Source organism: Chenopodium album, chromosome 17 (genome assembly GCF_948465745.1).
Source record: "Chenopodium album chromosome 17, dcCheAlbu1.1, whole genome shotgun sequence".
Taxonomy (NCBI): domain Eukaryota; kingdom Viridiplantae; phylum Streptophyta; class Magnoliopsida; order Caryophyllales; family Amaranthaceae; genus Chenopodium; species Chenopodium album.
The window spans coordinates 9185034-9241157 of NC_137850.1; the positions used below are offsets into that span (position 1 = coordinate 9185034).

General features: G+C 35.2%; 1 protein-coding gene and 1 pseudogene across 2 annotated transcripts; both read right to left on the bottom strand.

Moving 5' to 3' along the window:
• Positions 1–31265: 31265 nt before the first annotated feature.
• Positions 31266–35037, bottom strand: LOC145587558 (vicilin-like seed storage protein At2g28490). Its single transcript, XM_081644288.1, has 5 exons — positions 34584–35037; positions 33329–33510; positions 33144–33224; positions 32108–32509; positions 31266–31986 (listed from the first exon to the last, which is right to left on the bottom strand). Exons 1-5 carry the CDS (start codon positions 35035–35037, stop codon positions 31429–31431), a joined length of 1677 nt encoding a protein of 558 aa, XP_081500414.1. The 3' UTR covers positions 31266–31428.
• Positions 35038–35921: 884 nt separating this feature from the next.
• Positions 35922–43860, bottom strand: LOC145587559 (exonuclease V, chloroplastic-like; annotated as a pseudogene). The gene is made up of 7 exons (XR_014101307.1): positions 43388–43860; positions 41145–41249; positions 40052–40173; positions 37771–37920; positions 37521–37674; positions 36988–37064; positions 35922–36481 (listed from the first exon to the last, which is right to left on the bottom strand). The product of XR_014101307.1 is annotated as an exonuclease V, chloroplastic-like (transcript).
• Positions 43861–56124: the final 12264 nt, after the last annotated feature.

Here is a 56124-nt window from a genome sequence, read left to right on the forward strand (position 1 = left end):
GTCCCATTGAAGTTGAAGGTGATGAATGTCCTTTGAGTGAAAATGTTGATGAGGAACGAGTAGAGAAGGTGATAGAGAAAGAGAAAGAGGTTTGCAAACCAAGGCTTCCCTATCCCCAAAGATATAATAGACATAAGTTGGATGAGCAATTTGGGAAATTTGTAGAGATGCTTAAGCAACTTCATCTAACTCTTCCTTTCACCGATGTTGTTTAACAAATGCCAAACTATGCTAAGTTCCTTAAGGAGATTTTGAGTGGAAAAAGGACTTGTGATATGATGGAGACAATTAGCCTTACCGAACATTGTAGTGCAATTATCATGAACAAGATGGCTCCTAAGTTGAAGGATCCCGGAAATTTTTCCATCCCTTGTGCTATTAACAAGACCCAAATTGATAATGCCTTATGTGATTTAGGAGCTAGTGTTAGCCTTATGCCATATTCGGTTTATCAAAGATTAGGTCTAGGAGAACTTTTACCTTCCAAGATTACCTTGCAATTAGTCGATAGGTCGATCAAGATTCCTAAGGGAAAGGTAGAAGATGTGCCTTTAAGGGTTGGGAAATTTGTTATTCCGGTTGATTTTGTAGTGTTGGATATGGATGAAGATGCTACAATACCTATCATCTTAGGTAGACCTTTCCTTGCTACATCGGGGGCTATGATAGATGTTAAAAGTGCTAAGATTTCTCTTAAGATTGGAGATGAGGTAGTTGAATTTGACTTGAATGAAGGAATGAAATATCCCTCTTCTTCATTTGAGAATTGCATGAGAGTTGAAGTGCTTGATAATTGTGAATTCCATGCATGAGCACTTGCTCACATCTAATGATCCTCTTGAGTGTGTTTTGTTGAATAAGGAAAAGATAGGTATCCCAAGCAAGGAAGTGCAATTGTATGAAAATTTGCTTGATGGAGGCAATATAGGGAGTGAAGAAGAAATTTGTATGGGGATATCAAGTCAAGATGCTTTGCAAGTGGCCTCAACCAAAGAAGGTAAAGGTGTTCCCATGGTAGAGCTCAAACCTCTACCATCACACCTTAGGTATGAATTCTTAGGCCCTAATTCTACATATCCCGTTATTGTCAGTGCATCCTTGAGTGAGAGCCAAGCTCAAGCATTATGTGGTGTTTTGAGAAAGCACCAAGGTGCTTTAGGGTACACAATTGATGATCTTAAAGGCATAAGCCCCGCCTTGTGTACACACCACATAACACTTGAGGAAGGCACCCTACCTTCTATTGAACGACAAAGGAAGCTACATCCCCAAATGGGAGAAGTAGTCAAGAAAGAGATCACCAAGCTTTTGGATGCGGGAATCATATTCCCCATTTCAAGCTCAAGGTGGGTCTCCCCCGTGCATGTTGTTCCTAAAAGGGGGGTATGACCGTAGTTGAGAATGAGAAAGGTTAACTCATTCCAACTAGAACGGTCACCGGTTGGAGGATGTGTAAAGACTATAGACGTCTAAACACATCAACTAAAAAGGATCACTTCCCTCTCCCTTTTATTGACCAAATGCTCGAAAGATTGACTAGGCACAAATTCTATTGCTTCCTTGACGGATATTCGGGATTCTTTCAAATTCCTATTCATCCCGAGGATCAAGAAAAGACAACCTTCACATGCCCCTATGGTACTTTTGCATATAGAAGAATGCTCTTTGGATTGTGTAGTGCTCCAGCGACCTTTCAAAGGTGTATGATGAGCATTTTCGGGGGCATGCTTGAAGAAGAAATGGAAGTTTTCATGGATGATTTTTCCGTGGGAGGTGTTTCATTTGAGGAATGCCTCAAAAATCTTGAAAAATGTCTTGAGAGATGCGAAAAGGTCAATTTTGTGCTTAATTGGGAAAAATGCCACTTCATGGTAGAAGAAGGGATTGTGCTAGGCCATCAGATTTCTCATAAAGGCATTGAAGTTGACAAAGCTAAGATTGAGGTGATAGAGAAGTTGCCCCCTCCGGTTAATGTGAAAGGAGTAAGATCGTTTTTGGGTCATGCTGGGTTTTATAGAAGGTTTATCAAAGAATTTTCTCTCATTGCTAAGCCTTTAAATGATCTTCTCCAAAAAGATGTTGATTTTGTCTTTGATGATGCTTGTTTGGAAGCTTTTAATAGATTGAAGAAAGCTTTGACTTCTACTCCTATTGTCCAAGCCCCTAGATGGGATTTGCCATTTGAGCTTATGTGTGATGCAAGTGATACGGCCATAGGAGGTGTGTTGGGTCAAAGAATTGACAAAAAGCTCCATGTCATCTATTATATGTCGAAGACCCTCAATGGTGCTCAAAGAAATTACACAACAACAGAAAAGGAATTCTTGGCTATTGTTCATTCTTTTGAGAAATTTCGTTGTTATTTGTTGGGGTCTAAGACTATAGTCTTCACTGATCATGCGGCTTTGAAGTATCTCTTTGGAAAAAAGGAATCCAAACCGAGGTTGATTCGTTGGGTCCTTGAGCTTCAATCTTTTGATCTTGAGATCCGGGATAAAAAAGGTGCGGAAAATGTTGTTCCGGATCATTTGTCTAGACTTGAGGATTTTCAAGTTCGAGATGATGAATCCCCTATAGAGGACCGGATGTTGGATGATTCATTATATGTTATCAATGTGAAGGAGCTCCCTTGGTTTGCCGATTTGGTGAATTTTCTTGCTTGTGGGGAGTTCCCTCCTTCCTTTTCCAACAATCAAAGGAGGAAGCTCAAGAGAGAAGCTAGGCACTATGTTTGGGATGAGCCAATCTTTTATAAAAGAGGTGTGGATGGATTGTTGCGCTGGTGTGTGCCAAATGAGGAAATACCTAATGTTTTGAAGATGTGCCACTCGGATCCTAGTGGTGGTCATATGGGTATTTCAAGAACGGCCTCTTAAGTGCTTCAATGTGGATTATGGTGGCCTAACCTCTTCAAGAATTCTTGGGAGTATGTCAAAAGTTGTGACCAATGCCAAAGGACCGGGAATATTTCAAGAAGGAATGAGATGCCCCAACAACCAATACTTGAGTTGGAAATATTTGATGTTTGGGGTGTAGATTTTATGGGTCCTTTTCCATCTTCTTATGGGAATCAATATATTCTTGTTGCCGTTGACTATGTCTCAAAGTGGGTGGAAGCCATTGCTTCTCCAACTAATGACCATAAAGTGGTGATGAAATTGTTCAAAAAGATAATATTCCCTAGGTTTGGCATCCCCAAAGCGGTTATAAGTGATAATGGCTCCCATTTTGTGCACTATGCTTTCCGGAAGATGTTGAAGAAGCATGGAGTGAACCAAAGATTTGGTCTTCCTTATCACCCTCAAACCAATGGGCAAGTTGAGGTATCAAATCGTCAAATTAAGTTGATTCTTGAGAAGACGGTTGCAAGGAGTAGGAAAGATTGGGCAAATAAGCTAGATGATGCCTTGTGGGCGTATAGAACGGCTTTCAAGACTCCTATTGGTACCACTCCTTATCGCTTGGTTTATGAGAAGTCTTGTCACCTTCCGGTTGAGCTTGAGCACCGCACTCATTGGGCTATTAAGAAGATCAATTTGATTTGGCTAGTGCGGGTGAGCAACGTTGGTTGGACTTACATGAGTTAGAAGAGCTTCGGTTGGATGCATATGATTGTGCTAGCTTGTATAAAGCTAGAACTAAGGAGGTGCATGATAAGCTCATTGAGAAGAAAGAGTTTGTTCCGGGGGATAAGGTGCTCCTTTTCAATTCTAAAATGAGGCTTTTCCCTGGAAAATTGATGTCTCGTTAGACCGGTCCTTTTGTTGTTCAAGAGGTGTTCTCAAATGGCTCCATTGAAATTTCTCCTTTGGACTTTTCGAGGACTTTTAAGGTTAACGGACATAGGCTCAAGCGGTATTATGATGGAGTATTTGTGGGGGTCATCCATGATATGACTCTCTATGATCCACCTTGAAAGAGGTGGAGGATGTCTAGCTTAAGACTCTAAAATAAGCGCTTCACGGGAGGCAACCCGTGTTTTCTAACTTTTTCTCCTTTTTCTTTTGATTTTTCTTTATGTTTTGATGGAGTTTTTGTGATTTAATCTTGTTGTGTTTGATGTTGTAGGTTGGTTTGAGTTAATTTCCAACAATTTTGATGCCAATTTTGAGGTAAACTTGTCCTAATTCTTAGGTTGGAAAAGTGGGTAAGTATGGAGGATGGTGAGTACTTGTGTTTATTTTCATGATTTTCATGTTTTTCACTCTCCAATATGAAGTGTAGCTACTGCCTATATGGTTCCCCATGACCATCATAGGGGGTGTGCGCACTAGGTGAGGGAGGATGAAATTCGGAGGAAAAACTGCAGTATCTGTGCGGGCGCACACGAGCTCTGTGCGGGCGCACATCTCCCATGTGCGGCCGCACCTAGCTGGGTGTACGAGGGTTTGTTTTCCCTCCTCTTTTAAGCCCGATTTTCCTTCTCTCTCTCCCCTACTTCATTCTACTTCCTTCATAGATCTATTGGGGTTGCTCATAGTTATATTTCATCTTCATCATATTGTTTTTCATCTTTCTACATCAAAATCTCCATAATTCTCACTACTTTGATACTCAAGTCTTCATTATACATCATTAAAGGTAATTTTCTCACTCCTAGTTTGAAAATTTTGGGTATTTTTCAATTGGAAGTTGTTGGTATGATTGTTGGAGATGTTTATGTGTAGTAGTGTTTTCTTGCTTAATTCTTGTGATCTCCTATCAATTGAGAGTATAATTGCATGTTTTATGTGATAAAGTTTCAATTTTTATACCTCATGAGGCTTTGAGCATGATTAGTACTACCCTCACTCTCCCATCACCATTGTTACCACTACTTGTTCTAATGCTGATGTCTATGGAAATGTTGATGTTGGTTTTGTGAGATTTAATTATGATGATGATATTATTTGAGCATATTATGAGTTTTGGCATGAATTTTGTTGGATTTTCATATGATTAGTTTTAGGGTATTTTGTTGATGTTGATGGTGATAATGGAGATAATAGTTTGTTGGTAATATAAGTATATTGTTGCTTCTATTAATTGTGATTTGGGGTAATATTTGTGTCAATTGTGATGCTTTGATTATGCATTATTCAACTTTATTGAATTTTTGCCTCATTCTTTGAATATTTTACACTTTATTTTTTCCCATATTCATGATTAATTTTTGGCATACTATTCCTATTTTTGAAGCCATTCTCTTTGTCCTTTATTTTGTAGATAGGTGGTTCAAGGCAAGCAAAGCGTACCAAGGTTACAAATTCAAGAGGAACCATTGATCCACCTTCCACCATCAAGGAAACATACGGCATCAAGTTTAAGGTCCAAAAGCATTGGGAGCGATTTGAGAGTCTATCATCAAGGAAATTATATTCTACGAGATTTTATGATCATGATACCACCACCCTTCTAGGGATCGACGATGATGTCCGAATGTTAGCTCGGAATTTGGGCCTTGAGCAATTCCACGATCTTAGTGCTCCCACATTTGCAAGGCTCACATATGAATTTCTATCATCTCTCGATGTGCACACGAGTAACAACGACAATGAATATCCCACACTATCTTTCCAAGTGTTCAATGAGGATTATACTATTCCCCTATCATTCTTCAACAAGATGTTCCATTTCCCGGAGCCGATCGAGGGTGTGCCTTTGATTTATCCGGCTTATGAAACTCTTCATCACGACCATAAGTACGACGAAGATGATTGGTGGGATAGCATTTCTAATGAAGACGCTTATTGTGCTCAATCTTCAAAGTCGGCCTCAATAGTCCATGGTGCAATGCGCTATTTTAGCCGCATCCTTACTTATGCATTTTTCTCCAAGGAATCTCTTGGAGCCATGTCTCAAGAACAACTAAGTTGGTTATGGTTGGCAAGTCAACCCAAGGATGATGAAGTGGAGGTGATCGACTTTGCAAGGCACTTGCTCAACCGTTTCATCGACATTAGGGACGGCTTCTTTCTCTCGGGGAGCATACAAATAGGGGGTATGATTACCATCATTGTGTTGTCACTTAACAAGAAGTATGCATCCAAGATTGGGAATCTTAAGGAGATTAGGGACCCAAGAGAGAAGTCTTCGTCTTGCTTGTTGGCACGTTTGCCTTGATCAACCAAAAGTTCATTGAGCGCACCATCATGGATGATTTGTTCATTTGGAAAGTGTCAAGGACTACCGATTGGTGCCTTATCCCCTATGAAGGATCTATGGTGAGGGACAAAAATTCACCCTACCCTTGGAAGCCGCCCAAGCGAGATATTCCAAGTTCTTTTCGTCGAGTTTCCATGCCTCCTTCGGGAAATGCTCATCCAAGGTCTAAGGCCTCATTATCTAAGGGGGGTAACCCTAGTACTTCTTCTCCTACTTCTCTTTCTCCTTCATCTCCTTCCTTGCATGACTTGTCTAGCTTGCATGAAAAGATTGATGCCCTTACTTTTGCCTTGTCTTCTTCCTCTTCTATGGGGAATGGTTGTTTGGAGGGTAGCTATGATTATCATGTTAGGAGGGTGTATGATTATCATGTTTCTAGGGGAGATATTGAGCCTTATGTGAACTACCCATACCTCCCGGTCCAAGAGGGCCCTATCCCACAGTGGGAGCCTTACGACAAGGCGGTGGGGCCCCGTCTCTGCTATCCCTATTGGGAGGGCCCACATATGGCACATAGTGCCATTCGTGGGACCTCTAGGGGGATTATGATTACAAGAGGCCGGGAGGGTGTGACTGGACTTATGATCCAGCTAACCCTGCTCCTTTCCCTTCCCCTGAGACTGAGGGGAGGTGGGGTCGTTTGGGCCCCCCCGTTTTGGATGATTGGTCTGAGTATTTTGCTACTTATGCCCTTAGGAGGTTAGGTAGGGCTAATGGTACGGAGGTTGTTTCCACGGGTGGGGGGAGCTCTAGTTATACCCCCTACTTTAGTTCTGAGTGAGCCATGTTGGCTACCCCTCTCCGTTTGCATGTTTTATGATTATGTTTCATGTTTTCGCTATGGTTGGGTTTAGCTTGGGGGAGGGGTAGCTCTTTCTAGCTTGGGGGGTTTGGTTTAGGTTGGTTGTGGTTTGCATGTCTTCCTCCTTGCTAGTGGTTCATTTAGCATTATTCCTTCTTAGCCTCCATGTCCTCTTTCTGATCTGATGTCTCTGTGATATTTTTCTCTGCTGATTTCTCTGATGATGACTTACTCTGTTCCCTATCTATCAGCTCTGCTGTTATTCTGACGATTCTTGTTGATGATGATGTTTCCTGATGTTTCACTGTCTCTGATATATATTTTTCATTTACTGTCGTTATGCTGCCGAATTTTCGGCTAATTTCATTTGGAAGTTACTGACAATTTTCTTTGTATATAGATTCTTTTATTTTCTTTTTCTCACTTGGTTTCTTGAAGAAGCTTTTGTTTTTGGAATGCAACGAGGTGGTTTCTACTTACTTCGTTTACTTTGCTAAGCTTGGATGCCCGGTGAGACCTTTCTTATTTTTCTCTTTATTTTTCTTGGTTGCATAGAATAAGACTAGTTTAGGAGAAGTTGAATGGTTCGAGGATGGATGCTTGTTAACACGTAATGTGTTTGGGATCGATGACGTTGATGTCGATCGATCACTTGTTTGTCGATTGGGAATTTTATGTGTTTAACTCGCTTTCTAGTCCATTGCATGCTATTTCTCCTATATTTCCTTTTCTATGTCTCCATCTCTTTTCTTTAATTTTCTTTTATTTTCCTTTTTCTTTTACTTTCCTTTATTTTTCTTTTCATTTTTGATGTGATTTTGAGGATTTATTTTTCCCTTTTCTTATGACATGAACTTTCTACATTGGACTTGTCTTTTCATGATTTTCTTCCTAGGTTGTAACGGTATGCACGGTTTGAGACTATGTTCGGTTGACTCTAGGATAGGTGTATGCTAGGGTAGTTGGTTTGAACTAGGAGGATCATGAAGCCGGATTCTACTTGTTTGTGGCATGTTGGTAGTTGCTCCCTATAGTCAATTTGACACCATTAGTGAGTTTTTGCCACATCCTTGTGAGATTACTTGTTTTTCAAGCCTTCAACATTTCTTGTATGAGCAGCGTGGATCCTTGACTATGCAAACCTAATCTAATAAAGCTTGATGTATGATTCTCAAACCCGAGACCGAACTATCTAGGAAGGACAAAGGCACATTTTTCGGGGTGGTATTTTTTTTCATTTTTGTTATATTTTGTTATTTTCTTTATTTTTGGGTTTACATTTGCCTTCTTGCAACCATTTGAACCTTATCCCTTCTTTTCAAGCCACATCTTTAGTTATTTGACCTTTTGTTTCATTTTCTAAATTTTCTTGGTTTTTGTGAAGCAATATGATCATTTGAGATGGGGTTTGTGGTGAATAGGTTGGAATTTTGGTTTCTATGAATGCATGTTTGTGATTTCATTTTCTTTGTGAATAATGTCAAATGTTTGAGAAAAAGCCGTCCTACTTCATAAAAGGCATGGATTAATGAATTGCATTATAGAAAAAGCCGGCCGAATTAAGTAAAAGGCAAGGACATTGCAAATTCAAGTAAAAGCAAATCAAAACAAAAAAAAAAAAAAAAAATTGTAAAGTAGTAAAATTCAAACATATTTTGATGTATTCTTTTCTCCTTCTAAGCATTGAGGACAATGCTCCATTTTAGCTTGGGGGAGACGCGCATACGCTTTTTGTGTATATCTTTGTGATCTATAGCTTTGAATAAGCTTTGGGGAGTGAGTATTTTTGTTTGGATTGGTGTTTACTTGATTGTGATTCTAAGAAAGGGCCCGTTGTTTGCTTCACTATTAGGAAAATCACCAAATTTCAAATTTTTAGCCTACCTTCACCCTTATTGCCTTACGTTACAACCTTGGGGAAAGACCTTTCGACCTAGATAGTTGAGTCACTATTCGGGGGAGGGCATCATGGGTCATTGCCTAAGGAAAGGGGATGCATAGTCAAGAATGTCGAGTAGCCTAAAAATAATTCTTTTTCCGGTTCCTTCGAGGAATCATTGGGACACTCACTAAGGGGAGATTTGAGACTAGTGGGGAGAACGCGGTAAGATTGTTTGGGATGAACGTGGATTGTGATGACTAGTTCCTACGCCTAGCATACCCTATGTTTCAATCAACCTTAGATATCTTGAAAAGTGCATACCTTAACTACTTGAGAAAGATTGTCATTCATTTGCATTATAGTCTTTATGTTAGTTCATTTCGCAAAGGTTTGTTTTCATTTTATTTTCCTTCCTTTTCATGGTTTGCCTCATTGATGTTTGGTGGAGAGTTATGGGTCAAACTCTTAGGATACCCTTACGAGACCTCACTCGTCCTCATAGGCGACTTTGGGGTTTAAAGGGCTTGTTGTAGCTAAAAACAACCGTGATTCCTACGACAGTGAGTATTAGTGTATATTCTTATCTTGAGTCTTTCTTTTTCTTTTTCAATAAAATTTTCGTCCTCCATCTTTCTTGCTTTGTTTTGCTCGAGGATGAGCAAAAGTTTAGCTTGGGGGAATTTGATGAGTGACATTTATGGCACTCATTTAGTCCCTTTTTGGATGAATTTTATTTCATTTTATCTCTCTTTTCTTTAGTTTTCCTTAATTTTATTCTAGTTTTCTTCATTTCATGCTTTTTGTAGTTAGTTTCTCTATTTTATGCATTTTCTAGTTTACTTGCTATTTTTCCCTTTTATTTGCCTTTTATCCTTTGATTGTAGGTTGTGATTGATTTTCCAAGGATTCCCGAGCTTCCTCTCCATGGTCTTCCATTGATTTTCATGCCTAAAGCTTGTGCAAGAAGTTTCAAGTCAAAGGGGGATCCAAGGAGCATGCTTCAAGGCCTTGTTTATGCTCTTTTCATGGCTTATATTCTTCAAGAAATTCAAGAAAGTTCATGCCTACCTTGTCCTCCATCACCATCATCTAGGATGTGTGCACCGTATGAGCTAGGACGAAGAAGAAGAGAAGGAAGCAGCAGCGATGTGCGGGCGCACTCGAGAAGTGTGTGGCCGCACATCTGTCGCGTGTGGCCGCACGCCAGGCGCGTACGGGCGCACCTTTCTGGGTGTGTTCCCGTGCGCGCCACTCTCTCTCCTCCGAGCGCCCGCACCGGCGTGGGTCTATTTTTGGGCGTCAATCCCAACTTCCTCTTTGTATTGATAGTTATTTTCTTTCCTTTGAGGGAGAGAGAAGGAGATCTTCATTAGGGAGAATTAGATTAGATTAGATTTTAGAGAGAGAAAAACACTAGTTCTTAGCATTTTTAGAGAGAGAAAATGTGGGTTTGATGATTGATGATTGAAGATTGCTACATTTGATTTGATTTCTACCAAGTTTGTAAGGATTCTTTACTCTTTAATGCAATTTAATGTTTAATTTCGTTAGTATTATTATTTGATTTGGTTAATTGATAGTTTGATTGATTTTGATTGAATTTGTTGGTTTCAATTTGATTTCAATTGATGAATTTGGGAATGATGACTAGTTTAGCTTTGATCTTGATGTTCTTCATGGATTGTGAGTAGTTTATTTGCTAGGGTAGTGGTGAAGCATGTATTGACGATAAATTGAGATTAATTTGGGGGAAATTGATTGAGTTGATAATGTGATTAAATTGGTTGATTGACTTTGTGCATGTGTGTGCTTGAATAGGCTTGATCACCCTTATTATTCACACTAGATTGCATTGTGAGTTCACATTGATACGGACCATTGATTTATGGCTTGCATTTACTCGATTGAGATATCTTGTGATGTTTCCTAGCTAGTGTTTGATGTAGTTGACGCTAATTAGACCTCTAGGAGAATAGCTTGATGTACTCTCTTGGTTGCAATTTCGGTTTTCCCTCACATTGCTTGACTTGATTGGTTGAATCCCCAAGTTGATTGAACTTCGTTGTTGATGCATGTGGATCCATTCCCCTAGTGCCTTTGCATTTGGTTAGTATTTTTGCATTGCTTAACTTAGCTCTAGTTTCTACCATAAACCCCTACTAGACTTCGGAATAGCTTGACTTAGGCATTGTGCATTCGACCTCCATTCCTTTGGCTTCGACCTTGACTTACCACTACACTTTATAGGGGTTAGTTGAGTTACAAATTTTGTTTGATTGGGTGGGGTGGTAGCCCAACGACCTACCGTTCTTCATCCCATCAATGCCCTCCTGATTGATGATAGGGACAATAGAACCTATATGTCCTTTTCAGCGATTCAAATGGTCTTGGTTCGAGAGGTTTGATCTTCCCATTCTTGAAGAGCATTTGAAACATGTTCGCATAAGAAGTCCCAATAAGTGTGTACACCTTGTTACTCCTTTTTGGTGTTTCAACTACTTTGAGAGAAAAGGGTTTTCTCTCAATAGTCTTTGTGGGCATTACTTTTTCAGTGGCACGCTTACTTTGTACCAACTTTGCATGATCAAGGGCCTCGCGACACATGTCTATTGCTTCCCTCATTGTGTTTATGAGAAGCCATACTTCTATTATAGTGGCCGGTTGTTCTCTGGCAGGAGAATCGCTCACGGCATCAAAAAAGGTTTCCTCCTCTTCTTCGATAGCATGAGTTTCTTCAATAGGTTTAATGAGGAGTGATGGGTCCGCGTGGCCTTCCTCATCAGAAATTGCCAAGGAGTCTGAAAGTGGAGCACTATTGATGCTTGGCTTCTTACTTGCAGGGGGCAATGGGAGTTTATTGCTATCAATTAAGTCTTGAATAGCTTCCTTCAACTTCCAACAGTTTTCAGTGAGATGACCCCTGCCTTGATGATACTTGCAATTATGGTTGGGGTTCCAACTAGCTATCCTCTTTTCGACTGGTGGATCTCCAAACGGTCCACTAGCAGTTATGAGACCTTTAGCATGAAGGCGATCGAATGCGGTGTCATAACTCATGCCAATAGGTGTGAAGTTTCTCCTAAATGGCTTCTTTTTTCCTTAATTGTTCATAGCTAAGACCTCGTTTAAGTTAATAGTACTAACATTATTTGAGTGGGTGGTTTTGGAAGAAGAAGGATTGTCATTCTTCTTTTCTTTCCAGCCACTGTTGGAGTTGCTAGCAGCTTTTTATTTTTCAAGGTCGTCTTCAATATCAATTCCTATGTCATAGACGGCCTTGAAAGTATTCAAGTTACTTTGGTACTTTAGATGCTTTGAATACTTTTCTTGGAGGTTCTTGATGAACAACCTCACAGATTCTTTTTCAGTGGGAACCTCAACCATTTTAGTAGAAGTCTCCCTCCACTTATTGAAAAAAAGAGGTGAACCCATCGTTCTCTTTTTGTTTTAACATCTCAAGTTCTCTATGGTCAGTTTCAACTTGAATGTTGCATTTGTATCTATCAATGAAAACATTTGTTAAAGAATCCCAAGAGGAAATTTTCTCCTTGTCAAGGGAGAAAAACCATTGTTGACAAACGGTTTCTAAAAATAAAGAGAACAACGAACGGAAAGCTTTCTTATCAACTCCCTTAATGTTCATTATTGTTTCAAAAGCTCTTAAATGAAAATAAGGGTTATTAGTTGGCTTGAACTTTGGGATGTCGTTGGCATTGAACTTCCGCAGAAGAAGTTCCTTGTCCAAAGAGACCCCTTGTGAGCTAATCCCTTGGAACTTGTAATCATTGGAGATTCTGCTCAAGCTCTCTTCCATTCGCTCAAGCTGTTATTGTTTCGCAGGGTCATTGACTTGAAGAGCGAGAGTTTTGAACATCTCGGTCAAGCTAGCCATGTTCTGTCTTAGTTCATTAACTTCTTCTTCTGTGGCCATTTTCCTCTTAGCCTTTCTTCTTTGTCGAAACGGTTTATCAAAAGGTAAGACTTGGACGAAAGTGTTGACTTTGATTAGTCGCCCTTCCTTTCTTGACCAAGCGCTGTAAACATTAAACCATTTTGACTTAATAATTTGACTCAAATTGACTTTGACTTTATTGAGTTTTAAAAAGAAAAAGCAAAAATAGGGTGCATATTTTTGGGGATTGAATATAGGGTTCAGGCAAGGGTTTAAGCAATATGGCTGTTGGGAGGATTAATATCCGACCTATTCCCCTAAAAAAAATGATAGAAAACACGCGCACACAAGACTCTCTAGACATGGTCATGGTGAACATATATACGAAGTGTGTGCTTAAAAAGTGAGTGAAAGTGGCATGCTTTGACACTTGTGTAAGACCATGGGACCATGTGCCTAAACTCAATTAAGGACTAAATTAAATAAAGCTTTAATTATTAATAAACCGAGTAATTAGACTCGGTGTGAGGACTCAGGCAGAAAATTGAACCGTCGCCGAAGCAAAGGAACCGTCGCGAAACGCCAGAGGCCATAGTGGCGCATTAATGTTATCGCTTTGCGATGGACACTGTGTCGCGCCATAGGTCCAACCTTCGCGTCACTACTGATATGTTGGTCTGGGCCTGTTTCTAGTGCTCTACATTAAAAGGACAAGCCTAAAATCGTACTAAGTCAGATTCAGTCAATTTATTAGACTTTAATTAATTAAGCAAAGTCCTATATAGCCATTAAATTAGTTTATTTAAACTTATACACAAGTCAAACAAACGGTTAGTGTAACACATACAGGTTATGCACAAGCAAGAATGCACAACTAGTCAAGTAAGCACAATATGATGCAATGAGTTTGCACCTAACCATGGATCTAGTTCTCTAAAGTTCAGGGATAAGGGTAGTTAAAAGAGGGTCCATGGTTATGAGTTTGGATGCATCGCGCGGAAGCCTTACCTTTAGAAGGGTTGGCACGTATGGATGGGACCCCACAAGTTAAACTTGTTTCCATGGTTTGGTGAATTCACAAACTCGGATGTACCCTTCCTTGCAATGAGCGTTCGATTAGGTAGATAGAGCGTGAATTCCTAGACGATTATAGCCATATGTAGAACACATATGGGTTCAGAAAAGTGAGAAAAACTCAATCAGAAAGTTAAACTGAGCAAACGGTACTAGAACCGGTCGAAGCAAGAATGCAGATTTCTGGCTTGGTATTGGAAGAACTCGGTGCGAGACAATGGGGATCATCACGAGACGATAGCCCTGTCGTGCCGCGATATTACTATCGCGTCGCGACAGAGCCATCGCACTGCGATGAGCACTGTTTTCTCAGCGCCATTTCCTACATGCCTCAACAGCTCTCTTTGTTCTTAGAATTTTCCAGTTTTCGCAGCGTTTTTTTAATTCTAGTAGTGAAAGATAGTTCCCAAATTTCCTACGTGTAAAAATCCTATATTTTTGACACATTACAGATGGTCTATCCAATGCGGACCTTTTTTATGTTTACGCCAATAATGTCAATCAAAATTACACACATGAATACTTAGGATTTTTCAAGTCTCATCCACTCATTCTAAATTATTGACAAAATAAATTTTAGGAATTAAAATAGAAATCCTACTCAGTGGAGTCGCCAAAAAACTGTAGGGAATATTTCAAACATCCTACACTTGAGCCCCACTGTGACCATACACTTAAGCATGGTGGCGTCCAAAGGGAAGGAAGCTAGAGCAAAAGAGTCGCCAACAAGTTTTAGGAACTTGTAAACCGTTCACAGGGTGAAGGTTACACCCCTTCACGATCCATGATATTGCTAACTCCATAGTGATCCTGAACCATGACTGGATATTCAGGGATGAAGGTACAAATCCAACCTAAAAGAGATTGAACCCGCCCTAAATAGGCCTGTACTTTATTCTTCTCATATTCATGTACGCTTTCTGACTAACATACAATCAATATATTAATCCTAAACCTGTTTAATCTATATTGGTTGAATATTAATGCACAAATAAATCTATTATTGGCGATCACTTGAATTAAAATCACATTAGCCTAAATAAAATTATTAATTATCTTATTAAGCGTGATTTCAAGTACAAATTCCCTTTAAACCTGCAAGAGAGGATGTAATCAAGCAATAACAATAATATCAAGCAACATAATAACAACAATCATCATAATAATAATCTCAACAAAGCATAATAATATTATTAGCAAGATCCTAGACATGATACTAACAAGATTAATAACAAACCCTACCATGTCACTAAACATTAAAAATCAAAGCTTTAACCCTAACATGATACTAACATGATGGAAGGAATAGGAAGTAACCTAATCATGATACTAGAAAGCAATAAAAGACATCCTAACATGCTACTAGGAATCAAAATAATCTAAGCATGCTTTCTAAAGATATAGAGCAATAAAATTACTCACTTTGTTGCCTCATACCTCTTTTCTATCAAAACAAAACACACGTTAGTAACTTCAAGGAAAAATATTAAATCAAACAATTAATTTAAATAATTGAAATAGGGATTTGGGACCAAACCATCAGAAATTATCAACCTTTCACATCTAGGGCGAAGGCAACTTCGAGCTTGGTTAGGTGCGTCTAAGACTCGTGAATGCGGTATTGTATTTTGAATAGGGAAGGCTTAGAAAGAGGGAGAAAGATCAAGCTTCTAGCTTTGAGAGAGAAGAGAGTAAAATTAGATGATTGTTGATGATTAAAAACGGGGAAATAACGCCCCTATTTATAGAGAAAACATCCGAAACGCTTCGAAAAAAGTCAGAATTTGACTCGAAGTAAAACAGACCTTATCGCGATGCGATAGACCTATGGCGGCGCAATAGGCTCTTTGCCGTGCGATGGCTTGATCAGGATAAAAATCATGTATGGAGTCCTTTCCCTAATATAATTAGGTAATTAGACTCCGTAATTATCTTAATTTAAAATCAGTTTTATCTTTTAAAACACTTGTTTTATTTCAAATTAAATTCCTTATCTTTTCTAAATAATATAAAAATATAATTATTAATCCTAACCCCATTAGAATTTAAAATAACCTTCTAAATTATTCTAGAAAATTAAAGCAATTTCTAATAACTTTAGGAATGATAATTAATGGGCCCTCCACTTGATCATTGGGCCATATAAAACCATTTTGGGCCCAATTTAACATTTTTTGCCATATCTTCATTATTCATCGAAATTGGGCTTATAATATGTCGTTAGAATGCTCTTTTCAAGCCCTATCCAACTACACTATTATTGGACCCATATTATGGACCAAACTAAATTGGACTGGACATTTTTCATAAACAAGGTACGAAAAGAAACATTTTCGAAAACATAAAGAAGTATTTTTATTAAAAAGAGGTGCATCACGAGACTCTTTCACATTTCACCTTACTCGATAATCAAATGACGTGAAAGATATTCATCACTGGGTTTGGTTTTTGGGGAGACACAATCAGGTGTCTACAATCAAATGCATACTCGTAGTTCGCATTAGTATTAAACTAGCTAAAAGTCCCGTGCCACGCACGATTATCTTGAATTTTATACCGAATCATATTTTTATAATGTATTAAAAATAATTATTTATAACCAATTATAATGATAGATTATATCCATAGATTTTCTCATTCAAGGTTTATAATATATTGCTCAATGGAAATCACTCTAATTAAAGAGTTTCATATTATCTGACAATAAGATCACTAGTTGTTTTTACCATATACCCCTAATTTTTTAATTTGTTTATTTACCATATTAATGAGTGCCATTTATGGCACTCAAAGGTTAGACTTGTTCGTAGTTTTATCCACGTTTTTTTAGCCTTTTATATCTTGTTTTTAGGTAATAATGCTTGATTTGCGTGCTCGTGTGTGAGTTTAGAGAAATGCGTTTTTTTAATGGTTTTCTTATTGTTTTACTCATTTCTCGGCTATTCTCTCAGTTCTCCGATTCTTTGAGTTGTTTTGTAGGTGTGTCGGGTTTCCCGGGATTCAAATTTTAGGAGAAAGCTCAAGTGCAACCATTGAAGTCAACGGAGCCAAGCTCGGCAAGCAAAGCATGCGAGCAAGCTCGGTCAAGTAGTGCATCGCAGCAGCCCGAGCGAAGTTGCAGGCACGCTGCAGCTCAGCAGACGCGGGCTCTGGCTGCTCCAAAACAGCAAAATTCGAGCAATTTGCCCCCGCGGGCGCGGCCCTCGTGCTCCCCTGTTCCAGCCGTCTTCCTCCGCTGGCGCGGCCGATGATTCCGCGGACGCGGGCTACAGTTCCCGTGGGCGCGGCACCTGCCCAGACAGCACACGGCGTTTGGTATTCCTTTCGTACCCATTTTTCCGCGCCCGCGCAAGTTTAAGGAGAGGGTGCGGCGTCTGTTTTCTCTTCTTTGCTTATTTATAATCTTGTATTTCCTTTTGAAAGAGAACTTTTAAACTAGCTTATGATTTTCTCTCTTATATTCTTAGCTTAGTTGAGAGATTCTCTCTCTAGTTTTAGGGTTAGTTTAGGAGTAGTTTTAGAGAGAGAAAGTGAGGGATTTCAATGGTTATTTTAGAGATTGAAGATTCAAGGTGACAATTGTATTGAAGATCTCCATTATCAATCAATGAGCATTTCTCACTCTCTTTCCTCTTTATTGCTCTGTTTGATTTCATACTTGATTGTTGATTTGATGATAATTCTTGAGTAGTTGCTTTGGTAGGGATTGGGTAAACATGTATGATTGATTATTGAGATTGATTTGGGAATTTGAGTAGTTCTTTTGTTGTACTTTAATTAATTAATAGAGGTTTGCATATTGTCTAGTTTGATTGGAGTAGCTAACCATGATGCTAAACTTGATTGCATGATTGAATTGCTTGACATGACCACTTGATATCGATTTGATCATAATTGGTTGAGTATTTGATTATGTTTCTTCTTATTGTTTAGCACTAGTGAAATCTATGTTAGAGAGTATGAGGATGATTAATTGAATGCTCCTAATTGCTCCTACTATTTGTCTTTACATTGCTTGCATTGCTTGATTCCCTTATTAGCTTGATTATCATGAATGCATGTTGATCCCCATTCTTTAGTGTTTCCATTGTTTGGTTCTTGGTTTAGGTAGTTGATTAGTGTTAGCTTTCACCTTCGACTTCGACCTAGCTTAAGCGTTAATTAGAAATACTTGAACATAACCGTTCCTAGTGGTTCGACTCTTGACTTACCTCTATACTCGTATTTAGGTTTGTTAAGAGATTATAAATTTGTTTGGCCCTAGGGAGGATTAGATAACGACCTACTTTTCCCTGTGTAAAAATGGCGCCGTTGCCGGAAACGGTGTCTATGTTTGAGTGTTTTTGATTGCTTGAGTCTAGGTCTTTGTATATAATTTTGTTTTATTTGATTATAAACCTGAAATTTCTTAAATTCATCACCAGATACCCATGAGTTATACTCCCGGATTTCCAATCGATTATAAGGCTTTAGAGCAGTTTTAAAAAAACAAGGATCCTCATTCTGTACATCATAGTTTCTTAAAATTTTGCAAATTTTTTCCCATTTCTAAAATAATTCCTTGTATATTCCTACAGAAATTGTGATTCCACTATCCATCGCACCACAATCTATCCTTAAATTTTCGAAGAGAATACACCACATAATTACGGGAAATCACAGTTGAAGAAAAACAAATAAGATAGCCTAAATCCAACTCAACTTGACCACAAGAAACTATTTACCTCTTAAAAAAAGGAGAATGACTCAGATGTGGAAATAAACCCTACCAAAAATAAAACAAAGTAACGACTGCATTGTTAGAAAATTAAAAACAAATTAAAAAGTCAAAGTTTCATTGGTAATTTGCGGAGCAAAAATCTAACACCTCCCCTCTCCTTTTGTAGGTGAAGATGGCTCCAAAGAGGAAAGGGTGACCACCATCTAAATTTCTCTCATTTGTAGGGGTGGCTTGGAGCGTGACGATAATTAATAAGGAGGCGGAGGGAGACTATGCTTCTGCTGTTGTTGTTGCTAAGAAAGGCGTTGTAGTTGCCGATAACATCAAGAAAAAGACTAACGATGGTTGGTTTATATATGGGTTTGGTTCATCTTAGACTATTCTTTGGTACGCTGTGTAAGATTTCTAGTCATTTACATATTAGGCAAAAGAAGGAAAACGACATGTAAGCAAGGTGGCGTATTAGGTGGAAAACCAAGAGGTAAAGGTGGAGCACGCAGCTCTTGTATGGTGGGAAGTCAGAGCACAAGAAAGGCTTCCGGTGCTGGTCAGTCATCATACTTCATAATAAAATTGCAGAAGCAAAAGAAAAAACTGTTTTGTGTAATCGTTTGTGAATCCTGCCGGTGGGTCTTTCTTCTAACACTGGCAGGAGAATAAAACTTTTTAGATCTAAACAATCCCAAGATCTAATCTAAGCTGTGATACCATGTCAAATAATATAAAACTCCTTGATTAGAATGATTTCCATTGATCAAAAGATATTCTTATACAAATAATATATAAACCTAGGATGAGAATATTCGATGGATATTCTCCATCATATCGCTTAACTTTAATCTATATCCAATACCAAAGACATCAAATTTATTACCCTTCGTATTTTTTTTCTATATACTTCGTGTATGTTATCAAAATAATTCTTTTAATGAATGGGATCCCATAGCTAAAATGTAAAGTTCAAGAAAAAAAATATGATAATTATAGGGAATATTTCAAACAGCTAACTTTGAGCCCTACTGTGATCATGCATTTAAGCATGGTGGCGTCCAAAGGGAAGAAAGCTAGAGCTAAAGAGTCACCGACAAGTTTTAGGAACTTGTAAACTGTTTATGAGGTGAAGGTTACACCCCTCACGATCACAGAGATCGCTAACTCCATAGTGGTCCTGAACTGTGACTGGATATTCGGGGATGAGGGTACAAATCCAACCTAAAAGAGATTAAACCTGTCATAAATAGGCCTCTACTTTGTTCTCCTCATATTCATGTGTGTTTTTCGATCAACATACAATCAATATATTAATCCTAAACCTGTTTAATCTATGTTAGTTGATTATTAATGCACAAATAAATCTATTATTGGCGATCACTTGAATTAAAATCATATTAGCCTAATTCAAATTATTAATTATCTTATTAAGCATGATTTAAACCTGCAATAGAGGGCGTGATCAAGCAATAACAATGATAAATTAAGTAACATATAATTATTAACAAATTATGTAGAAATTATTCGTAAATTAACAAATAACGTGAAACAATTCGTTAATTAACAAATAACATGAAATGATTCGTTAATTAACAAATAACATTAAATTATATATATAATTAGACACAACAATTATCATCATAATATTCTCCAAGTATAACAATTTAGCCAGATCCTATGCATGATATTAACATGATTAATAACAAATCCTAGCAAATCATTAAAATCAAAGCTTTAAATTTAACATGATACTAGAAAGCAATAAAAGCATCCTAACATGATATTAGGAATTAATAAAATATTCTAAACATGATTTCTATATCAAAAGAATAATTAAGTATCAAACTACTTACTTTGAAGCCTCGTATCTCTTTCTATCAAAAGAATACACACGTTAGTAATTTCAACGAAAATATTAAATCAAACAATCAAAATAATATGAATTGAAATTAGATTTGGAACCAAAACCTCAGAACTATCAACCTTTTACGTCGAGTTCTAAGGCAACTTCAAGCTTGGTTATGTGTGTCTAAGTCTCGTGAAGGACATATAGTGTATGTGTATGAAAAGGTTTTAAAAATCTAGATAGAGACAGAATAAGCTTTAGCTTAGAGAGTGAAAGAGAAAGAGAGGATTGATGATTGAGGGTGATTGTTAGTGATTGTTGATGATAGAAAACAGGGTAAATCGACCCTATTTATAGGGAAAAAATGACCGTAAACGATAAGAAAAGAGTCAGAATTTGACTAGGAGTAAAACAGGTTCCATCGCGACACGACAAGGTTATCGCGATGCGACAGTGTTATCGCATGGCGATAAGCCCATCGTGGCGTGATGAACCCATCACGGCGCGATGGTTTCTGTACGATGGTTTTACCGATGGTTACCAACTGTCGGAGCCTTTTTAAATCCCGATGGAAAAAGCCATCGGTGTTTTGTTCCCGATGGTCAAAGCCATCGGTATATTTGGATCACCGATGGCTTTTGGCAATCGGTAATTTTTTTAAAAAAAATAAAAAAAAAATTAAAACCCCTGCCCACCCCCTGCCTACCCACACCCCTGCGTACGGCCCTGCCTACCCACCCCCCTGCCTACCCACCCAACACCGCCGTCGTAAGCCACTAAGCACCGCCAACCACCACCACAACCCTGTTCCACCTACCACCACCGCCGTAAACCACTCAACACCACCAACCACCACCCGAAACACCCTAAAAATCAACAAAAATCAACACAAAACAATCCACAAAAACCAACCCCGAAAGAAACCAGAAAAATTAACAAAAAATCAAACATTGATGAAAATTAAAGTTAAAAAACAATAAACACACGAAATTCAACAAACACACCACGAAAATGGTAGAAAATTAAACCCACAAAAATCACACAAATAAATCCACAAACGAAATTAACTTACAAAATTAAACAAAAAATCCACATACCTTTCAAATTTCTTCTTTTTTGGGTTTAAATGGTTAAACTCGACCATGAAAATTCCAGATTTGGAATTTTCATGGTCGAGTTTGACCAAAAAAACCGTAACCTCGTGACGGTGATGGTTAACCCCAAAAAATTGTGCAGAGAAGGGAGGAGGAAAGACATAGAAGAGAAGGAGAAGAGGAAAAGGTGAAGATAGAAGAGAGAAGAAGAGGAGAGAGGAGAGAGAAGAAAGAATGAGAGGATAGAGGAGATAGAAGAGGAGAGAGAATAAAGAATGAAGAAGAGGAGAGGCGTGAATGAAGGAGGAAGAAAGAGAAAGTGATAGGGGGCGAAGGAAGAAAGAGAAAGTGAAAGAAAAAAATAGGGTTTCCTCCCCATTTTTTTTTAATATTTTAAGAAAATACCGATGGCTAAAAGCCATCGGTAAAATACCGATAGGTCAAAGCCATCGGTATTTTTATTTTACCGATGGCTTTTAACCATCGGTAAAAAAAATTAATTTTCTTTTAAAAAATTAGATTTTACCGATGGATGGAAACCATCGGAAATAATTTACCGATGGTAAGGCCATCGGTATTTTAAAAAATACCGATGGCTTGATAAAACCATCGGTAAATTATATTTTTACCGATGGATTTTAGTGGCCATCGGTATTTCCCATCGGTAAACGCGTGTATTCTTGTAGTGAACTTTCGTACGAAGTCCTTCTTTCAATTGAATTGAGTTAAATAGAGTCCGTTCTTATCTTTTATTAAACCGGATTTAATCCTTTTAAAACACTTGTTTTATTCCAAATATAATTCTTTATCTTTTCAAAGTCAATAATAATCATAATTATTAATCATAATCGCTTTAGAACTCAAAATAACATTCTAGATAATTCTAGAAGATTAGAATAAATTCTAATGACTTTAGAAATACAATTATAATTAATGGACCCTCCACATGATCATTGGGTCCGTACATAAAACTCATTTTAGGCCAAGTGTAGTGTTTTAGGCATAAATTCCTCGTTATAACTCAGAATTGGGCTTATATCGTTAGAAAGGTCTTTTCAAATCGCTTCCAACTACACAATAATTGGATCCGAATTATGGACCAAAATAAACTAGTTTAGACGTTTTTCATAAATAGGATACGAAATGAATGATTTTCAAAATAGGAAATGAATTATTTTTATTAAAACATTTTAGAAAACAGGGGAATTCACAAGACTCCTCAACATTTCACCTTACTCGATATCAATGACGTAAAAAGTAATCATCACTGGGTTTGGTTTTTGGGGAGACACAATCAGGTGTCTACAATAATATTAAGGATCGGATTACCACCAAAAAATATCAAAAAAATTGTTTTTTACCACCAAAACTTCTAAAACTTTTATTTTACCACAAAAAAAATTCTCAAAATTATTTTGTACCACCTTCGGTCAAGAAAACCGTTAAATCTAATGGTTTTAAAAAATCTTCGATTTTCGTCACCAAACATGTTCTTCACAGGTTTAGTAGGGCATTTTGGCCCTCTGTGTCCAACTTGAGGTCAGAATTGACAAAAAAATGATCAGAATTGCCTTGTTTTGCGTGTTTTGTGCAAAGTAATGTATTTTTAGTAGGAAAAACGAGCCATTTACGATCATTTTTTGTCAATTCTAACCTCAAATTGGACACATAGTGCCAAAATACCTCTCAAAACCCCTAAAGATCATGTGTTTGGCACGAAAATCGAATAATTATGGTTATTGGAACGGGTACCCAAATTTTCGATTCGGTTACGATTCGGGTTTTTGATTTTTCGGATAATTTTTCTCAGTCCTAAGTTATGGTGGTAAAAAAACGATTTCTTATTTTTTTTGGTAATAAAAGTCAAAAAATTCTAATTTTAATGTAAAAATTGATAATGTTATTATTCTAATTATTTTTGTAAAGTAAATTCTAATTACCTTATATAATAATATATATATATAAAAAAATTTACCTACTATATTATTAAAGATATGTCAAATATTCTGGCTAATTGTATACAAATTGAATAGGATATGATTACCAAAATGAGAAGATATAAATTGAGATTTTTAATCTGATACATTTTTGTCAGAAAATCTTGCATGGACCTGGTCCACAATAATATTATTGTGGACTTAAGGTTTATACACACATAACTGACATTATATTTAACATAGTGACCCCTAATTTTAATATAGTAACTTTATTTTTAACATAGTATCCTTTTTTAAAACTTGTGTGACCTTTATTATTATTATGAACTTAAAGTACAACATTATGTTGAATAGTGACCTAATTTAAACATAGTGATCTTTATTATTCATATTGACCATTATATTAAAATTTTCATTAAAAAAATTAACCTCTTATAACTTTTATAATATCACACTAATTTTTATTTCAACATAATAACCTTTATTTTAATATAGTGACCTTGTTTTTATTAATAAAACAATCATATTGCGTCTAATATTGGTGGTTCACAATACAATAAATTAGTGTAAACCAGATCCATTTAAGAATTTGTACATTTTTGTGAGTCCTATTGTAATATAATTTGTACGTATAAGTGGAACAATTGTAATTTAAAAATATATTGTTAATTATAATTTCCTTAATTACATAGGAAACATTGCATTTATATAATATATATATATATATATATATATATATTACACTATCTAGTGACCTAAACATATTTGTATAACGTTAGTTAATGGTTTTCTAAGTTGAGAAACATATGATAAATACTAAAATCTTGTATCTAATCAATCAATGGATATTTGAAAATAATATTTTTTTTGGCAAATATTGCAATAAAAATAGTACCAAGAATTGACATGTGTCAATCCTAATGTCTATTTTAGAATTATGTTATTTTTTTTAAACAACTTTTAGTATTGGATTATAGTTAAAAAATAATGAATAATAAAGTTATTTTTTTTAAGAAAAATGATAAATTTATTTTTTTAAAAAAATAATTAACTTTAAATTTAGAAAAAATTAGAAAATAACACCACAAATTTCTTAGAAACTGGATGATAACACCACAAAATCTCAAACTTTTATTAGAACATCACCAAAAATCCCGAAAATTAGATTTCACCAACATCTAACGGATTCTTGGATGAAATCCGTTAATGGAGCCCACTCTAGACACGTGTCTCTCATTGATTGGTTTTAAAAAAAATAATAAAAAAAACCCCCTAAACCCTAACCCAACCCAGCTACCACTGGAACTACATGCTCCCAGCCATCGAAAGCCTAAATCTAGTTGCCGAGAGCCCAAACCCACCCGCCCGAACCCCTTGGCCCGACCAAAACTGCTGAATTCACCACTTCCTGTAACACCCCCGATCTACTAACTAATAATAAACAAGAATTAAAGGAAAAATAAACAACCTTTAAATAAAATTGCGGAAGCAGACACCTAAATCGGAGGTACCACCGCCACACTCAACAACCTGTCAAGTGTTAAGGCTTACAAAATCCCAATAATTACAACTCAATAAACTAGGTGAGCTATTTATACAACTTTATAGACTCGTTATAGCATACTAATCGAAACACTTGAGCTCCTTTAGCTACGATCACTTGTTAAACCTGCTCGGAAAATCTTGAATGCTCACCATTAAGGACAAATTCCAAAATAGATCATCGTAGGGCCACCACAAGAAAAGACATGGCCACAAACACAAGTGGCACAACAACAAACAAACACACACGTCAGCAAAAAGCTGAGTAATCAACACTTATGAATATAAATGATAAATGATAAAATAATTAATATAGTAGCTCACCTAAAAATGTAGTTTAAAACTACATTACACGTTGTACTCTGAAAATAATCTTTATCAACTCAATCTCGAATAATAATACAAACCTTTACTCAATAAACTGATCTATCCCATAAGTATGCCATGCTCTTTGTTCTATACATAGCCTTGGACATGGGTAATTCGAATAACAAACCAACAAGTATAAAAACTTGAATACTCCCAATAACTAGAAAAAAAAAACACTTTAAATCAGATCACATACGGGCCAAAACCCACTATAGGGGACCATAGAAAAATAATAAATATTGTACCTCATTCTTAACTCATGATTATCATCTCCTTACCAACATGCCAAGGACTAAGGTTTATAACGCCGAGCCTCAAACCAAGAACAAAATAATAGTCCTCAACCTTTTGATCTCATACATCAATCAAATAACCATTCACAGGTTAATAAACAATATCTCAATAGTGGCACGTGTTCACAAATAATATAACAATTCGAACTCGATTCAATCATAGTTTGTCTCAACCCTTATAGGACAATAAAACTAATACCCAAATATAATTAACTCACAACCCAAAAATAATACTCTGCATCAGTAACCCTAAAACCTCAATAAAATAATAATCTCTATAGCAACAACATTAAAACCCTAGAAATAATCAATCATAAACAATAAAAGTAATACGATACTCATATCCAATCAAATCATATAATACCAATAATCAATCATATACATATATAAACTTGATCACACGAATTACAATTATAAAATTTACACGTAATAATAATACAGAGTACAATCAATAAACAAATTATAACCAAACAATTCTAATAATTTAATACAATCACATTATAATCAAGCAACTCTAAAAGATCGATAGTGTGATTATCTCCGGACAAAATAGCACTATGTCGGACGACATTAATGTACGGCCCTCGTATGCTTTGAGTTTTACAAACATAATATAGATAGGTTTCTCTATTGATCACATCATAAAACATCATTAGATATGATGATGAGAACGAATTTCTTTTTATGAAGAAAATATCAAATCTTGGTTTGGTTTCACGCACAGCCAAAAGGAAAATGACGGCAATCTTTTTTTTTTTTTCTTTTTTTAATAAAGTTAAAGATGTATATATATACAAAGGTTTTTTTTCAATTAAATAAAAATAGGGTTTTAAAACTTTTCGAACTCTAAAATAAAAATATGAGATTAGGAAAGTTATTTAATAAATAAAAATAAACTACTTTTTATAAAATATATTATTTGAAATCATAAATATCCTAGGTTAGGTCTATTTTAATTTCCACTAAAGACAATTTAATGTTTTTTAGGCGCCTAATGTTTTAAGTGTTGTGATTTTGGATTTAATTACTTGATTTAAAATCATACTTTAATTTTGGAAAATTATTTTATTTTAAAAAAAATTCATTCGGCATTTTAAAATAAAATATAAGTATTTTTTTTAATAAATGGTTGTGTTATTAATTATTTTTAAAATGAAATGAATTTGTGTATTTATTTTATTCTTTGAACTTGAATATCTATTTTATTTTATCGGTGAGTTTTGGGTAATCTTAGGATGGGTATATAAGATAGATGATTTCTTTCTATGTGCATTGTATTTAATTCTTTTTGTGTTGTTCAATTTTGAATGAATTGTATATGCAAGGTATTTAAATTATGTATGTTATACAATCGTGTACATTTGGTTGTAATTACCACCTAGTATCATGTTTAAGGATTCAAGCATGTAATATAGACCAATATGTAATGATGAATTTTGCAATGTGATAGGTTTGCGTGATCATCATGTGAAGCTTATATTTATGTGACTATTAATATGCATTTATTGAATAATGTCATTCATTTAATGCTTGGCTTTTTAGGGGGGATAGTTCTTTCTTTTAATTGCTTTCCTTCAAACCTTGCACCCAATGATTATTTATTTTACTTGAGGAATCGATGAAGCATGTGGTGATGATGAAATATTGAATTGAGAACTGAGTTGTGATACTCTTGTTTTTCGAAGGGTTATTACTTGGAATAAGTGTTTATGAAAAGTTTTAATTGGAAATTTTTGAGAATAAGCTTATGAAGGAATTGTGTAAGTTTAATTGGGAAATTAGAAGAGCACTTAGTGAGCTAGTTAATAAGTATTAAAGTGTGAATACGTGAGTTAAACTACGAGTGTTTCGTAGAGGATTGGGAGATAATTGAGATGAGAACTACCTACGAAATTATAATGAAATGCTTGGTGATGTTAAATTATTTATTGAGGTGAGTTACGGGGGCGTAACTCTTTTCTTTAAGAGGGGTAGAATGCGATATAATTTCCTGCTTTTTACCTAACTCATGCTATTTATTGCTTAATTTTGCATGATTTTCCTCGTTATTGCAAAATAGTATTGTGTTTGCATGCTATTAAAGTATGTAAACTTTGGCCAAGTACGAGTCTATTGAGTATAAGTTCAGTTTGTCGAGTATATATGCTGAGGATCAAGCAATTTATAGCAACACAAAACACGAAACTTCTTTTAAGATGGGTAGATTGTAATCCTCCGTAATTTTTTGTGAAATTTAAAATTATATTTTAACATATTTATGTAAATATTTAATTATGATTATTTATTCATAAAATTTATTTTGTATAAGCAAATAAACTTAATGTTTATAAAGTTAATAAAATTATTTTTGTTAAATTATTTCTCTACCCATTTTTCAATCATGAATGATTATTCAAGTCCAACCCACCTTGTTTATACTGTTGTTGCCCACTTCAAAATATAGAAACCTTAAACTTTTATTCAAGCCCAACTCTTTAATCCTACTCTACTTAAACTTGGAAACCAAACCCATATAAAAACCCCAAAGAGCCTCAAACTCTCCCCTCTCTTTCACGTAATCCCTTTTTCTTTTTCCCCTCCTCCTTCTTCCTTACTGTTCACGATCAACACAAAGAAAAACAAAATTGCACTATATATACGCTGCTCCTGCCACCAGCGCACCACCACCGGCGACTACCCACTGCCGCCCTTGAACCACCGCAAAGCAGCCACCGTTTGTTCCCCTTTCTCTTTTTTTCTTTCTTTCCCTCTCTTATAAGTTCTTGTTTTTATTTTAAAATTTCAATCTTCATTTGACTTATTTCATGATTCTTGGTTATAATAATTTCATTATGAGTTTGGATTGTAAAAGATTAAAAATTTATAACTTTCATGATCTTTAAAGTTTTGAATAAATTTTCAGATTAATTTAATTAAGAATTTTGGGTTTTAAACCTTGTTTTTTCATGATTTTAGGTCTAATTTTGTATTAGGGAATTGAACGAACCCTATGTTGATTATATTAGCATATAATTTTTATTATTAGTATTAAAATTAATTTTTAGATTTTTAATCTTAGTTTTAAAGGTTTTAAATCATGGTTTTATGATGGACTTTTAGGTTTATGATACACTAACCTACTATATAATGATTATTTCAAATAGAGATGTTTATGAGGATGTATTATAATCTTAAACTAGATTTTCATATTATAATTTATACTTTTAAGTTGCTGGAATTTTATGTTAAATGCTATATTTTCATGATTTTAACATATAAACTTATAGTTGAACTATTAAATTATTAACTTTGACTATTGGAACAATTCAAAGGCATTATTTTGATAGTTTAAGAGGTTTTAAAGTAGTTTGGTATTGCTGTAAATTTATTTGATTGGGTGTTGATTTAGTTATTGTTGTTTGGTTTAGGAGAGGACTTCGTAGAAGGTGATTTTTTAGTCCCTAAAGTGGCCAAGCAACTCGTTTACTCAAGATACATACAAGGATACGAAAAACCTTGACTTTAGAAGCATGTTTAAGGAATCGGGAAACTTAGAATCATGTTAGGAACTTGTGGATTTGTTGAAATTGTATGGTAGTAATTGTGATTAATGCTTGATGTGATGGTTGGTTTTGATTCAAGTATGAGGATTGTGTATTAATTTATCTTGTAAGTATTATTTATGCGTTAATTTGCAAGATGCACTTAGAGGCAAAGGTATGTGAGTATGTGGCATAGAATGAATTATTTTATTACTCGTTCATGATTATTGAAAAGGAATGAGTAAAGGAAGAATTAAAGTCTTATAAGACGAGGTCAAGGTTTTGGGGTGCTTTATGCACTTAAGGTGTTTATACACCGAGGTAGTTAAAGGAATCAATAATAAATATTGTTTGTCACTAATAAGTCAAGAATTGAATTGGAAACTTGGATTGCTTGGATGATTTGATATTTGATTGATTGTATTGTTTTGCATACGAGTCATCACCAAGTCTAAACTTGTAAATCACGTAAAGTGCAAGATGGATGAGCAATAAAACTCTGGATTTGTGCACATCTAGAGTAATGACAATCAGGGGTTGGGGTACACGGGATATTAGCCGTGCACTTTTCTAGAGGCCGTCTGATCTACGAGTCTCTTGTTTCAAATACTTTTCAAAAACTATGGTCACGGAGTCGCGCCCGTGGCCATTGGATGTTTATTGATGTTTCCGAAAGGAGGCATGGGGTTTTTCTTTTATTGATGTTCCAAATGGAGCATGGGAGGACAACCTTGTCTATTGCTTATTCCGATGAATAAAATGAAATAATTTATCTATTATTAATTAGTGAGGTCTTAGTAATGTAAACAGTTGAGTCATGTGTTTGAGTCTATAATTAATTTGTATTTGATGATTGATTATTAGTAGTACGTTAGGAATTTCTTATTATTTTTCTTCGTAGCTTGTATGTACTCAGCGTTGCTGATTGCGTGCTTTTGTGTGTCTTTCTTTGGTCATGGCCTTCGCCTTTCAATGACCCTGTTATGATCTAATTTTTATACTTGTAATATTGGGGAGCAGATTAACAATAGGTTTTTACATATTCACAACTTGCATCAAGGTGGTGGGATTTTGAGTGGAGTGTTGGTTACCATTCACATTTTATGTTATTTCTTACATTTGAATTTATTTAAACTCTGTTTGATTTATTTACAACTTTTATCGGGTTTTGAATAAGGGCCTTAATAGTTCCAAGTTATAAGACTTAATTTGGTTTTGTTCGTCAGTTTTGAAACGTATATATAACTGATTTAGTTTTTCCATAGCTAAAATTCTGAAATAGCTTAATGTTTGAACACGTGGCAGTAGCACGTCAGTAATTCTCTTTAATCTTATTAAATATATTTACAGGTTAACACCCCCCTTCCCCTCTCCGAAAACCACCCTAGCCCGCACAACCACCTCACGCACCTCACCAAAGGAAACCAGTCTCCGAAACCACCTCACGCATCACACCAACCCAACCAACTCGCGCTCCCCTTCCATGCCCATAAACCACCTCACGCACTGAACCAACTCGCACCATGTCCAGAAAATCGGCAAATATGGATTTAAACGGTCATGCCCAGAAAATCAGGGTTTAATTGGCAACTTGCGCTATGCCCTGAAAATTGGTCGTTTTAGTTTCGACCGTTAGGGTTTAAACGTCGGTTTTCGATTGTTGGGGTGTTTCAAAGTTGGGTTAGGTGGGTTTTTCAGTGGCTAGGGGTGACGACAATGGGGATGGGATGTGATGGGGAGTAGGGTTGCTAGCGGCAGTGACAGGGTTGCTGGTGGTGGGGCTGGTTAATTAAGGGTTTAGGTTGCTTTTTTTTAAAAAAAAAAATTCTTTTTTTTAATAAAACTAATCAATGAATGACATGTGTACTTAGTTGGTCCCACTAGCAGATTACATCCGAAATCCGGTGGTGAAATTCAATTTTTTTTTTTTTGGTGAAATTTTTTAATAAATAAAAGTTTGAGATTTTGTGGTGGTATAATCCAATTTATGAGAAATTTATGGTGTTACTTTCTGACAATTTTGTTAGTAAAAATATTATTATTTTTAATTTCAAACTTTGTGATTATTTTAGAAATCAAGATCATATGGAAAAATAACAGCATTATTATAAATAAATATTTACCTAAAAAAAAGGGCTAGTCAGATGATCCCAATCAATTACAGAAAAACCAAAAGTAAAATCATCTTGCATTTTTATTTTACAACTCATCAACAAAAGGTAAATCTGTGAAGAAACACAAAATTTACTGACATGCCAAAAACTACAAATTAGACACAAATTATAAATTAACTACTCCGATACAAGAAGCATTACTACAAATTACTCAAAACCCATGATCATTTCACTGCCTAGGCTTCTCATGAACTTTGGCACCTTCTCAGTCCCCACTTTCTTCTCCTCTCCCTTGGACTTGTCCGCCTTCTTCCCCTGTCCCTCGGACTCTGACCTCTCGTCGGGTTTTGTTTCCTTTCCCTTCGAATCTGGCCTGTCACCGGGTGGAGCAGCAGACGGTGAAGGGAGGATGACAGCCTCCCTCTGAGCATCTATTATATCATAGAACCTGTCTTCTGTCAAACCAAAAGCAGTAGCAAATTCTGGGCCGCGCATGCTTCTTAAGATGGAAGAAGCGCCAACTAAGAACTGAGGCCGGTTTTCATGGGCAGAGGTGGTGAACCCGAAGAATTCAAACGAGCCAGACCGAGAAGCAATCTGGCAGAATGGGAAGTACCTTGGTATCCAAAACACGTCACCTTCTTTCACCTCTGCGTTCATTGCTGATGTGCCATTAGGGAAGACGACTTGGATGGTGCCAACCCCAGATAGCACGACGCCATATTCTGTTGCCATGGGGTTTACATGAGGTGCCATCATGGAGCCCTTGCAGGATAAACAAAAGGGACATCAAGCAATGATCTCAATCGAAAAGAACGATCTAAGCAAAATTTTAATACATGTAAGTACATAACCAGGGCGAATATAAACTCAAAACAAAACGTACGGCTGCCAAGTTAACCAAGTAGAGTCCAATGCCGGATTTCTTAAGTGGCTTATACTCATGTTTATCAACAGCAATACTCCAGCCATAATCGTTTTTGAAACTAGGTGTTTGATCGCGAAGATTGTAAGAGTCTGGACTAGAACCTGTTCGCGAATCATCCTTCTTTTCCCCTTTCTTGTTTTTGGTAGAATAAAAAAAGTTCCACCAAGAACTCTTGGGTTGTTCTATTTTAGACTCTTCAGTACCAGCATTTGGTGCCACCATCTTTAGACGTTCTAGTCTCTCTTCGCCCTTTAGTTTGAGGAAATTCGCCCACAAACTAGGAGCATGGGTTGTATCGGCATATACGATTGGCCCTGCATCTTGACCTGTCATGAATTCCCTCAACTGTCCTATGGAGACCTACAAAATCACAATTTTCATTTTTAGAATTAATAGTTACATGTTACACACACTTTCCTTTATAACTTGGACGATAATAATTAACATTTAAGCAAGTCTCTAACTAGATTAACCAAACCATATACTATGTATTAAACAATAATCACCACTTGATAAGAAATAATTCATAATCTTTACATCTTTATATTCATTTCATATATAGTCATTAAAGAGGGAGTAAGCTTCTCGTAAAGTCTAATTCACGATCTCAAAGCGCAGAGCGCAGTATGCTATGTTATTTGGACTCTTCATATCACTTAAAATACCCATAGCGCAGAGCGCAGTATGCTATGTTGTTTGGACTCTTCATATCACTTAAAATACCCATGTTGAATCCTCGACAATACTCCAACATCACTATAGACCCTTGATGCTTGATTTTGGACCGAAATCATGGATATAATTTATAAGAAAGTTTAGTCTTACACTAGGATGCATACATTGGAAACTTTCATATTCATAAAAATCAATTAGTTAGGAATTTGTGCGACTATTGTGCATAAAATTGCAAAGGTAAAAACCTTTGAATTTCACTTAGATGACCAAAAATAAACTAAAGAAGAAACCGAGAAAGTGTAAAATAAGATTTGCTCACATTGAACGCAGTGGAAAGAGTTTGAGGATCAAATCCAGCCAACACTGAAACAGGATCTCTTCCTCCTCCGATGAAGAAAGACTGCAGAAAAGAAAATAATCAAACAAGAAATCTAGTAAAATAAACTGATATACCAAACGGTTTAACACATGAAAACTCTTCATTCGAAAGTAGAATTTACGAACCTGGAAGGTACCGAAGCCCAAGCCTTCCGAGGGATCGATGCTACAAATGATAGTAAGCCGTTCAGTCTCCCCAGTGTTAACAATATAGAAAGTTGAACCAGCTGGAATTCTGTAGACATCTCCATTCTTTAGTTTCCTTTCTGATAGCTTATCATCATAGATGAATCCAAGTTTTGCTTCACCTAAAGAATTTAAACAGAAAATAAAAATATTATATACCATCTACATTATCAGAGTTGTAATCGTCTAATAATTTAAATTTCTTTCACACATACAGTCTTTCAAGTATAGCACTATCGTTCGAATTCAGAATTTCATGCAAGTCCATTTCAAAGATGTAAGCACGCGATATTTAAGGAGCTTTACAAGATCAAATTCTCTATCGCACTTTTTGTGTACCAAGTGTGTGCTACTAATTTTGATTGCTGCATACTTGCATAGTACTATCGGATCAAGATGATTAGATGAATGGAACACAAAAGGGAAAAAATCAATAAATTATCTCTAGCTATAACATATTGTTCTTACTAGCTATGGATTGATAAGCAAAAACTTCTTAGTAGCTATCAACAATTTAGACTAGGGCTGATCTAAGCTCGGATACATACATAATATACCACATTACCACTTCAAACTTTGAGAAGGGTAGCCATGAAAATTAAAGAGATAGAACTCCTTTAAACTTTGACAAGGGTAGCTCTTCTTTGTTCTAGGGGTGACAATCACTCTTTTTACGGTAGTTTCAATAGCTCGATCGGGATAAATTAAAACTAATCTAAACTTATTAGTCCTCAATTATACAAATCTGAGCTTATTAGCTTGAAATTGAACTTATCCGAACTTATAAAACCATCACTATAAGATTTTTAATGAAGAGATTACATATTTATGAAAACAATAATTCACGAGACACATGCACATCAAGAATTCATATTAATGACGACTATCAGCTAGAATACTAAGAAATTTCTTATTGTTAAGATACATGATTGTAATGATATCTAGGGTCATTTAATCATATGTCAAAATGTAATTACATAACATAAACATAAAATTCTAGTGATAAAGTTGACAAATGCACCATACAAATAATTGTTACCTACATCATGTTCCATTTTAATCAATAGAACAAAAATAGCACTAGTTCAAAAAAAAATTACAATATCAACATCACAATTAATCACCCATTTTAATCAATAGAACAATAACAGTGCTAGTACCAAAAAAGATAGGAAAATAGAGAATAATATAATACCTCTACGTATGTAAAGAATCAAGGAACAATCCAAGTACTGAGGAACAAAAAGTGAACGTGGTTCCATAGTAATAAAACCAATATGAAGTGGACTCTCCACAATTTTCCCTCCATACCCTTTAATTACCCTCATTTCCCCTGCTTGTGTACTCACCACCTTCTTTGAATCCTTTAACAAAAACATCTCTCCCTTCCCTCCTCCTCCCGGTCCATACGGCTCTGGCCTCGGCTTCGGCCTCGGCTCCCTCCCCCCTTCCTCATCCTCATCCTCGTCCTCATCCTCATCCCAACTCCGATGCTGGTGTCGCCGCTCTTCCTCCGCCGTCTTCTCCCTTCTTTTCCAATCCTCCTCCTTAGCCCTCCTCTCTTCTTCATGATCATATTGACTTACCACAACTTGCATGGAGTAGCACACTACAAGTGCCACCAACAATATACCCTTTAAACTTCCCATTTTTTGATGATGATTTGTTGTTGAGTTGATTAGTTTAAGGGAAATTGGAGAGTCATAGTTGTGGTATAAGTAGCAAAATATGGGGGTGATTGAGAAGACACGTGTTTTTCATGCAGGATTTTACAGAGTTTGGTGTCAAGGTTTTATGAAGGACACTGGTTGAGTAGAGAATCAAACTCGAATATAATTTTAAACATCTGCTTCAATTCTCAGCTTCGTTATTTAGATTGTTTGGAAATAGAATTTTGTGTAAAAAATAAACGATGATAATTAAAACTAAGAGAGCCCCAGTTCATCTTTACTATAAACAAAAAAATATTTATCTAGCGGTAATTTCGTAAATAAATTAATATAAAATTTTAATTAGCATAGTATTTTTTAAATAAATCAGCATTAGTGGAGCCAACATTTGACAAAAAATTTTAATTTATTTAAAAAATACCACTAAATAAACGTTCTTTAATTTATCGTGAAGATGAACGGATACACTCTATTTTGTATAAAAATAGTATTTCTTAGTCAGTTTTTAATGAGAATATATATTGTGGGATAGACGGTTGTGATTATATTTGCATTCTTCAAATTATTGTCATATTATTCCGACCCCTTATTATTAAGTTTTTATAATTTTTGATTATCTAGGGAGTAAGCAAATGTTCGACATTGCTCAATTTCTATATTAAAAACATAATGAATTTAATCTCTAAAATCACAATTTATCATATACTCTCTAAATAAATTATAACCTCCCTTGTGAATTTTGACTAGTAAAGAGATTTTAAGCAAAATGGCGTCTTATCTTAAAAACTAATTTCAGACAAAGGGAGTATAGTGGACGAAAAATTTGAAAACTATCAAATTTCAATCTTTTATCTTGGCCTGTTTGCAGTATTTGATCAGCTATAATCAATGTGAGCGCAAGAGCACCAATTTTAAAGATACAAAATTAAATTACATAATTTTGCTTTACAAAGAATGAATCACCTAGCTAAGTAATAAAAATAATTATGATTTAAGTACAATATTTGCTTGATATCCTAGCAGATTTCAAAGTGCTACTTCCTTAGCACATGTATTTTTGCCTATATTTGCACCCAAGAAATAACTCTGAGCTGAAATTTTTTCGTTGCATTCATGATATTAATATGAATTTCAACTACGAGCAAATAAGAACGCGAAAAATAAACTAAAGATCACCACCTTTTAGCTGTTCAGTGTGCTAGATTGAGAATTTGATTCAGTTTCAACTTGAGTTTGAGTTTGTGGACAGACAGTTGCGTATTGGCAAAATCGACACTTCCACTTCTCCATCTCTGGAACATATTTGGCTTCTCGCTCACCCCGCCAGAACTCAAGGCTGCTGTGCAATTGAGCCTTAAGCCAGTCTTCATCGTAACTGAAATTAACCTCGCCGATCAATGAGTTATCCTCTTGAAGTTCATATCTGCAAAGCCACCAGACAAACAAGCCATTGGAATATAATTAACAACTTCATGTTTTAAGGCTGAGTTTGGTTGGGAAAAACCATTTTCCAAAAAAACTGGTTCTCCTTATTTCTTTCATTTTGTTTGTCAAGAGTGGAAATTAGTAACCCCACATTTATTTTGTAAGAAAGAATTGCCACATTTTTCTCCCTAATTTCTGTCTTACTTTCCCATCTATTGAAAACAAAATTCAGTTCAAAACATTTACCTTTCAACAAAACATAACCTTAGGTAATGTCTTTTTACTTGAACACAAGGATACATCAGGAAGAAAAGAGGTTATCTAAAAAGGAGTCAATATCGTCATAACCGTATGAATTGAAGAAGACTGATATACACTTATTCTCTTAACATCCAGCAACAGAGTATTTTCGGTTTATGAGAGCTTAGAATCAGAAAGTAGAGATAATAATTTTTATTTCGATAAGAAATTTTTTGAAAATTTTAGGATCATAACAAGCAATACCTCAAGAGAAGCTGATCGTGAGCAGGCGGTAGCGCAGAACAAACATTATTGAGGTATCCTACAACTTCTCCAAGTGTCTGCACATACGAGACATTATAACTTTATAAGTCAACAACTTTAGTTATCATCATTACAAAAAAGAGAGAATCCTACATACAACATACCAGTAAAGAAACTTCAGCTATGATCTATGAAGCATATTTCCATATATTCTAAATCCTTATCTATATATTGGTATGAAAAAGGTAATTCTAAAGAGAGTACTGAAAAAAACAGAACTTTTTGATTAATAAACCACCAGCAGAAGAATTAAGGTTGAAACATCAAAGTTTTGTAAATGCCAATATGCCATACCCTTTACTCCCACCTTAAAATGTCTCCAGGGCACCCAACTATGGCTTTGGGATGGATTACTCATTTACTCCAATCAAAAACACCATTCCCCCCCCCCCCCCCCCTCCCCCAACAAATGAACAAATACATTCTGCTGATCTACTAATGATCCAACTTAAAACAGCAAAATCCCATCATACCTCAGCAGGGAAACCTGAATCAGCGGCATTCATCTTCACTTCATCAGATAATTTGTGTTCAGGATCCATGGAAAAATGTTCATAAAATTGTTTAGAAGGAAAGTTATTAGAGACCATATTGTCCCACAAACGCTTATAGAACTTCAATTGTAGCCTGAAAGAATTAAAATTCAAAAGTAACTAAAAGAAGAGTATTGTCAAACTAACAAGCAAAAATAAGAATGGCCTTGTGTCATATCTTAGAAAATACCTTCCATTTCTGCATTGTGGTTCAGCAGGAAGCCTTGGCTGACCACGCGTCTTTGTATCAACTAATGTTAACTTCCTTCCTTCCCCATCATCAGGCATCCGGAGTTCATCAATCACTCCCACCATCCATACACCTTGAACAAGGCCAACTCTGATGGTATAACAAATGTGATCAAAATCAGAAACTTTCTTCTTCTTACTGTTCCCAAACAAGCCTGTGCTAGAAAAAAGCCAAGGCCAGGGGCTGGTTTATAGAGATCAATTGAAGTAAAGGACAGTTAAAGAGAACTTAATCTAAACGGAAATATACTCTCTTGTTCTTTGATAAATACTTGTAATTTTAACACATACATGTATTAATTTGATTCTTGCATTAGATACACAACTGACATGATATATCAACGTAACTTCTGTATGTATAACCGAATAAGAAAATTTAAAAAGCGGAGTATTGCTTAACAGACATTTCAAAACAGTACCTCATAACAATTGGAAGCTAAAATAAAATAAAGGAAACAAAAGGGATCATGAACAGCCAATACCATAAGCTATTCCAGTTTGCCAAAACAACAACAAAATATAAGACCAAGAATTATATACAAAAATACAGCCAAAATCTACTTTAACTTGCAAATCTACTTCCATGAACATGTTCAGTACACTTACCAGTTACCACAGAGGTGCCTAAACAACCGAGCCACTTTCCAAGCTACATACAGTGATAAAAGTATAAACTAAGGTTTATTATGCAAGTCGTTAATGAATTGCACCAAATAGAGGGCTGCCAATCTGTTTTAAAGACCTTTTATCAGATACTCTACGAGTAATAGCATACAAAACTTTTGCAGACTGTACAATCAGATACTCTACTGTGTTGCTTGCATAGTTGCACTTAGATATCTTATTTGCCAAAGACCATGATTTGGGGGGGGGGGGGGGGGGGGGGGGGGGGGGGGGGGAAGAAGGGGGGGTGGAATTCGAATGAAATGCAATGTTGCTAAAACATGATTGAGCTGGAATTAACTTGTTTGTCGTAGCCCATAAGTCAAGCCGAGGAGGCTGGAGAAAAATGAAGTTGTTCTGCAAACAGAGGACCAGATCTAGTCATCTAGAAGCAAGTTATGGTTCTGGCTTAAGAGGGACAACAAGCACAATTAGTAAATCTCTCTGTACTTCTCACTGCATCGTATCCTCCCCCAAAACAAACGATAACCAGAGACAGGCAAGTAAAAATCCTCCAATGCAGTTGCCTCTTCTCAAAGCCAGAAACCCATAGCTTGTGTCCTTTCTGTTGATAATATGATCCTTTAATTTATAGGTCTTCTGTTTTCTTATTGGGATTTGATTCTATAGTCTTAACCAAAAAAATTTATCTTAGATTTGGTTTCTCCACATGGAATGCCTGTTAGGATTGTGCTTCTCTTCCATCAGTTTCATTCCAACAGCTAAGTACATCCCATTTCTCTACTTTTTTGCCTGACTCAAACCCATATCCCTTGTTCATACCCGGATTAATATAAGTGCAGGTACAAAATGGGCAAGTTCCTAGCCCAACTATTAAGGTAAAATTTGTCAAAATTGAGTGATATAACAGAAAACACAACTAATTCTTATCAAATGATTTGTACATGTCAAGTGCTTCGTTACTCTTCTTGTGGAATCAGGCTTTAATGTTACAAGTGGTGTAACATAGATCTAAGAGGGAGATCAGGACATTACAAACGTAGTTGAAAGCAGCTAAATGGTGCTGGCGTATCCAATTAGTGCAAAATCCTATTTCTTAACCACCCTAGGTAAAATCTAATTGAACTAGGAAGATTAAGTCCATAGCCAGATTGTATGCTTTGTCGTGTTCCATGTTAATTTGATTTACTTCTCAAAGTTCAGAGTAAGTATCATTTTCTTGAGCTTTGGAACATTGGAGGATTATGGTTTGTAGCCAAAAATATGACAAACCTAACATAAATCAAATTTTCTGACAAAAACTCACAAAAAAGACTACACATTAGTGTTTTGCTAGAGGTATCAGGTCATCAATGTAAAAGCATCAAAACCAAGGCACAAGTATAACCAATCACTACATCATAGATTCTCATCAAAACCAAGACACAAGTATAACCAATTACTACATAATAGATTCTCACATCAAAACAAAACACTAAGTGTTCTTAATCTGTGATTGACGGATTTATGGGTGTGTGTAGGTATTCAATAGTCACAAACTCACAAATGACAACCGTCATTGCAAAAGTCAGAATAAGATACATAATATAGACACTTACACAGGGATTTCTCATGTTAAACCGTCAAACAATAGTTGGTTTGCACAGATGATAAAATTTATAAACTTCAAAGCCCATATATCTTCAACTGTCTCAACACGTACTTCTACTTTTTTTGATACCTGCCATACATCACATAGTGCAACTGTCATAAAATGATAAGAAAGGCAAGTATCTTAACAACCAGTATGCAAAGATATCGCACCTTTCTCTTACATAGAAAGGGAAAAAGACTTCAAACATCAAATAACAAGAAAATAAGAATCCGATTGAAGATTTGAAATTAATCACAATTAACATTACAAAAACATGCCCTTTGCTAGCTTTACAGAGTTTCGAGTAAGTAACAAATTACACAGAACAACACAGTGAAAACTGCCAAGGGTATAAAAAAAGATGTATATAGCCTTGCCTCAATAACCACAGAATTTAGGATAATTATATGCAATATGCTTATACAAAGTAGATCCATGAAGAGGAAAGCCACTTAAAGCTTAAGCAATCGATGCCTTTAGATTAATTCTACAAGTCTTGCCAATCTGATAAAGGCAATGTCTTTCTTACCTTAATACAGTGTATTTCCTATCATTATCACTTTCTAGAGTATTCTCAAAAACAAAAATTTTCTCAAAAATATAATTGATAAACACATGAGGTAACTGTGAAATATTCTAATGGAATGTAGCTTCAAGAGCATATAACCTATCGGTCTGATTCTTTCCAGCGGTTGTTCATACTAATTCTGTCTGCATCTAATATTCAGATGCTCAATACAATCAGGCAACTAGGAAATCAAAACTCAATAATTAAGTCTAATTTTATCTTCACTTGCTACAAGCCACTCCTCAATCCTAAGACTAGTGATGTTAGTTGGAGATAGCTTATGCAGCCACTGAGCCCATATCCGCAATGCGAAAGCACAACAAATTATACACCTGGACCTGAGTAAAGTATCCCTAGGTTAACAGGACCTCAACTAGTGCAGCTATGTAAGAACCAAGAATAGGCTAAGAAAGATCATGATATAAACCATGAGTTGCTTGATAATCACCAGGAAGATCATGTTTAGCAACCAGTTTGAAACAAACATTACCTCTTCCTCTAACTTTGCATGCCGAGCAATCCCAGCTTTCATAGCTTTTGTCTTTTCTGCCCTACCATAAGTGAGAAGGAACTCCATTTGTTTTTCACACCATTCCTACAAGTTTTAAACAAAATAAGTACTAGCTGATTAAGTTCATGGTCATTGACAGTTAAAACCAAATGGAGGCCAATCCAAACCACTGGTAACAATCAACAAACAAAAATATAACACCCCCAAGTTAGAAGAAGATGTTTACTACAATTAATTAGATTGCATATATTACATAACACTCATATAGATATGATAAAGAATCATAATAAGGAGCGAATAACTTGCTCAGGTAGCAATAACACTAGATTTCTAATTATTTTATAAAAAGGAGTAGAAACTTGAATAATGTAAGTAGACCAATAAGTTAACAGGTTCAAAAGCCAGAACCACCAAATACTTCTGAGAACCTTTCATAAAGAGGGGTCTCATATTTACAAAGTCTTTCTTGCAACATGGTTCTAGCCTAATTCCCCACCATTGCAAAAAGCTTAGGCCATTGATTAAAAAGGTAGCTGACTGAACTTATTACTTCACAAATACATAAGAAAACAACAATTCATTAAAATTATTGGATATGAATGGTTTCTTTCTTTATCTTTGTTCCCTTATTTGTTAATATAGGGGCGGAAGAGGGGAGGTGGGAGGGGTCAAGGAGACATTGTCTATATATTTTAATAATTAAAAAAAAAAAAAAAAAAAAATCAATTGAACAAAAGCAGCATAAAGATTAAGAAAGCTTCTCTGATTTAAGCAGCAAAAAAGCTATAATGCCAAAGGTAGCCTATACATGTTCATAAGTTAGGCAAGCTATTGAAGTCCTTTTTATTCAACTTCTGCCAACAAAGGGTCTGTTCACATTTACTGAACTGAGCTAAACTGAACTGATTAGAGCTGAGCTCAACTGAACTAAATTGAATTGAATAGAGCTGAAATGAATATTTTATGACAGAAGGAAATTAGGAGCTGAACTGAATTGATAGGAGATGAACTGAACCGAACTGAAATTAAGCTAAAGTGAACAGGCCTTAAGTATGTGCATTGCTTTCATCCAATCTCATCAATCAGTCACTCGACAAAGCAATTTACATTTACTTAAAGCACAAACTAAGATTATCAGCCTATCAACCAAATAGTTCCCGATTCTCAGTGTGCAAAGGTAACTTGTATGGATATGTTCATTTATGTATCCCATTAGCTTAATTTTCAAAACCCAATTACTCCACCCCTTAAAGAGTTGACATCCTTTTTCTTAAAGGGCAAAATTGGACCATTGATTTTACTCAAAGTATATTATTAAGCATTCTTCTAACTGATCCAAAATAAAATTTGCTTTATTCAATACCATTTGATCAAAAATACAAGTCATCCTACAAGATTCAACTTCAATGCAAAACTAGTCATTTGAACATATGTACATTTCACATTATTAATAGTTGCATACATATTAATTTCTCCAAAAATGAAGGTAGACACTCTCTTAGCAACTGACTTAGTATTACTCAGGACTACAATAGATAGAGATATATACATCTAGAAGACTAAAATAAAGTAGGAATGAAAATTCCAGAGAAAACCAAAGATTTTGACTTTATATCCATTCACCAAATCCCACAAATGCCTTAAATTCTTTTTCAAACCCAAAAAATGATAGAATCCCTTCTTAAAGCTTCCAATTTCAATAATTTCATCGTAATAAAATCAATATTGGCTTCGGCTATGAACCTGTGCCACTCACACAAAGAAGCATTGATAACTCCAACTGCCAATTCAAAACCTTTCTTACACTACACTCAAAACTTCTACAGCAAGCTAATAAATTGATCAATGCTACATTCATAAACAATCACCAATTCCCAAAAGGCAGCCAACTTCAACAACATCTCAATATATATGCTATTGGCCACAAATTGGGCTAATATCACAGGCCATTCATACATAGAAGCATAAAAAACTGATCAATTTCATTGCTAAATCAAAAACTTAACTACATTACACTTAAAAATCCTAAACCAAGCAAAAGTTTCCAACTTCAATAACACCATTACAATATCATTTCTTGACATAAACCAATACAACATAACTGAAAAAAATAATCATTCAAAATTAACAAAGTAAATCATCAAATAATGCAAAAACAATCAAACCCATTTTAATAAACACAAAACTAAAATCAAATCAACAAAAAAAAAACAACCAATTACCGTAGATGTCAAATCAGTGACAGACAATCCCCTATTCTTTCTATATTTACTCAAAAGGGATTCAGAAACTTTGTTCTTCTTTTTCTTGGGACTTTGAGTTTTACCCAAATCTTCGACATCATTACATACAATTGAAGTGGAGAATCTTTTATTAGAAGCAATGGAAATAGATTGAAAAGAGGTGGAACAGAAAAGAGAGAGTGAAGAACGGCGAGAAGCTAAGGAAAAGGCAGCTTCAATGAAAGCCATTTCTTCATCACTTACAATTTCAACTGGGATTTTGATTTCAAAGTCGTTTATGTCATGGATTTTGGTTTGGTGATCGTGGGAATCAAATGTGGGATTAGTGGGTAACTCTGTCATCTGGGTTTTGCTCAGAAGAATTTGATTTTAAAATGGTTGGTTGATCCGAAGAAGTAGGAGATTTGAAATTGCACGTTAACCGCTTTTGCACGATTGTACCAAATTGTTGCACAAAGATGGAGGGAGTGGACTTTACGGTTCTAACTCACTTGCTCAGATATATATAGTATATTAGAGTATCCGTGCTAATATACCAAAAAGAATATAGTTGATACTTGGTAGTTATTGGAGTCTCTTGAAAAAACAAAAAAAGGAAAATAGTGAAATAGCAAATAGGTACTCGTAGTTTTTGGTTTATTTGAATGACAAAATTGTAGCCTTTCAAAACCTAGAGAATCATTTCCAACATTCAAGACTCCATCATAATAATTGCAACATTAACCTATGCACAAAGTTTTAAAAAATTATAAGGTGATGCCAAAGAGGATTTTTTTTTTTTTTATAAAATAAAGTTCAGTTAAAGGCTGCATATAAGCATTTAATATATTACGTACTTCCTTTTTTAGTATTAAGTTGGGAATTTATCGACAATTCACGAGTAAATCGGTGTAATAAATGTTTATTTATTGTCAATTTTTTTCATTTTTATCTTTTTCCATAATAAAAAAGTAATGTAAGTGGACTTGATAAGATAGAGAAATAATAGAATAATTGTAAAAGTAGGTTAAAATTAGCTTTGCTCTGTTGAGTCCTGCTCCTAATAAGTAGATTCGAACACACAACCTCTTATAAGAAAGACGATTATTTAACCATTTAAGTCAATGTTATAAATATGAAAATAAAGGTATATAATTGCAAATCACTAATTTAAAAAAAAAAAAAAAGGAAAAAAAGATACCAAAAATATTAAGGACTTGTTCTCTTCACCTGAAATATGATTAGATTTTAATAAGTTCTGATCTAGTCTGATATGAATTTTATTATCTGGTTTAACCTGATTTATTATCTTGACTAACCTTGATCGCATTTTAATACTAATCTATAAAGAATAACATCATCAAATTGGTTTTTGTTACATTCGTCTCATCATATACTTTTTAAATATTTAATTATAATAATCTGTAGTACTATGTAAAGAGAAAGAAGCTCTTGGTTGATAAATTTTTCTTTTCCTAAAATACCCTTCTACATTTTAAAAATTACATTTTTTATCTCAAAATTAAAAATTATTAGCAATAAAAAAAACTATCATATCATAACTACCCACAAAATAAACTATTATTAAAAAAATTGTTCATTCAAAACTACACACAATATAATAAAAGATATTAAATTATTTATTTACCACTAAAAAAAAATAACTGTCCACAAATTAAACCACGTTTAAATTTGTTAACTATACATATATTTTTATTCTTAAAAATAATTAATACCCATAATGTACGTACTACATTCTATGTTGGGGAAATTATTTACAGTGTCACAAAAAAGACACGAAAATTGGACAAATTAATACTTCGAGGCTTGAACAAGATCAGTTTCCCAAAGTAATATTTCGACCCTTATATATGTACCGGGTATCATGAAATTACTAGGAGATACAACGAAGACAATCACAACAGTGTGTAGTATGTTTGTGATCTAATGTAATCAAACTTGGATGATTTATGATGATGATATTGAAACAAAGCAAGCAAACTAAGAAAATGAGAAAATAATGTCACAAAAAAGAAACTGACTTTTCATTTTCTTACTATTCATCATATAACTTTTGTTAATATATATAAAGCAACAAAACCAAGAGAATAACTGCCAACTATAAGGTCCTGTTTGGCAAAAGTAGCAGTAGTAGATACCTTTTAGCGGTCGAGTAGCAGATAGCCGATAAGGTAGCGAGTAGCGGTCAATTAGTAATGGTAGAGGCTAGCTGTCAAATTAGCGGGTGTTTGGCAAAAGTAGCGGTTGCAATACTAAAATATATCAAAATTCATATAAATATTGTTTAAAAAGTAATAAAAGTTTGTCAAATGTTACCCGCTACTTCTAAACGCTACTATTTTTAACGTTTGACAAAACCTACCTAAACGCTACCTCTATCACTAACCGCTACTAGAACCGCTACCTCGCCAAACACTCTCAAATTTTTTCTAGTAGTGTTTTGACTGGTCCAAACGCTAACCGCTACTTCGAACGCTACCACCAAACAGGGCCTAAGCAGCGTCAATCCAGAAATCATTCGGGCCCGATTGGGTTAGCCTTGCCCGATCGAGCAAATAGACACAGCGACAACATCAGTGCACGCGATCCCGACCAGGTGTCAGAGTACAGCCACCTTCGCTTACATACGCGCCTAATCAGGCGGTGCAAGCTTAACCGGGCGGTAGTGCAGTATTGCAACTTCTCAATCTCGCGTTTGATTGGGTTGACATGCTCAATCCTGATGGCATTGCTGCTGCTGCCTTAGGTTTGTTATTGCTATAATTCCTTTGCTAATTAATGAAAGTGTACACAGACTTGAAAATAATCTAACAAACATGAAAATAATCTCAATACTCTAAATTATTCAACAATCCTCCCCCATTTAGAATATTAAACTAGACTCATTGCAAAAATATCATCATCATAAAGGCAATCTTAAGCATAAATGAAAGTGTACAAAGACTTGAACTTCCACTTAGTGCAATACAAATTCCAAGAACCCGTATCCATTTGGTATCGTAAAACGATGAACCAAATAAAAGCAATACATATTGGATTCATGAAGATATTACACACACAAGATCAATTACTTGATTACATTAATACTTGACACGTAAAGCCAAGTGTCCCTATCTTTTCGTAAGTACTTCAAAACTATGCCCCAATAGCTTCTTGAAGTGGCTAAACTTCGTACTTATATAGGTGTAATCCCCCGTACTTTGTGAAATTTAAAATTATATTTTAACATATTTATGTGAATATTTAATTATGATTATTTATTTACAAAATTTATTTTATATAAGCAAATAAATTTAATGTTTATAAAGTTAATAAAATTATTGAATTAAATTATTTCACTACCCATATTTTAATCATGAATTATTATGCAAGTCCAACCCTTTAATTACCAAGCCTAGTCTTTTTCTGAAATCTACTCATTTTAAGCCCAATACTACAATCCTAGTCCTATTAGAACTAGAGAATAACTAAGCCCATATTTAATTTATAACACTCCCTAAACCCTCACCTATTCTACGTCAAAAAATAAAAAAATAAAAAAAAAAAAAAAGGAGAAACCTCAATTTCTCTTTCTTCCTCCTATTTCACGATCAACAGAACAAAAAAAATAAAATAAAATCGGAGCTTGCTGCTACCTTCACCGCCCAGCCACTGCCTGCACCACCACCGGACACCTACTCGCCGCCGACCACCAGCCACCCCGCGACTGTTGTTCGCCCCTTTCTTTCCCCCTTTTCTTTACTTCTCTTTGTTTTATTAAATTGATTTAAAGTTTCAATCTTTGTTCAAATTTTGTTCTGAATTATTATTATTATAGTTTGATAATATACATGGGTTATAAAAGATTATAAATTTATGAAGTTTATATGTTTTATTTACAATATAAAATTTCAGATTTGTTTAATTGAGAAAATAAGGGTTTAAGTATTGATTTTTCATTTTTTAGGGCTTGAAAACGTGCTAACCAAGTTATCTAATCATATTATGTTTAAATTACATTAAAGTATAATTATTTTGGTTATGTATAAAATTTCAGATTATTAAAGTTTCAATTTTTATGAACAAGTTGTGTTAATTTCATATTTTTATGCTTCTAATCCTATAAAATAATTATTATGGGTATTTCATGATTAAAAAGCTTTGAACTTTAAATTATAACCTCAAGAATAAATTTTCAGATTTTATACTTTTTATTTTGAAGCCTCTAATTGCATTGAATTGGTATAATTTTGGGTTTTTAACACACTAACCTACTATATAATGATTATTTCAAGTAATTATGTTTATGGGGTTGTTTTATACACTTAAACCAAATTTTCAGATTTATTCACTCGCTTTAAAGTTGCTGGAATTTTATGTTATAAGCTATATTTTCATGATTTTAGCACATAAACTTATAGTGAACTAATGAATTATTAACCTTGACTATTGGGAGTAATTTAAAAGCATTATTTTGATGGTTTAAGAGGTTTTAAAGTAGCTTGGTATTGCTGTAAATTCATTTGCTTGGGTGTTGATTTAATTCTTGTTGTTTGGTTTAGGAAAGGACTTTGTAGAAGGCGACTTCTAGTTCCTAAAGTGGCCAACCAAATCGTTTACACAAGGTACGTACGAGTTACGAAACCTTTCTTTTAGATGCATGTTTAGGGACGGATCGAGAACTTAGTATCATGTATAGAGAAGACTAGGCTAAATTGTTTGGTTATACATTGTGATTTCCGTATGTTGTGCACTATTCTAAATTGCAATTATTGTTTATGCTCTAATTATGCAAGATGCGCTTAGAGACAAAGGTATGTGATTTGGTGAAATGATTCATTTATTACTCGTTCCTGATCATGAAACAGAATGAGTAAAGGAGGAAATTTAAGTCTTATAAGACGAGGTTAAGATTGCGAGGTGCTTTATGCACTCAAGGTGTTTATACACCGAGGTAGCTAAAAGAATAAATAATAAATGTTGCTTGTCACTAATAAATCAAGAATTGAAATTGGAAGCTTGCTTTACTTGATTGAATTGATATTGGATTGATTGTATTGTTTTGCAAATGAGTCATCACCAAGTCTAAACTTGTAAATCACGTAAAGTGCAAGATGGATGAGCAATAAAACTCTGGATTTATGCACATCTGGAGTAATGACAATCAGGGGTTGGAGTACACGGGGTATTAGCCGTGCACTTTTCTTGAGGTCGTTTGATTACGAGTCTCTTATTTCAAATACTTTTCAAAAACTAGGAGTTAGATGAGATCTCATACTAGCTACGATCACGGAGTCGCGCCCGTGGTCGTTGGATGTTTTATTGATGTTTCCAAAAGGAGGCATGGGGTTTTTCTTTTATTGATGTTCCAAACGGAGCATGGGTTGGACAACCTTGTTTATTGCTTAATCCAATGAATAAAAATGATGAGTTAACTACTTTTAAATAGTGAAGTCTTAATAAACTGATAGTTGAGTCGTGTGTTAAGTCTATAATTTGATAATATGTGATGATTGATTATTAGTAGCATGCTATGGATTTCTTATTACGTTTCGCAGCTTGTATGTACTCAGCTTTGCTGATTGCGTGCTTTATGTGTCTTTCTTTGGTCATGGCCTTCGCCTTTCAATGACCCTGTGACGATCCAATTTTTACACTTGTAATATTGGGGAGCAGATTAACCACATGTTCTTACACATGCAGCATTCATATCTAGGTGGTGGGATCTTGAGTGGATTGTTGGTTGCTTTTCTCAATTTATTTGCTATTTACTTTTGAAGTTACTTAAACTAGATTTTATTTTTATACTACTACTACTGGTTTGAGTTTTGAATAAGGGCCTTAATGGTTCCAAGTTGTAAGACTTAATTTGGTTTTGTTTGTTGGTTTTGAAACTTATTTATGACTGATTTAGTTTTTCCGCTGCTAATTTCTGATATAGCCTTAACGTTTGAACACGTGGCTGATAAGTCTATTTTATATAGTATTTTACCCCCGTCCCTTGGTCGTAATTAGTAGTGTTTTTGGCTCTTTAGAGCCACTTTTATTACTAATTGGTATTCTGTTTTTGTAGTTTTTCTTGAGTTTTGTAGGAAATTGCATCTTTGGAGCGTTTTCCGAGTTTTTCATGGAGCAACTACGGACATTAGGAGGACATCTTTTAAGGCCAGGACCGGTTAGAGCCGGTGATTAAGGGCTCGGTGTGTGATACCGAGGCATTTGGACCAAGTATTCAAGACCCGAAGAGGAAATCCGGATTGGGCCGAAGAATCAAGCCCAATCGAAGTCCAAGCCTCGAGGAAGAGACCGGGCCCGATCGGGCAAGCTTACGCCAGATCGGGCGGGCGCGTAGTCAGAGGCATCAGGAAAGGCGCGCCCGATCGGGTGAGCATTAGCTCGATCGAGCGCGGCTACCCAGGAGAGTCACGAAGAAAAAGGCAGGCCCGATCGGGCGGTGCCTCGCCCGATTGGGCGCGTGTTTCTGAGGAGAAGTTTAATTGTCGTTTAAGTTGTTTTAACTTAGGATTTTCGAGCTTAGTTTATATACGCTTTTGTTAAGCGAGTTTAGTATTCTTTTCTCCCTTCCCTTACTCTCTCTCTCTCTCTCTTTCTCTCTCTAACTTCTCTCTCTCTCTCTCTCTCCTCTTAAACTCTTAGATTATTCTCTCTCTCTACAACTTTGTTCTTGATTCAACTCTTTAATTCCGATTACTTTGGTAACGATTTCTTCTTCTTTAATCTCAGCTTTTTACTTTATTTCTTTCATCATGTCTCCTTTAATTGCTTTGATTAGTTTAGTTTGAATTATGTCTGAGTAGTTTTCTTTTTAGGGTTTATGGGGATCCATAAATAATATGAAGGGGTAATTTATTGTTGTTGATTGTCAATGCTTGATTAATTTCCTATTGATTGATTTAATGCTCTGTGACTAGATTAGGCCTGATCTTTTATGCATGAGTTTGACAATATTCATTCGAGATTCGAGAGATGAGGATTGATGTTTAGGTCTAGTTTCAATAGGCAGGTTAATTTATAAATGGTTAAGTCGAGATTCGAGAGATGAGATTTAATACCGGTAGATTAATTCTGTGATTGTAATACGTAGCGAAAGCCCTTTATGATCTGATTAATTGATGCATTGATGATTGATTATTATGTTTTACCCTGGAATATTATTTATTGGTGAACCTATGCCCTAAGTCTTTTATCATTTGATTTCTCCCTACTCATATTCTTCGTAGTATAGTTCCTTTAAATAACAACTTTTAGTTACTTAATAATTTAGATTATAATAATTAATTAGGAATAGAAAGACTCGTTTCCCTGTGGATTCGACCCTACTTCCCTATCTATTATTAGTTAGTGGTTTTAGGAATTACTTTTGATCAGGTGATACGACTTTAGCCTATCAAAATTTGGCGCCGTTGCCGGAAAACGGGGGTTTTATTTTTATTTCTAATTATTATTAGAGTCTAGATTATTTTGTTTTATTTATTTTTTTTTTGAGTTGAAAATATCCATGCTTACGCCACTACAAGAATTATATAATTTTTATGCAGCACCTAACTACTGTAGTTGTCAACGTCTTTGTCATGAAAATCCCAGATGCCCTTATAGTGAGTTTTTTGTGCGTGCTCCGAATGATTTTAGAGTCTTTCCATATACATATGATCATATTCGGAAACGATTAGTTGCTAATGAAAGTTATTGGAAGGCTCTTGATGAAAAAGTCTAGGGACACTATAATAATACGAATGTCATTGAGGATGAAGAACCATCGGTTATAGAATTTGTGGTTGAAAAATCTTTGGTTGACGAATCGGTGATTGAAAAATCATTAGTTGCAGAAACGGTGGTTGAAAATTCCTTTGTTGATGATGATGTTATTCGTAAGGGTGAAATTTTCAAGTCATTATTGGATGATAAAGACAATGACTACCTCCATGTTCGTTCTATTAATTCTAAATTTTTAACGAAGGAAGTAGAAGGTTGTGGTGTATTTTCATCTCTCTCTTTTGATTTTTCCTTCTACCTTGAGTTCTCTTTATGTGCTCCTAACCTTTTCTTTGTAGGGATTAATGTGCTTGCAATTAAGCCCTATATAGTGTTTAATGAAATGTTTGCAGAAGCGTTTGATAAATTACTCAAGGCGTTGAATTCTTCCGATTGAGAGAAGGATTATGGTCAAGTGGGACCTTGATAAACTAGCGCTTTGCGGGAGGCAACCCGTACTTTATTTTGCTTTTTAGTTTAGTTTTTTCTTATTTTTGTGTGTGTGTGTGTTTTATATATTTTATTTATATTTTTATTTATTTATTTTTTTCTTCTAGAGAGGTAAGGAGAGTGTAACTTATTCTTGTGGGAGTTTGTTTTTGTGCATATTTTGAGCTAGAGAAGGCTTCATTCACGCTCGAACTGCACTCGTATTCGATCGGGCAGAGCTCGCCCGATCGGGCTTGGGTACGCGGCAGCAGAATTTGTCAACTTCGACAGGCCATAACTTTTGCGTTTCTTATCAGATTTTGGCGTGTGACCTATCATTGGAAAGCTCTTCAAGTCTACTTTCTAATGAAGTTGTAATCAATGCATTATCACTTATACATCAAAAGTTACGATAAGAATAGTGCACCTGACTCAATTTTTATATTTTCCCCACTAACACTTTGTTTCTTTCTTGCCCAAATTTGTTCCATAGAGATGCATTGCAATCCTCGAGGCCTTGGTGAAATTATTGTGGTGATGTTGAGGAGTAGTCACCTTGACTACTAGCTTCCCTCTAAGACAATGAGGATATTGTCTGATTTAGATTGGGGGGAGGTTTTCGTGTTCGTATGGTATATCTTTCACTCTCTTTTATTTTATTTATTTATTTATTTCCTTTTGGTGTTCTTAGTATAGTTTTTATATTTCTTTCTTAGGATTAGATTTATTGCTTTCAAAAAATTCAAAAAAATGGAAAAAAAAATCCAAAAATACGTTCCAATGAATTGTAAATCATGCTTCCCTGTGTCCCATATTTGGAAAATATTGTTTTGATTCTTGGTATATGATAATGAGCTTTGTGAATTTGTTGATCATGATTTAGAGTTTAATTGTTTGGATGCCTAAACATGCGTCAATTTTGCCAACCGCTTGTGAATATAGTGCTTGACTAGTTGATTTGGTTAGGAATGTGTGATAGTTCCTGGTATGTCAATGAATCTGAGTATTGACTTGTGACTATGAGTAATGTTTATAGGGCTCACCATTATGCACATTGTGGAGGACGAAGGCGTTCATTCTTTTAGGTAGCCTTCAGACGACATTAGATACTTTTGTTCCCTTCTTGCTACCCATGTTGTTGCTTGTGCCCTTTTGTTGTTTATTAGCCACATTACAAGCCTATTTAGCCCCATTGGTTACTAGTGTCAAGCTTGGCTTGGGGGAGCTATTAGTTGGTGAGGTGAGGAAGTTGTGGTGTGTATATTATTAGCACAATGTGGGAATAAAAGAAGAGTGCTTGTTTTTTTGATTTTGTGATTGAAAAAAATAAGAATTTGTGTTTCAAAGTTAAATTCCAATGTGAGATAAAAAGAAAAAAAAAAGAGCAAAAGAAAAAAATGTTTCAATGATCAAGTGTTCTATGTGAGGGTTACTCAAAAGAAAAGAAAGAAAAAAAAAGTATTAAAATTGAGTTCAAAGTTTGTTTATTCACTCTAGTTCTATATAATCATATCTTTATGAGTGAAATTTGTAAGTGTTGGGATTGTGTGATATGTTTGGAGTTATATTCGGTGAACTTTTGTTGGAGTTGAGTATGTTGGAGATGATTTGGTCATTATTTATTTTTTACCTTGGTTTTATTAGGATTTGGCTCCTTTTAAGCATAGCTTTTCTTTCACATATTCCCAAATATATCTTACCCTTTTTCCCTAGCCTTACATTACAAGCTTTAAGGACCTTCCGACCTTATGCATAGAGTTGTGTGAATGTGAAAGTGTTGTTTATCAATGCAAGTTATGATTTGACATATTTCGAGTCAACTAGTAGGTTGAGTGTACATCTTTTTAAACACACGAGAGTGTGAGTTTGGGAGGGCATTGTTCACATAAAGGGGTTGGGATGGAGAGCGATCGAGTACATCTTTTACTCGCCGCATAAATGAGAGTTGAGTGTGCGAGCACTAGTCTTGAATTCTATATGCTCTTGTGGTTTGCTCTATTTGACAATTGTTAGGGAGGACAAGTGATTGGATGGATGAGATTGGTTGATGTTGAAGCATGTTTATTAGATTTGCCTTGAATTGTTTTGTCTTGATTTTGACTATTTGGGATGAGGCATGTATTTATTTATTCATTGATGAGATCTTTGCTTAGGGACAAGCAAAGGTTCGGCTTGGGGGAGTTTGATAAGTCTATTTTAAATAGTATTTTACCCCCGTCCCTTGGTCATAATTAGTAGTGTTTTTGGCTCTTTAGAGCCACTTTTGTTACTAATTGGTGTTTTCTAGTGTTTTTGTAGTTTTTCTTGAGTTTTGTAGGAAATTGCATCTTTGGAGCGTTTTCCGGGTTTTTCATGTAGCAACTACGGATATTAGGAGGACACGACCATCTTTGAAGCCCAAGACCGGTTAGAGCCGGTAATTAAGGGCTCGGTGTGTGATACCGAGGCATTTGGACCAAGTATTCAAGACCCGAAGAGGAAATTCGGATTGGGCCGAAGAATCAAGCCCAATCGAAGTCCAAGCCTCGAGGAATAGACCGGGCCCGATCGGGCAAGCTTACGTCCGATCGGGCGGGTGCGTAGTCAGAGGCATCAGGAAAGGCGCGCCTGATCGGGTGAGCATTAGCTCGATCGGGCGCGGCTACCCAGGAGAGTCACGAAGAAAAAGGCGGGCCCGATCGGGCGCGTGTTTTTGAGGAGAAGTTTAATCGTCGTTTAAGTTGTTTTAACTTAGGATTTTCGAGCTTAGTTTATATACGCTTTTGTTAAGCGAGTTTAGTATTCTTTTCTCCCTTCCCTTACTCTCTCTCTCTCTTTCTCTCTCTAACTTTTCTCTCTCTCTCTCTCCTCTTAAACTCTTAGATTATTCTCTCTCTCTACAACTTTGTTCTTAATTCAACTCTTTAATTCCGATTACTTTGGTAACGATTTCTTCTTCTTTAATCTCAGCTTTTTACTTTATTTCTTTCATCATGTCTCCTTTAATTGCTTTGATTAGTTTAATTTTAATTATGTCTGAGTAGTTTTCTTTCTAGGGTTTATGGGGATCCATAAATAATATGAAGGGGTAATTTATTGTTGTTGATTGTCAATGCTTGATTAATTTCCTATTGATTGATTTAATGCTCTGTGACTATATTAGGCCTGATCTTTTATGCATGAGTTTGACAATATTCATTCAAGATTCGAGAGATGAGGATTGATGTTTAGGTCTAGTTTCAATAGGCAGGTTAATTTATAAATAGTTAAGTCGAGATTCGAGAGATGAGATTTAATACCGGTAGATTAATTCTGTGATTGTAATACGTAGCGAAAGCCCTTTATGATCTGATTAATTGATGCATTGATGATTGATTATTATGTTTTACCCTGAAATATTATTTATTAGTTAACCTATGCCCTAAGTCTTTTATCATTTGATTTCTCCCTACTCATATTCTTCGTAGTATAGTTCCTTTAAATAACAACTTTTAGTTACTTAATAATTTAGATTATAATAATTAATTAGGAATAGAAAGACTCGTTTCCCTGTGGATTCGACCCTACTTCCCTATCTATTATTAGTTAGTGGTTTTAGGAATTACTTTTGATTAGGTGATACGACTTTAGCCTATCAGTGGCGGTAGCTGTAATCCCCCGTATTTTTAAATATTTTATAAATGAAAATTTATTTTGTTTATAATATTTAATTGTACTTTTCCAAAATTTAATTTCAAAAATTTCAAGTTATTAATATAGGTCGAAAATTATTTTAGCACAAACTATTTTATGAACCTGTATTCTACAATTCATGATCATACAAACAATGCCTAATTCATTTCATTTACCTAATTGACCCATTAATTTTATGAGGCCCAATATTCCTACTTACCCTACAACTTCCTCTTCTATAAATATCCCATACATCCCCAAAATTTTCCCCAGACAAAAAGGTTAGTCTTATTTTCTTTTCTCTTTATTTTATTTATTTATTTTTTCCTTTATTTTTCTTTTCTTTTCTTTTTCCTTTTTCTTTTTTTTCCTTTTCTTTCTTTCACTTCATGCTTCATGCGTGAAACACCCCCTTATGCCGCCAGCCACCTGCAATCTGCTGGACTCCAGCGTCGCCGCCCCTGACCGCCGGCCCACGTGGCTGCTTGCTTGCTCTTCTCTCTCTTCCCTTTGTTTTCTTTTCTTTTTTTTTTTTTTGTTTTTTGTTTACTGTTTATTAAATTGTTTTGGGTTTTATTTTATTGTTTGAAATTAATTTAATTAGTATGAAAAACTATACTTTGGTGATTTAAAGTTATAATTTCAGATTTATAATTGTTGTTAATTTTCTAGATTTTATGAATTATAAAATCTAGGGTTTTAATTTATTTAAATTGAGATTCTAGGGTTCTTATGATCAAAGAAATCTGGGGCTTTTCTGTACTTAGTGTTTTAATTGATGATTGAGTATAAAAATGATGTGTTGATGAAGTTTTGAAGGGTTTTTAATTAATCTAAAGTGCTGAAAATAGTTTCTAAGTACTACTTTTGATGTTTTATAAAGA

Coding starts and splice junctions, on each gene's coding strand:
- LOC145587558 (XM_081644288.1), bottom strand. CDS start 35,037: ATGGGAAGTTTAAAGGGTATATTGTTGGTGGCACTTGTAGTGTGCTAC. Junction 33,225..33,328: donor TGGGCTTCGGTACCTTCCAG/GTTCGTAAATTC, acceptor TCTTTTCTGCAG/TCTTTCTTCATCGGAGGAGG. Junction 31,987..32,107: donor ACTTGGTTAACTTGGCAGCC/GTACGTTTTGTT, acceptor TTATCCTGCAAG/GGCTCCATGATGGCACCTCA.